The sequence below is a fragment of the Gopherus flavomarginatus genome, chromosome 4, assembly GCF_025201925.1.
Source record: "Gopherus flavomarginatus isolate rGopFla2 chromosome 4, rGopFla2.mat.asm, whole genome shotgun sequence".
In the NCBI taxonomy this organism is placed as follows: domain Eukaryota; kingdom Metazoa; phylum Chordata; order Testudines; family Testudinidae; genus Gopherus; species Gopherus flavomarginatus.
The window spans coordinates 111,787,859-111,859,947 of NC_066620.1; the positions used below are offsets into that span (position 1 = coordinate 111,787,859).

The window sequence follows — 72,089 nt, forward strand, 5'->3', positions numbered from 1 at the left end:
AAAAGGCCCTCTTTTTCCAGGATTGGGCTGGCACCAGCCCCCATCCATCCATCCATGAACTTGGCAATAGGGTCAGGTTCCCTTTTGACTCCCTGTGGACATTATGCTAGTTGCCCTTTTCTTTGGGGGGGCTGGGAAGGAATTTTTCCCTCACTGCTAGATTGGCCAAAGCAGAGTGGGGTTTTCACCTTCCCCACAGGAGGTCTGGGACCCAGCACGGTGGAGTAGGGGGATTAGCTTATATAATGTTGCAATTTAAGTGGGTAGCACTTGTGGCAGATGTCCAGAGCTGGTGCTCGATATGGAAGGGATATAGTTATGGTAAAATTGATTGGAAAAGGATTTAAAGGAAAGTATCCCTTATGGGAGTGGAGAAAGGGGGTAATGGGGCTCCTACATCTCGTACAACAGGGAGCTGACTCCCCTCCTTCTCCTATCCTCCTCTAAAAGAGCTCACGAAGTGGGTTTTGGAGCTCCTACATATGGAAAAGTAGGATCTTATCCCTCTCCTTCATTCACCTCATGCAAAAAAAAGCAGTAGGGTCCCAATACGTTGTGTGGAAATGATTAAAGAAGGTATGATGTACATTCTGTTGCCTGGTACTCGAAGGTATTTTAACTGAATAAAGTTGCAGCCTAATTAAACCACATCCATAGCCTCCTGTCTTTCTTCCATTGTGGTCAGACAATGATATGTTGGTTTGTCTCTAATGTCCACTCACTGGCTGAACATCAGTGCTGTTAGTGTATCCGGTTACGTCTGTGTTGGTCTAAAGAGAGTCTGTGTGGGCTGTTACACCAGCAAGATAAATGTCTGTACAAAGTCAGATCATGCATGATACTTGGATGGGGGCCAACCATGCAGTTGTTAGCAAAAGCTTGAAACTGCTGGGGGTAGAGCATTTTTAGGGACCCCCCTTGGCAAACCTGGAGGTGTTGACTTTCAGAGCATGGCTCAAGTCCCAGCTGTCAGGGGCGGCTCTAGGTATTTTGCCACCCCAAGCACGGCAGGCAGGCTGCCTTCGGCGGCTTGCCTGAGGAAGGTTCCCCGTCCCACGGATTCTGTGGGACCAGCGGACCCTCCGCAGGTATGCTGCCGAAGGCAACCTGCCTACCACCCTCGCGGCGACTGGCAGAGCACCCCCCGTGGCTTGCCGCCCCAGGCACGCGCTTGGCGTGCTGGTGCCTGGAGCCACCCCTGACAGCTGTTTACTCAGGCGATAGCTTAATGGCATATCGGTGAAGGTTTATTTCTGTTTATAGCTGAATATGAGGAAGAGATTTTAGTTTGTGTTGATACTAGTCTAATAAATGTATTATTGTTAGTTATTTGTTTGTTGTATTTATAAGTACATGTACACAGGCCACAAAAAAATGCAGTGGACACATTTTAAAATATCTTAGAATGATTCAGCTCTACTTTTCTTAGGAATACAATGAAAAATAACCTTGGTTCAGTCCATAGTAAGCAATGGCAGGCTCCTTAGCACCAAAGAGGAAAAAGAAACCAGGTAAATTCTGTGAAGTAAACTTTCTTAGAGAGATCTGTTAATGTGTTTTCCATATTCTAGTCTGAGTTCATATATTTAGAAAAAATTTAACATCTGATCCACTTATTCTGCTGTAACTGAAAGTGAACACAGGGCTATGTCTATACCAAATAGCTGGAATTTTATGATTTCTAAGGTATGTTTCCAACAGCTGATAAAAGTGTCTTGGATAAACAAGATGATGAAGGAGCTGTTGTTAAACTGAATCTAACAGCATTTGAAGAACAACCTTTAAACTCATGACTAGAGAAACCTGAATCAATCACATTTCTTGGCCAAGACCGAGAACAATTTTGGTTGGCCCTATTCAGCTTTCTTTCTGAAATCTCTGACGGATTCATGCTTTGGGAGCGGGTGGGGAAGCTTAATTAAACTCACTGGCATCTGAAATCCTATTTTTTCCAGTGTGAAGTCTATTGCTGGCAAGAGTCATGCCAGAATGCATCACCTAAATGATCAAACTAATATTTTTCCTTTGAATTTTCCTTCGCATATGTCCTTCTTTCCTGAGTTTGGTATTATTGAACTAACCTCGTTAGCATAAACACTGACGGCAGCAAGGCCAACATGTTCAAGCCATCTCTCTCTGTAGGGGGCAACACTAAATGAGGTGACAAATGCCAGTGCCTGCCTAGCAATAAATTCGCATTCAAACCAATATTCTGCTGCAGTGAGCCCTAAGGCCATTTATCCCTTGTCCACTCCAGCAAGATCTAGTAACCTGTGCTTGAAGTTTTAATCTGGTTGGCAGGATAAAGATTTAGTGCCAGAGAACTGGCAAGTTTACAAAGTACATGAACAAGTAAACAGTTATCACTGTTATAATAATATAAAACAAGCCAGTGTGAGAACAAAAGCCTAACTCTGAATTTGTTCCTTGGGGATTAAAGGAGAAGGATGGCCCAATGGGTTTGGGAGCAATATGGTATCTGGTTCCAAGACCATCAAAGACTGGATATCAGAGATGTTGAAGCAGGGTACAGCCTGCATTGCCCATGAGCTCCCACTATGATTGGTCAGCAAAAAGGTGATGATGCCATCATTAGATGATGCCAGACAGTCTTATACAAGACTGTACGTTGATAGAGTTTGGGACATGTCGGATATGCAGAATTTTTCCCAGTATATGCATTTAGCTTCCTACTGTATTAGGCTTAGACTTGCATATTTTATTTTATTTTGTTTAGTAATTTACTTTGTTCTGTCTTTTATTACTTGGAAACACTTAAATCCTACTTTCTGTATTTAATAAAACCACTTTTTACCTATTAATTAACCCAGAGTATGTATTAATACTGGGGGGATGGACGGACATCTCTCTCTATCAGTGTTATAGAGAGTGAACAATTTATGAGTTTATCCTGTATAAGCTTTATACAAAGTAAAATTGGTGGGGTTTGGACCCCATTGGGAGCTGGGTATCTGTGCGCTGGAGACAGGAGCACTTCTTAAACTGTTTTCAGTTAAGCCTGCAGCTTGTGGGGGACGTGGTTTAGACTTAGATCCACCCTCTCTCCACAATTCTGTTTCAAAACCAGCCAGATGATTTTTTTTTAAGCACAAAAAAAAATATTAAATAGGTGTTGCCTTATTTCGTTACTTTACAAAAGCCCAGATTTTGTGGCAGCTTTTTTCTGATTTACAGTATAACATTGCCATTCCTGTGTATATTTTTTTTAAATTAGGCACTAGATTGCTTCCATGTACTTTTAATTACATTTTTTAAACATTTGCCTAAGAGATGAGTTTTGCAAAGTTGGCTTAGATTTTTGGCATCTCTCCGAGTTCTCCAATTGCTTCCAAATTCCTGCATTGTGCTGACTTAAACCATCTGGCTGTGTTTGATGCAATTTGGATTGAATCTGAGAATTTCATTTACATTTCTAATTTAAAGTGTTTCCAGCAGCATGCATAGGTTTTCATCTTCGGAATGCATCTTTCCATTTAATGAATTTTATTTGGAAGAGAAAAGTGTTATCAACTCTCTTGTAAATTTTTACCTTAATTGCCTGGCATACAAATTTACACAGAACATGAGGGAAGAGTGCAGTAAAAGTAATAAAACAAATCATATCATGCTTTATTCATTTGGCTATTTTGTCTTCATAAACATTATCTGTAATAATATCTGTTTCAATCTTTATAGTTTATGCTTTTTGTTCTTTTTTTTAAAGCACATTCCCCTAAATAGTGACAAAAATACATATTCACAATTCTGGCATAAACGGAAGACCAGATCCTGTGTATCTTACTCAGGCAGAATTTCCAGTAGTAGTTCTTCCCAAGTCAGAAGTGAAGATCTAAAGCATATACACGCTCTCTCTCTATAGATATATATACACACACATAATGTACATACACTGTTCAATATGAGACAGTTATAGTTCAGTGGCGAAAAAAACAACTTAAACACAGAGTTACGGTTGTTTGGTGGTATGTTGTCCCCTTGCAGAATTTTTAGCTGAGTAAAACTCAAACTTCTGAAAACCAGAAAATGCAAATTTAATTCTGCCTCTTTCAGCAATACCCCAATATACCCTGTTAACACATATACCTTTACTCTGACAACCCCACAGTTGCTGAAATGAACAAGCTCTTCACCTCCTTCTACAACCCATTCACTCTCACCCACAAGATTCCAGCTAACAATGGTAAAGGACAAAAAGAAAAAAGCCTAGCAATCAGCACACTGACCCAACTCACACACACACACACACACACACACACCCCAACACCCCTCACCCTCCTTTCCCTCCCCCCCCCCCGACACATATCAACTGCATCCCACCAGCCCTGCTTCGGCACACCTCCACAGACCCCAGCCATGCCCCTGACTGCACTCCCACCTCCAATCTAGCCGCCAATGCCATGACTAGGCATTGCCAAGGCCTACTCAATGCAAGCAGGAAACACAGCATCTCCCTGCAGTCTTCATTCCCTGATATACAAATGGGTCTATTGCCGTTACTCCCCCCTCCTATAACCTGATTAACATGGAGTGCCAGGGCCTGGCACAAGAGACAACTAGGGTTACACTGGAGTATGTTGGGGTGCAGGAAGGCTGAGGTGCAGGGTGATTGCCAGAGCTGGGAATGAAGAAGGCTGAGGTGCAAGGTGGGAGGGATGCACTGGGTTGGGTGCACTGGCAGAGCAAGAGGGTTGGAATCCGGGATTGGGTGCACTGACAGAGTTGTGGTGTGCAGGCAAGTTGGGGTGCACTGGCAGACCTGTGGAAGGCAGAGGGGTTGGGGTGCACTGGTGGAGCTCAGGGTGAGGAAAGGTTAGAAAAGTTGGGGTGCAGGGTGGTTGGAATGCACTGTCAAAGCGGGGGTACATAGGCAGAGTTGAGGATTCAGGGGGTTGGGTTACAGGGTGGTTTGGGTGCACTGGCAGAGTTGGAGATGCAGAGGAGTTGGGGTGCACTGGCAGAGTTGGGAGCCATGCCTCTCTCACCTGAGCCCCCAACTTCTCTTGCCTCCCCATACATCCCCATTTATCCCCCTCCCCACAACTCCCACTTCTAGCTGCAGCCCCAAACCCTCTACCTCTATTCCTTCACTCCTCCATTTCCTAATACCCTTTCCAGGAAGCATTCCATGCCTAATTTTTTCCCCAAAAAGACTTTGACTACGTTTGATTATAGATACGTGATATACCTTGACTTTAGCAAAGTTTTTGATATGGTCTCCCACAGTATTCTTGCCAGCAAGTTAAAAAAGTATGGATTGGATGAATGGACTATAAGGTGGATAGAAAGCTAGTTAGGTCATCGGGCTCCACAGGTAGTGATCAATGGCTCAAAGTCTAGTTGACAGCCAGTATCAAGCGGAGTGTCCCAGGGGTCAGTCCTGGGGACAGTTCTGTTCAACATCTTCATTAATGATCTGGATGATGGGATGAATTGCACCCTCAGTAAGTTTGCTGATGACACTAAGCTTGAGAGAGAGGTAGATGCTGGAGGGTAGGGATATGGTCCAGAGTCAAAGGACAAGAGTGAGAAAGGATTTGATAGCAGCCTTCAACTACCTGAAGGGGGGTTCCAAAGAGGATGGAGCTAGGCTGTTTTTAGTAGTGGCAGATGACAGAACAACGAGCAATGGTCTCAAGTTGCAGTCGGGGCGGTCTAGGTTGGATATTAGGAAAAACTATTTCACTAGGTGGTGAAGCACTGAAATGAGTTACCTAGGGAGGTGGTGAAATCTCCATCCTTAGAGGTTTTTAAGGCCCCTTGACAAAGCCCTGGCTGGGATGATTTAGTTGGGGTTGGTCCTGCTTTGAGCAGGGGGCTGGGCTAGATGATCTCCTGAAGTCTCGTCCAACCCTAATCTTCTATGATTCCCCCAAAATAAAACTCCCACTTAAGACTCACAAATTGTAGAACCCTCCAGCCACTCAGTGCAAAACTCCTTTTGTCTTAGGTGGGGCTTGTCATTAACTTATCATTAATTATATTAATTAAAGAGTGAGTTCACCACCATCAATCTCAACGCGGCATGTGATTCGAGTCATTAGTACCTCTCAATTTAACAGTACAAAGCAGCAAAAAGGAACTAGATGGGAGGGGGACTGTTATAATTTAGGAACCTCTCAATCAAATGACAAACTAGTGTCATTAATGCTACTCTGTGCCTCCATGAGGCATACCAAATTTCAAAGCAATCTGATTAACTGTTCAAATTTCTGAGCACTTGCAGGAGTTGATTTTTAAAGCCTATAAAATGGCAGGAATGGAAACTCTCTAGCCATTTTTCTGTATTCACACGAGCACAGTGTGAAAAATGTACATTTCCTTAAATTCCGTTCTCAGTTTAGGTCCCCCAAATATTTAGTGGATGCCATGCATTACCTTAGGTAAAACTCAACAAGTGAGACCATTTTGACCTATAAAAGCAGCAAAGAATCCTATGGCACTTTATAGACTAACAGACGTTTTGGAGCATGAGATTTCGTGGGTGAATACCCACTTCATCAGATGCATGTAGTGGAAATTTCCAGGGGCAGGTATATATATGCGGGCAAGCTAGAGATAACGAGGTCAGTTCAATCAGGGAGGATAAGGCCCTGTTCTAGCAGTTGAGGTGTGAAAACCAAGGGAGGAGAAACTGGTTTTGTAATTGGCAAGCCATTCACAGCCATTGTTTAATCCTGAGCTGATGGTGTCAAATTTGCAGATGAACTGAAGCTCACCAGTTTCTCTTTGAAGTCTGGTCCTGAAGTTTTTTTGCTGCAGGATGGCCACCTTAAGGTCTGCTATAGTGTGGCCAGGGAGGTTGAAGTGTTCTCCTACAGGTTTTTGTATATTGCCATTCCTAATATCTGATTTGTGTTCGTTTATCCTTTTCCGTAGCGACTGTCCAGTTTGGCATAGCAGAAGGGCATAGCAGTACATAGCAGAAGGGCATTGCTGGCATATGATGGCGTATATTACATTGGTGGACGTGCAGGTGAATGAACCAGTGATGGTGTGGCTGATCTGGTTAGGTCCTGTGATGGTGTCGCTGGTGTAGATATGTGGGCAGAGTTGGCATCGAGGTTTGTTGCATGGATTGGTTCCTGAGCTAGAGTTACTATGGTGCCGTGTGCAGTTACTGGTGAGAATATGTTTCAGGTTGGCAGGTTGCCTGTGGGCGAGGACTGGCCTGCCACCCAAGGCCTGTGAAAGTGTGAGATCATTGTCCAGGATGGGTTGTAGATCCCTGATGATGCGTTGGAGAGTTTTTAGCTGGGGACTGTATGTGATGGCCAGTGGAGTCCTGTTGGTTTCTTTCTTGGGTTTGTCTTGCAGTAGGAGGCTTCTGGGTACACGTCTGGCTCTGTTGATCTGTTTCCTTATTTCCTCGTGCGAGTATTGTAGTTTTGAGAATGCTTGGTGGAGATTTTGTAGGTGTTGGTCTCTGTCTGAGGGGTTAGAGCAGATGCGGTTGTACCTCAGTGCTTGGCTGTAGACAATGGATCGTGTGATGTGCCCAGGATGGAAGCTGGAGGCATGAAGGTAGGCACAGCGGTCAGTAGGTTTTCGGTATAGGGTGGTGTTAATGTGACCATCACTTATTTGCACCGTGGTGTCTAGGAAGTGGACCTCCCGTGTAGATTGGTCCAGGCTGAGGTTGGTGGTGGGGTGGAAGCTTTGAAATCGTGTTGGAATTGTTCCAGAGAGTCTCCTTCCCATGGGTCCAGATGATGAAGATGTCATCAATGTAGCGTAGGTAGAGAAGGGGCGTGAGTGGACGAGAGCTGAGGAAGCGTTGTTCCAGGTCGGCCATAAAAATATTGGCATATTGTGGGCCCATGTGGGTGCCCATAGCGGTGCCACTGATCTGGAGATATATATTGTCATCAAATTTGAAATAGTTGTGTGTGAGGATAAAGGCACAGAGCTCAGCAGCCAGTTGTGCTGTGGCATCATCAGGGATACTGTTCCTGACAGCTTGTATTCCATCTGTGTGTGGGATGTTCGTGTAGAGAGCCTCTACATCCATGGTGGCTAGGATGGTGTTTTCTGGAAGGTCACCAATGCATTGTAGTTTCCTCAGGAAATCAGTGGTGTCACGGAGATAGCTGGGAGTGCTGGTGGCAAAGGGTCTGAGTAGAGAGTCCACATATCCAGACAGTCCTTCAGTGAGGGTGCCAATGCCCGAGATGATGGGGCGTCCAGGATTTCCGGGTTTGTGGATCTTGGGTAGTAGATAGAATAACCCTGGTCGGGGCTCTAGGGGTATGTTGGTTTGTTCCTGTGTTAGTGTAGGGAGTGTCCTGAGTAGATGTTGCAGTTTCTTAGTGTATTCCTCCGTGGGAGGAATACACCATCACACCATGGTCCAGCGACACCATCACAGGACCTAACCAGATCAGCCATACCATCACCGGTTCATTCACCTGCACATCCACCAATGTAATAGACACCATCATATGCCAGCAATGCCCCTCTGCTATGTACATTGGTCAAACTGGACAGTTGCTACAGAAAAGGATAAACGAACACAAATCAGATATTAGGAATGGCAATATACAAAAACCTGTAGGAGAACACTTCAACCTCTCTGGCCACAATATAGCAGACCTTAAGGTGGCCATCCTGCAGCCAAAAAACATCACTGGGGAGCAGGTTGTACCATGTGTGGGAGTCCGACTCTGCACACTCCTTTAGTTAAAGAGCCAGTCTAGCCCTTTGTGAACAGGCAGAGAATTAATCTTTCATTTCTTCATCCACCAGTAACAACTGCATGTTATCGGGAAAGACTGAAAACTCTTTCCCACATCTGTTTAATGAAGGCAAAAGAGTACTTGATAGATACATCTTACAAACACAACAGCAAGAATGGAACATTAGGCAACAAATGCAAGGCTGGGAGCTACTGCAAAATGATCTGGTATAATTATCCTAAACTGTGATTTAATTTCTTCAGGTCTATGAATAACCCCTTCATATTTGCAACCACTGCCTTGAGAGAACAGGAGAGTTATTCAGCCAATTTAGTGTAAAACATCTTTTAACAGCAGCAACTACAGTTATTGACCAGGTTATGATCTCAGCTCTTTGCTGCATAATAAATCTGGAGTGAGGCTACAGAAGTCAGTGGAATTACTTGCTGTAAATGAGAAAGGAATCTGGCCCACAATACTTCAATGGGTTCTTCTGTTAGATATCTGTTAAGTCCTCTTGCATCATCTCCAAGATATGTGTGTGTGTGTGTGTATATATATTTTACATGTAATATTACATTTAGTCTTGAGAAAAGATAACTAAGGGGGGACCTGATAACAGCCTTCAAATATGTTAAGGGCTGTTATAAAAAGGACGGTGATCAACTGATCTCCATGTCCAGTGAAGGTAGGACAAGTGATGGCTAAATCTGCAGCAAGGCAGATTTAGGTTAGAAAAAATTCAGAGGTTCTCAAACTTCATTGCACCCACGACCCCCTTCTGATAACAAAAATTTCTACACAACCCCAAGAGGGGGGACCGAAGCCTGAGCCCACCCAAGCCTGAATCCCACTGCTCCACGTGGGGGGGTGGGGGGCAAAGCTGAAGCCCAAAGATTTCAGCCCCAGGCAAGGGGGCCTGTAACATGAGCCTCACCACCAAGGGCTGAAGCCCTGGGGCTTTGGCTTTGGCCCTGGGTGGTGGGACTCGTGCTTCAGTCCTGGGCCCCAGCAAGCCTAAGCCAGCCCTGGCAACCCCATTAAAAGTGGGGTCCCGACACACTTTGGGGTCCTGACCCACGGTTTAAGAACCATTGGGTAAGATATTAGAAAAACTTTCTAACTGTAAATGTAGTCAAGATCTAGAATAGGCTTCGAAGGGAGCTTGCGGAGGTTTTAAGAACAGGTTGTATGGTCTAGATTTATTTGGTCCTGTCTCAGCTCAGGTGACTGGACTAGATAACTTCTTGAGGCCCCTTCTAGCCCTACATTTTTATGGTTCTATGATTGCAGGTAGGTCAAAGTGTCAATTTTTAGGTCAGGGAGGGATTTCCAGAAACAGGTAGACAGAACTAAAACACCCCGGGTGAAATCCTGACTCAACTAAAGTAAATGGGCATTTTGCCAATGCTATTGAATTAAATGGGACCAGAATTACACTCCTCATGCCTATAGACTTACCAGCAATTCTGTTTCTCCTGTATACAAAGCTTACACACATTCCACCAATATTCCTGTCGGTTTTAGGAAGTCATAACTGTGAAAATATTTTTCAGCATTTCTTTGTTCATCACAAGTTTTATCATTATATTCATTTAACCCAAAGTATGAATAAATATATAACCAAATGGTTAGGATCTGTGTCCCGTAGGGCCTGTATTATGCCATAAAGTTCCCCGGTTAGTCATCCAACAATTCTATGTTCCCTGTAATCTTTCATTCAGATCTCTGGAGATGATATTGGTTCTTGCAGCCTGAGTCAATCTTTTCTTTTGTTAGTAAATAAAAATGTCAGCTGAAAGTACAGTATTTAAAGAAGTCTGTTTTATGGTGCTTATATTGGCCCCGCAATTATTAAAACAATTCCATTTTGTTGTGGTTGTTATTCTTGATGGTGCAGTAGTTCCCAAAATGAATTTATTAATAAATAACTGCTTGAGAACTATAAGCCCCTGCGCACCTGTTCTTAACATCACATGAAAAACCTGGTGAGGATGTTAGGTTGTAATAGATTTATTGGTAAATATTTATTGTTGTAAGCCATCTTCCAAAAATAAAGATTTTTTCCCAGCCCAGAAGTTTTAAACATTTCACCTCTCAGTCTGAATGACAATTGTAACACTGGACACAGTGGATACTGAACCGTTATGTCACAGGGGTATAGGGTAAAATTTTCATATGAGCCTACATCTCATTTTAAAAAATGACATAGGATCCTAAAACTCACTGAAAGTCAATGGGACATTGGGGCCTAAGTCACTTTTGAAAATGGGATTTAGGGTCCTAAGATATTTAGGTGCTTTTGAAAGTTTTAGCCATAGTCTTTTGTAGCCGTGGCCATGTCAGATGACTGGGGACAGGAAATAAAGATTAATCTTCTAGTGCTACTCCTGTGTGTCTCACCCTTATTACAAAACTAATGTATCAAATCACAGCTGGGGAGGTTATAGGAAATTACTGTTCTATTTGTGACTGCACAGTCTCTGATTAATCTGTCTCCCAATCTAATTAAAAATTCAGCTGAGTTCCTTAATATTTAAAAATGTGGAGATGGCCAGACGTTCCATTTTTTCTGCTGCTCTAATAATTTATATGTGTATTTTACTTTAGGGATGAGCCAAAGCAACATACCCACCCCAAATATTGGCAGGATTTAGATTTCCAGCTCATAACCAACTTTCTGCAGCTTGGGATCATCTCCATTTTATTCCAACTCCCCCCTCCCCAAACTCCAAACTAGTCTAAAATGCGGATTTGTATAATTAACTCCCTTGCAAGAGTAAAACCTGTAGGACACGAGTCAGGGGGAAGAAACTTGTTTAAGATTATCCTCTGTCATTCCCCCAATTCAAAAAACCTCCAGTATCACCTGTCAGCCACCAGCCACTTGTCAGCCTGGATCCCTCTCAGCCAGAGTGCAGCCTACAGCATGTTGTGTTGGAGGACCTTCTCCTATCCGTAGGCAAGGGAGCTACATCATTTCTACAGCTTGCTGGACCTCTCTATGGCATTTGATACTACTGATCACCAAATACTCCTGTCCTGAAATGGCTCAAGTCCTTCCTCTCAGACTGTACCCAGAGAGTGATGATGAGCAGTTATTCTGCTACAAATCCAACAAGGCTCCCTGCCATGTCCAGCAAGGTTCATTCCTGTGCTCCATCTCATTCAATGTCTGTGTGAAACCATGGTGAGGAGCTGGTTAGAAAACATGGCTTTATATGCCGCAACACACAGATTATCCCCAACTCAACATCTCTTTTAACACAGATAGATACCACTCTCTCCCAGCTTTCCCAATGCCAAGGACAGGTCAGCACCTGGATGACAAGCAGCTGGCTCAGGCTGAACCCAGGCAGAATGGAGTGAGGCTGGTAGGAAAAGGGGAACATTTCAGAGAACTCACTGTCTCTGAAACATCCTCCACTACTTAAGACAATTGCCCATGGAATGTAAAGTCCGTTTGCAGCCTCAATGTCCTTTTGGTCCCCAAATAGCTATAGCTGCTGAAAATGGCCACTTGCAGCTGGCCTGAAAGCTAAGCCCTCATCCTAACCAGCACTGATTAGTCACAGCACTCCATGCTTTGGTGACCTGCCTCCTTCAGGCTTAGCTACTGCGATTCATTATATCTAAGAATTCAGCTGCACACTTCCAACTAGAATAGAACAGCAGCCCATCTACTTAGTAAGAGGAGTGCCTGTGAACACATTACCCTGGTATTCTTCTCTCTACATTGCCTCCTTCTTTAATACAGAGCCTAACCCAAGATCTCTGTTCAAACATTCAAAGCCCTCCATGGGATCAGCTCAAGCTACTCAATGGATCAGCTCGCCCTCCATGACTATGACCTCCTTCAACAGCTACATTTCACTAGAACAATTAAACTGCTGGCCAATAGGGGAGGCCTGTGAGTGCTGGAGACTGAACTTTAATGGGCACTGGATCCAGACTATGGAACTCAGACCCACAAGACATGAGACTGATCACATACCTCTAGACATTCAGAACCAAATGCAAAACCCTTTTCTTCAGCTTAGTTTTCCCTCAACAGTTCTCCCCGCATTCACACACACACAGTCAACCTCGCCCTTTTTAACTACCTATCAGCTACCTATTCAATTTTTCCCTCCAAGTGTTAAAAGGAAAGTGAGTGAGCTATTTTTAAATAAATAATTGCTATTGTTATTTTTAATTATGTGGGAGGTAGTCAGCTACAGCATTGATGAAGGTGATTTAATTCCAATCTAGATAGATAAGTAAGCTAAACAACAACCTGGACTCACTTCTTGCACTGAGACCTATACAACAGCCACTCCAGAGGGGGAAAAACAGATTATGAATACAATATAGCATTCATCATGATACACAAAAAAAGACTGAATTATTAAGCAATTTAAATTTAATATAGCATAACCACACAATCTTTCAACTTGACTGCATTTACTTGCGATCAAAATAAAACAATTTTTGATCACAATCTGGTAAGGAAGCAAAGGAGCATCTAACTCAGCAGGAATAACGTGACAGTCAGCACAGAGCAATTTGAGAAATAGACATGCTAATCATGAGAATATAGGAAGGACTATAATGGCATAGATACATGATTCATCTAGTCTATACTGGTCCATCCTGTTAGATGCATCCACAAACAGCTAATGCTAGACAACTCAGAGGCAGCAATTCAGACCTCAGACTATGCCACAATGGGAAATACTGGTGATGGGGGAGGGTTTTAGATGGGCTTAGACATCCCTCTTAATTAATATGCCAACTAGAAACAACATCTACAGTTATGCTGTTTACATATAAATGCCTCATCTTTTTCCAAAGACACCAGTTCTGTGTGCTGAGGGCTTCATCTCAATGGATTTTGGTTTTCTGGGCTTCTCTCCACCTCTGCAAAGGCAATTGCTGGAATGACTCACTACTCTCCTCTCTCCTCCACTAAGCCATAGGGTCCTAACAAATTCACAGTCATGAAAAAGGCACCACAGACTGTGAAATCTGGTCTTTCGTGTGTTTTTACCCTCTGCTACATAGATTTCACCAGGGAGACCAGTGTTTCCCAAATTGGGGGTCCTCACTCAAAAGGGAGTTGCGGGGGCTGTGTCACAAGGTTATTTTAAGGGGGTCATGGTATTACCACCCTTACTTCTGCGCTATGTTCAGAGCTGGGCGGCCAGAGAGCAATGGCTGTTGGCCGGGCATCCAGCTCTGAAGGCAGTGCCTGGCCAGCAGCAGCACAGAAGTAAGGGTAGCGGTACCACAACCTCCCCCTACAATAACCTTGCGACCTCCCTTCCCCAAACACCTTTTTGGGTCAGGATCCCTACAATTACACCACCATGAAATTTCAGATTGAAATAGCTAAAATCATGACATTTACGAATGTTAAAACCCTATGACCATGAAATTAGGGTGGGGGGATAGCTCAGTGGTTTGAGCATTGGCCTGCTAAACCCAGGGTTGTGAGCTTAATCCTTGAGGGGGCCACTTAGGGATCTGGGGCAAAAACTGGTCCTGCTAGTGAAGGCAGGGGGCTGGACTCGATGACCTTTCAAGGCCCCTTCCAGTTCTAGGAGACTGGTATATCTTCTATTATTATAAATGGACCACAAATTTGGTAGAGCCTTAGCCATTGGGGTTCCTGATCATCACTCACCTGACTGTTGTTCAGAGCACTGCTGTCTGTTTCTGGGATGCAAACCATTGTGCTTCTTCAATTCTAATACAATTAAAAGTGACAGCACTGCAATTTTTCCATGGTGCATGGAAGCAGCCGAAGCTGTCTGCACATCCTAGAATCAATGCAATCACGCATGGTCTTCCTTTATCCATGGCATCCCTTTCCCAGCCAAAGTGCTAGGGCTGGAAGTACAGGTATAAAATAGTTGTTATTTTTCTTAAGTAGGAAGAAAATGAATCCCTTGTAGTGAGGGGTTGTTGGTTAGTGATAGAAGCTTCCCAGTGATTGAAGGAGAGGAGGAAGATTGAAAAGAAAAAACACATTGCTATTTAGGCAGTTCTTTTATATTAGATCAGCACGGATTTCAACTCCTCTTGCTGGCTAAATCCTCTCTAGTCTGGACTCCATTTGACTTCCACTGCAGTTCAAATTAACTATAAGAGATTCCCTTAGAGCTTTTTTTTATGTTGCTACTACTAAGTTCCTGGATTTCAAAATTTGCATTACAACCATTCTGAGTGGCACTGGCACTTGATTTCATGATAAGGACTAGGAAGGAGAAAGAGATTACTTGGAGGAAAAAAAAGAGAGCTCAAACATAACACAAGAATGGCCATACTGAGTCAGACCAATGGTCCATCTAGTCCAGTATCCTGTCTTCTGACAGTGGCCAATGCCAGATGCTTCAGAGGGAATGAACAGAACAGACAATCATCAAGTGATTCACCCCGTTGCCCATTCCCAGCTTCTGGCAATCAGAGGCTAGCGACACCATCCCTGCTCATCCCGGCTAATAGCCAGTGATGGATCTATCCTCCATGAATTTATCTAGTTTTGTGGTTTTTTTAACCCTGTTATAGTTTTGGCCTTCACAACATCCTCTAAATAAGAATTCCACAGGTTGACCGTGTGTTGTGTGAAGAAATACTTCCTTTTGTTTGTTTTAAACCTGCTATTAGTTTAATAGCTCATCTCAGTTGATTGGACTCTTCCAGTTGGTATGCATACTTCCACCTTTTCATGTTCTCTGTTTGTATAAATATCTCCTGTCTGTGTGTTCCATTCTATGCATCTGAAGAAGTGAGCTGTAGCCCACAAAAGCTTATGCTGAAATAAATTTGTTAGTCTCTAAGGTGCCATAAGTACTCCTGTTCTTTTTGCGGATACAGACTAACACGGCTGCTACTCTGAAACCTAGTTTAATTTGGTGACCCCTAGTTCTTGTGTTATGAGAAGGAGTAAATAGCACTTCCTTATTTACTTTCTCCACACCAGTCATGATTTTATAGATCTCTATCATATCCCCCTTTAGTCATCTCTTTTCCAAGATGAAAAGTCCCAGTCTTATTAATCTCTCCTTATATAGAAGTGGTTCCATACCCCTAATCATTTTTGTTGCCCTTTTCTAAACATTTTCAGGGTTTTTGAGATGAGGTGACCACATCTGCACACAATATTCAAGATGTGGGTGTATAATGGATTTATACAGAGGCAATATGATATTTTCTGTCTTATTATCTATCCCTTTCTTTACGGTTCCCAACATTTTGATAGCTTTTTTGATTGCTGCTGCACACTGAGTGGATGTTTTCAGAGAACTAACCACAATGACTCTAGTATCTCTGTCTTGAGTGGTAACAGCTAATTTAGACCCCATCATTGATCCCTGACCCTCTTGGCTAATAGCCACTGATGGATGTATCCTCCATATAAAACAGCAGCCAACATAACGGAAGAAAAATGAAAGGAGTGTCAAATCCAATATGGAAGTCTGCTTTAATATTCTAAAAAGCTACCTTAATTTCTTCTGCCTCCTGGGAATAATTGCAAAACATATAATGTCTCAAGGGGCACTTCTAATAGGGAAGATTGTGTTTTCCCCCTTTCTCTAAGGCAGGGGTGGCAACCTACGGCCAGCGGTCCAGATCCGGCTCGCTGCTTCATTTCATCCGGCCTGTGGCACGAGCGACAACTCACCTCACTGCAGGGGGAAGCTCGGGTTATCAGGTTATTAAAAGTCTGGTCAACTCCGGACAGTTCCCGGAAGTGACCGGCATGTCCCTCCAGCCCCTAGGAGCAGGAGTGGTCAGGGAAGCGCCACTTGCTTCCCCTACCCCTAGTGACAGCTCTGCAGCTCCCATTGGCTGGGAACCGCAGCCAATGGGAGCTGTGGAGGCAGTGCTTGCAGGCGCAGGCAGCGTGCACCATGCAAAGCTCCCTTGCCAGGGGCTGGATATGTTGGCCGCTTCTGGGAGCAGCATGGAGCCAGGGCAGGCAGAGGCCTATCTTAGCTCCGCTGTGCAACCGACTGGGAGCTGCTTGAGGCTAAGTGCTGCCTGGCAGGAGCCCACAACCCAAACACCATGCCCCAGGTCAGAACCCCCTCCCGCACTCTAACTCCCTCCCAGACACTGCACCTCACCTGCATCCCAACTATTTGCCCCAGCCCTGAGCCTCCTCCCCCACTCCAAACCCCTTGGCCCCAGCCCGGAGCCCCCCCTGCACCCCAAAACCCTCCTCCCCAGCCCAGAGCTCACATCCCCTCCCACAGCCAGAGCTCTCCCTCCCTCCCACACTCCAACCCCCTGCCCCAGCCCAGTGCTCCTTGCCACACCTCAAATCCTCATTTCTGGTCCCAACCCAGAGCCTAGGGAAAGCCCCGAGCTCCGCACCGCCCGCCCCCCCCCGTGGGGCTGCGTGTGGCCCATAACTGATTTTTTCTGTGCATCAGTGGCCCCAGATAGAAAAAAGGTTCCACGCCCCAGCTCTAAGGCATCTGGCATTGACCGTTGTTAGAAGCAGAGACCATTTTTCTGTGCTGGTAGTGCAGTTCCTATGTTCTTATGCTAAACTGGAAGTCGGAGTGCACAAAGTTTGACAGATCTCCATTTGATTGTGTGCATATGCACCACACTATATAGAAAGGAGAGAATAAATGAAAGAAAATTCACAAATGAAATTGCTTTTCATAGGAGTTTTCATCACAATTGTCCTCTCATTTGGGGCTGTGCAGTCACAAGTAATTTTACAGCAATGGAGTTTTCAGCCTTTGAGAAGGGACACATAGTAAGAACACCCTGAGCAAGAGAAGAGACTATTTATTTTGTATTCACACACGACCAGCTGTGTGATTTGTATGGGTACCAAGATGCAGACTCCTGGATGGGAGATTCTCAAATGGCAGTGAGTTTCTTCACAGTCCAAACTTTCTGCTCGAGGCAAGATTACAGAGTTTGGCCCTTAAAAAGTGTGAGACCCCAGTGTGTGTGCTTGTGTCACCTGTGTCCAAGGCAAATTCCAGATTAACCTTATTATAAGTGTAACCCTTCTTCCCGTCTGAGTTGGCAGCAACAAGGGCCGAGTTCAGTATCTAGGGGTTCTGTTTCAATAACGCAATGCAAAACCGGCTCGAGCCCCCACCCAGTGACCCAGGACAATTACATATCACCCCCTGTCATAAACAGATAGCTAAGGGTTAATGTCTCTTTCACCTGAAGCACCTGACCAGAGGACCAATCAGGAAACCGGATTTTTTCAACTTTGGGTGTAGGGATTTGAGTGTCTAAGGTCTTTGTTTTCCGTCTGCCTGCCTTCTCTGAGCTTTGGAGAAGTAGCTCTACTTTCTAGTCTTCTGTTTCTAAGTGTAAGGACAAAGAGATCAGATAGTAAGTTCTATGGTTTTCTTTTCTTTGGTATTTGCATGAATATAAGTGCTGGAGTGCTTTGATTTGTATTCTTTTTGAATAAGGCTGTTTATTCAATATTCTTTTAAGCAATTGACCCTGTGTTGTATCATCTAATACAGAGAGAACATGTGTACTTATTTTTCTTTCTTTTTATATAAAGCTTTCTTTTAAGACCTGTTGGAGTTTTTCTTTACTTCAGGGAAATTGAGTCTGTACTCACCAGGGAATTGGTGGGAGGAAGAAATCAAGGGGAGATTTGTGTGTTGGATTGCTAGCCTGACTTTGCATTCCCTCTGGGGGAATAGGAAAGTACTTTTTGTTTCCAGGATTGGGAACAGAGAGGGAGATTCACTCTGTTTGGATTCACAGAACTTGTGTCTGTGTATCTCTCCAGGAGCACCTGGAGGGGGGAAGGGAAAAAGGATTATTTCCCTTTGTTGTGAGACTCAAGGGATTTGGGTCTTGGGGTCCCCAGGAAAGGTTTTTCAGGGGGACCAGAGTGCCCCAAAACACTCTAATTTTTTGGGTGGTGGCAGCAGGTACCAGGTCCAAGCTGGTAACTAAGCTTGGAGGTTTTCATGCTAACCCCCATATTTTGGACGCTAAGGTCCAAATCTGGGACTAAGGTTATTACACCCCCAGGCACCTCTAAGAGGCAATACCTCCCCTCTCGCAAGCACAGAGTCTGAGTGTAGCAAAATCCTTTTAATAAAGGAGGGAAACAATGCAGCATTATGTTGGGGATTCATAACACAAACCATGAGCAAACCATGAGCAAAAGACCCATCCCCAAGCAAGTTTGGCAGTATCCTTTTTCCCTCAGGGTCTTAAGTCTAACACCCCAAAAGATCACCCCAAAGTCCCAAAAGTCCAACAACCCAAAAAGTCTCTGTCCCTGGTCAGTGCAGCCCCAGAGTTCAAAAGTTTATCTGCAGAGTTTTACCACCCCCCACAGCTTGGGTGGAAATGGGGGGGGGAGGAGAAGGGGACACGGAGGGTGTTAAAGGGCACCTTATGTGGTCTGAGGCCGACTGCCCTGCCTCTCCATGGGGTTTTGCTGCAGCCTTCACCATGAGCTGCTCCACTCCACCAGCCACCCTGTGAGCCCCTCCAGCCATCCCATGAACTGCTCCGCTCTGCCACACTTCACTCCGCTCACCGTCCCGTGGGCCACTCCAACCATCCTGCAAACTGCTCACCTCCACTCCGCTCGCCATCCCGTGGGCTGCTACAACCGTCCCACAACCTGCTCCGCTTTGTCAGCCGCTTAGCAATATCTCTTCAGGCTCCCCCACTAGTTAATACAGCACTCAGTGATCTCAGCTCTTTAGTAATTTCTGCTTGTAGTAGGGGAGCCCCAGTGCTGGTACACCATTGGACCAAAGTGAATTCAGTACAGCAGCCTGTAACTAAACTCTTAATGGAATCAAAAATAGCTCTGCTATTCAACAGTGGAGAGACGAGGCAGCGCAATTTGTATTCAGTCCCTCAAAGGGAGCCCATATCATCAGGTTCAAATACCTGCCCCCCACCTCTCTCCATTCAGTGGGTTTTGGAACCCATGTCCCTTGTCTGCGAGTGCTACTTAGTTGATGGTTAGTCCCTCTGTCATGAAACGGTTCCACTGGCCTTGAGTCACATAATCGGGGTAACAACACTTTATTCTTCCTTCCCCAATAACAGAGAAACTAGGGATCCCACAGCAGCCAAACTGACCATTTGGGTGGCTGTCGGCTCATGCTAGGCGGCGTGGGTGCGCTTATGCAAACAAGACCAGCCCCTGAAGTTCTTTTCCACAACTCACCACCAGCTGTCAGGGTAGAGATCATCCTGACTCTGCTTACATAAGTAGCACCACCTATTATTAAAGTTGCCTGACACTTCCAATTAAAAGATTCTGTTTTCAGTTCTTTACAGCATAGCCAAATATTAACTGTTTGGGTTGAAATTTTCCTTGCTGGGTGTCTGCCTGAGACTGAACTTTTTTTTGGATTTTAGCCAAAATGGCTTAGGCATTTCCAAGAACAAAGCCAGGGGAAAATATGTTGTTTTAGCCATTTTTTAAAAAATTCTAGCAATCTTTTCTTTGACTAGCTCTAGGGCAGGGGTACTCAAACTGGGAGTCAGGACCCCTCTGGGGGTCATGAGGTTATTATATGGGGGGCCATGAGCTGTTAGCCTCCACCCCAAACCCCACTTTGCCTCCAGCATTTATAACAGTGTTAAATATATAAAAAAGTGTTTTCAATTTATAGGGGAGAGTCGCACTCAGAGTCTTGCTATGTGAAAGGGGTCATCAGTACAAAAGTTTGAGAACCACTGCTCTAGTGCCCTCCTGATTTGGAGAATGGATTTAAATTGTGGTAAGGGGGTATCGTTTTGCCATACATGTGAAAATCTGCTCAAATCTGGCCAAGTTCTAAGCCCTAAAAAACTGCAGTTTGCACGTGCTCAGTAAAGATTTCTTAGATTTTAACAACTAAATTCCCTGAAGACTCAGTCCACTCTGGCCATGCTCCAGCAAGGGCTCAGCGGGATTTTCCTGCAATTGCAGCTCTGGGCTGCTGTGAGTCATGCCCACTCCAGGTCCAGGAATCTGAATTGTGAGCAGGAAGCATGTCTCCCATGCTTTCAGTGACATTGCCTCCCCCACACACATATATGCTGGGCCCAGAAATTGAGAGGTAGAAGCTGCCTGATTTAAATGCAAAGAAGACAAGAACCAGATTTGCAAGGGAGAGAAATACAGATTGAAACATGTGAAAGCCTGGGGGTGACGAGACTAGGGGTGGAGGAGAAGGAACTGAGACTGAGAGTTGGGGTGGGAGTCTGGGATTGGCTGGGCAAGGAGACTAGAAAAAGACACCAGCAGTGAAAGAATCAGATTCAACAGGAAGTTTAGGGAGAGACATTGGGACTGAGAGCCCATGAGGAATGTGGGTGGGAGAGCAACAGGAGGTTCAGTTTGGGGAAAGAGGTAGATTGGTAGAGCCCTGTGCATCCGATCCACAAAAATTGTCTGTGGAAATCCACATCCGCGGATGCCTGCAGATATCCATGAATTTGCAGGGCTCTACTTACCATGGCAGGGCTGAGGCTCCCCCTGCTGGAGCCCGGGTCGGGGAGAGCCACGCAGGCAGCTGTGGGGAATCCACACAGAGTCACAGATTCTCCACCTGCCCTTGGCCGGCAGGGAGCCTGGGGGCAGGGACATGGCCAGGGGCTGCCTTCAGCCACCACCCTGCCATGCACTGCAGGCAGGTGGAGGGACTCAGGCTCCCCACAGCTGCCAGTGTGGCTCTCCTCGACCTGACTCCGGCTATCTGTGGATATAAAACAGATACCTGCGGATTTGCAGAGCTCTATAGAGTGGATGACACACTGGCAGTGGGGAACTGGGTATGGCTGGGCCAGGAGACTGGGACTGGAAGTGGGGGGAGACTGGGATGGGGAGTCTAGCATTTGCCAAGAAAGGAGACTGGGACTGTGATGAAAAACCTAAGGAGTGGAGACTAGGACCGGCTAAGTGAGGAAAATGTGCCTGGAATGAGTAGCAAGGGATGGGGAAGAGACAGGACTGAGACAGGGACAGGTTAGAGGGAATGGGCAAAAGAGTCTGTGCCCACTAGAGCACACTCCCCTCCAGAACCTGGAATAGAACCAACATTCCTGGCTCTACAAAACCCACTGGCAACACGTCCCATCCCCCTCTAATGTTGGTATCAATAGAGGATGACAACACACTGCCTTCAGTTACTCCATTAGCTCAAGCGGCAATAGTCTGTACAGTGGATCTAATGCAACCAACCCTTCCAATGACCCATGTGGAGGGTCAATATGGTGCTATATGATGGAATTTTTGTTTTTTCAGATCGCTTTAAAAAAAAACTAGGAAATTACACACACACAAAAACTATGTTAAGAGACCATTATTAAGGTTGCATAGTTGGTGGAACTAGGGGTGCTACCACACTCCCGGTTTTGAAGCGGATTCCATGATCTACAGGGTTTACAGTTTGGTTCAACGTCTCTGTTCCAGCACCCCATAAGCTTGTAAAGTCAAACACTCAAAAGTTAGGAAAGGCCAGAATTAAGGTTGCCTGTGGTCAAAAAAAAAATAGACAATGGCTGTATAAATATAGGCTATTGTAATGGATAAATGTAGGCTATCATAATGGATATGCATAAGGGACTGACCTGAGGTTGCACAGGGTTAGTGCTTGATTTTACAACCTTACCAAGATTCTTTTAAAATAGCTGTTGTGTGTGTCATGAAAGTTTACCTTGTTTCCTCTTATTAAACAGCACCACTGATTATTGTGAGACCCCCTATTAAACCCCCCCCCAGGCTCTGATGCGTTTTATGCAACAGCCCCATGGGCTCCTGAATTGCGCTTTATGAAACAACCCCAGCATTGCACTTTACCAAGCAGCCCCACCTCACCAGCTTCATTCAAAGGTCCAAATTCCACAGTCTCTACGGGCTGCACGCGGTTGGCCCCCCCACCCCGCTGCTGGCTGCCGGCCCGCGCTAGTCTCTCCCGCGCCCTGCTGGGGGCTGTCCGGCCCTTCCTTGCCTGCGGGGGGCAGCGAGCCGGAGGGTGCCGCACAGCGCCTCGCCTGGCCCGCGGAGCACAGAGCGGCGGCTCCGCCCCTGCCGCCGAGTGTTTGCTGCTCTCCACCTGCACCCAGTAACCGCAGCAGCAGCAGGAGGGACCCACTTGCTGTCTGGGGAACTGCAGCCTGAGCTCGCTACTCAGGCGGACAGAGGCTCCCCGCGGAGCCGGGAGATGTGAGACCTTCCCGCTCGCCTGCCCCATGTGCGCCCCCAGCTCCTGGAGGCGGGCGGGAGCACCCTGGCTTCTCATGCTGCAGCTGCTCCTGCCTTCTCCGGGGGCGCCAGGTAGGCTGGAGCCGCTCTTTCCCTCCGCTTTCTGCCCCGCTCCCTAAGCACGTGCAGCCCGGGGCCTGGGTGTGCGCCGCTTTCTGGGGGGTCTTGAACGTGCTCCCTCTAGGTTTAAGCTTTTGGAGGGTTTTGTCCCCGTGGGATTCAATTGCAGCTAAGCACGTTTTCGTGGAGTGGCTCTGCAGAGCCATCTAATTAGTGGCCCCGCGAGACAGCCCATATTATTATATTAATTATTATTAGTGAACTTACTTGCTACGTGTTCACAGAAGGAGACCCTGTGGTCCCAATCCTGCAGCTAGAACTGCACAGGTCTGTCCAGAGGACTGTCCATCTGGAGTCAGCAGCAGCATCTGGACCTGTGTGTGCAAGTTGCAGCTTGCTTTCTGTAATGGACATCAGTGGGTCACTGAATCCAAAGACCCTGAACTTGAGGCTTGGAGATTCAACCCTGGGACTTTGAGAGTGTTTGGAATGATGGTTTTGATGCTGCCCATTATACCTATGAAATTCCTCTTTGAAGTTCATATCCAGGCGTTTATTTCAAACTCTTGTTTGACAATAATGAAAGTGGGGGAAGGAGAGGGGAATGACTGTGTAACAAAAGTGCAGATAGGTCACTCACCTAAGCCTCTATTATCTAAAAATAATCATTGACGTAAAGCTTTTTTTTTAGTTTTACAAAAAATTGAGTGCCACTAAACCAACAGATAAAGGGACACTAACAATTTAAATATTATATGTAAACAAATTTCCATGCTAGTGTTACTAATAACGCTGCAGACTAAATGTGAAGATCTTTGAAATATAACACCCTGAGCACTTCTCTGGGCTCTTTGTTTACCTTTAGCATACCTTTCTTATGAGACAATAAAATAATTTTCTCTTTTGTTAGTTTCACTTTCGGGTTCTCTAGCCTGCAGGATTTCAAATGCTACAGGGGATAGTAGTATTTTAAAAAAACTGTTTTCATTGGATTTTTTTTTAAATGTATTGGTTTCAGGTTTGATTAAAAGCGTATGTTTACCAAACGTAAATTTTGAGGCAAAGGTAAGTTCATGGAGCCCCTTTGAAATATTATTTAGATAGGGTGGTGCTGAAAATGTTCCAAGCACAGAAGAAGACAGTCCCAAAGAGCATTTACGCTGAATGCCCAAGAGAGAGATGAAGGGAAGGGAGACACCATATAGACAGACTGGTCAGGTCAGTGATCATTACACACCATATTAGTTCCCTGTTTTGCTTTAAATATAAACTATCCTCAACCCTTTCTTTCCCAAACCATTGTTGGTTCCTGACTCGGCTCTCCTCTACAAATCATTATTGTGTTGTTACAGAAAACAAACAGTAAAACCCTGGCTAACCTATGCCAGTACTCTCCTGGATCCTCCCTCAACACAGCAACCCCAACCTCTCACCCTGAACCGTTCCCATATCTCCCAGCTGAAAATCACCCTTCTTTTGCCCAAGTCAAAAGGAACCACAGTGAAGGAAGCAGTGAAAAACACTTTGATAGAAAATACCTACATACAGAATTGTTTCTAAGAGTACTTGTGACTTTAGTTTTTCTGTTTGCAGGTGATGTCACCTAAGGTTTGTCTTGGAGGTGATTCCCAGCATGGATTGGCAAATTTGAGCTAGCATGCTAAAAATAGCAGTGTGGAAGTCGCAGCTCTGATGGCAGCTTGAGCTGGCCACCAGAGCCCAGACCCAGCATGAATCAGGCAAGCTTGGACTCTGGCAACTAGTCCGAGCCACCACCAGTGTAGCAATATTCTCACTGCTATTTTTAGTACCCTAGTTCAATCAGAACTAATGCGAGTCTGTCTACTCGCAATGGGAATCACACCTCTCAGCTGCTTTGTAGACATACTCTTAATGCCAAGTCCTGTAGTGCATGCTCAGTCCTTATTCAGACTGAGGTCAGTGCCTGTGTAAGGATAGCAGGATTGGGCCCTTACACTGCACAGTGCTGAGGATCTATGAGAGCCTGATCCTCATCTCGCATTGGTGTACATCAAGAGTAATTCCTGTGAAGTCAGTGAGCTAAATGCTGTGAAGGGGAAATTGGGCCTATGCTACTTAGCATCTTACAGGAATCTTTTTGCACCTCTAAGATAAGATAGCTCAAAGCATTCTAGATATTAGGCCTGGAAGTGATCCCTTGGGAACTTAGTTCATTTTGCTCCATTTCACTATTGCCAGTCTCCACAACACTAAGGCCCAGATGCTCCGAGGCATTTAGGCACCTAATTCCCATTGATTTCCTTGGAAGTTAAGCACGTTTGAGGATCTGGGTCTAAACCCATAAGGGCTTGATTCTTCTCCCATTTCAATCCATGACCAAACTCCTGTTGGTTCCAAGAGAAACAGAATTGCCCATAAGTGTGTTTATCCTGGATGCTTTTGAATACCTGTAGTGATGGTGTCTGATGCCTCTTTTCACAAGCCTTCGCGAGGCAGTCTAGTCCAGTTACCTGCATCTATGGTTTTGAAATTCTTTTTAAATAAGTGTTCACAGTGTGCATTCTATTTGACATAGCCCATTTCCTTTTGGGCAATTAATTGTCCGTACTTCATCAACTTTAATCCATTAACCCTGACATTTCAGTAAGTGGAATGCAGGTTCCTCACCAATTTAAATTCATCCATAGATCTACTTGTCTTCTAGGGACAAGCAGAGAGAGCCCTTCTTTGATTTGGCTCTTCTTAACTGTGGCCTTAATTACCATGCATTGTTTTGATGGGGTTATGACAGCAGGGATAACTTCCAGTTATTCATGAGATTAGGGCAGTGATGCTGTCAGTATGAATCAGAAATCCCCGGTATTCAGGAGAGTAGGGAATATTGCTGCTGGTCAAAAGCTAGTGCAAAAATCCTGGAATAATTCTTTTATAAAATTGGCATAGAATTGCTTTTTTGATTGATAGAAAATTGGTTTTGCTTTTTATTGTTTTGAGGAAGATTTAAAAAAAAAAAAGGTGAAAAGAGTTTTTGTTGGTTGCGAGGAATGGCTCCCTGGTGTTCTCCTCCATCAGAACAGGAGATGAGGACAGCCACTGGCTGAGAGCATGTTGCCCCAAAGTCTCATCCTCATATGCTTTAGGCATGCCCTCAAATGTCCCATGTGCAGTCAACCACATGAAGGAATAACAGAGAAGCTGTGCATTTAGCTGTGGGGGTAGAGCCATAGCCTCAGTCCTCCCCTACACTCTGGCAGCACAAGACAACTGGAAAGCTATTTTAATTGGCTTCTCTCGGCACTATGTTTCTGTAAAGGAATCTCTATGTGGTGCAGAGCTAGCTGAGCTACTCTGTCCTCTCAGTAGAGGGATTGTGACTAGAGCACCTTTCTTGCTGCAGAGAGCCTCTGCTACCAGACCTGGATAGATGGACATAATATAGTCCTAAAGCTACTTGAGTTGTCCTGAGGGCCTGGCCTGGAACTGGAACAGGCCAGGATTGTTGTTAGAGGCTTAGAATCATAGAATATTAAGTCTGGAAGAGACCTCAGGAGGTCATCTAGTCCAACCCCCTGCTCAAAGCAGGACCAATCCCCAGACACATCTTTGCCCCAGGTCCCTAAATGGCCCCCTCAGGGATTGAGCTCACAACCCAGGGTTTAGCAGGCTACTCCTCAAACCACTGAGCTATCTGCCCCACGGAGTTGAAAGAAAACTTTGCAACCGAGTTACACAAACTCAGTTCTGGCATGGTCCAAGAGCTGTCCCATAATCTGTCTACTTTGGATTTTCTGTTGTTTGGCAACCTGGACAACAATGGGGCAGCAGCATTCAACCTTAATCTCGATTTTTAACTTTCAAATTCACTGATCACCTAATGTTTTGGGATTGTTGGATTTTGTTTTGTCGTTGTTTGTTGGTTTGGTCTGGCTTTTAGTGCATAGTTCATACAGTACTTGGATTGTGCTGTGGTATTTTAGACATCTCTGAAATGTTAGACATCCCAGTTCTGAAATCCCATTATCTGATATTCTGGGCATGATCTGACAATTATCTGGATGTGTGTTAAAGAGAGAAATCCCATATGCAATACATCTTAATGAAGGCATTTTGGTGGAAGGTTGGGAGAGATATTTGTAAATCAATCTTTAATCTCCTGTTAAAAATCTGTCCTCTGGAAAGAAAGGAGAATTTAGGACCTTTTCTCCCACTCACTGATTTCACTGTTGAATCAGCAAAAAAGTCAGGAGAATTTAGTAAGTTCTTGACCATGTGTGATCACTCAGCTCTTTTTATGAACAGGTCTGTAAATGCTCCCTACCAATATCTTCCCCACCCTCCCCCACTCCAGAAAAAACTCCAACCCATAATCTCTTCGTTATAGGAAACACAAATTAGAAGAGTTGTATCTTCAAAGTGCAAGTGCTCTGATATATTTATTAGTGCTTAAATAGCACTGTAATTGTGGTTTGGGAATACCAGATGATACCTTCAAAAGTGGCTTCTCAAAATTCCTTCTGATGTTTTGTTTGTAATTAAGGCTCCCAGAGGTCTACGGGCTGCAAAATCTGATTTTATTTTCTTTGTGGTTAATCTGCTGCTTTGTTGCTATCAGGACAGGTTTTCCATGCTTTGGAAAGTAACCAGAGTCCATTAGTGCCAAGAAGCAACCCTAGCCATCTCATTAAGTAAACTTGAGGATATGTATTCCTTTTACACTCACTGGAGCATTGAAATACACAAAATAGCACTTTGTAATAAGGAGCTGTTGTCTGAGAAATAGAGAAGAGCAAGAGGATGAAGGAGCAGAATATTTATTAGCTAACCTAATACACTGTCAAACAGAGAATCTCCAATATAAGGCATGCAACATTTATCTAAAAAACAAGCCATTGTGTAGACTTTTGGATATACACTGTGTGTCTTTGCAATCCATTGGTAAAAATGGAGTGAACTTCAAAATAGGTGTAAGTCACCTGGGGGCATGGATCAGTGGGTCTTAATGGGTCGAGAGAAAACATTGGCTACTGTAAATTGTGAAAGAATGACTTGTTTGATTTAGGTATATTATTCAAGGTGGAAATATTATGTTGATGACTTAATGTTATAAGTGAGATTTTTAGTGGGGAAAACTCAGTACATTCTAGATTACATTTTTACAGATTACGGTATCAGAAATGTGACCCCTTTCTGGACATGTAATATTTTGTATTACTCTTAAGTGTACATAGAGCATATATGCAGCAGGGTTGAATTATGGCTTCCATGGAAACATCCATACCCCCTATATATTAGGGAAAGGAACTCTGAACCAGCTCTAGATCAGCCAGTACCCAGTGGAACCTTGGGGCGGGTCTGGCATGACTGTTTGGTCTGTAATTACATGGTATTCTCAGGCTTTGTGCAGTGGGTTGTGGAGGATGATGAGTTTCATTCAGAAAGAAGAAGAAAAGAAGAGCTGGGTTCAAGGAGTAAAGAGGTGTAGGCATAAGGGGAACTAAGAAAGAAATGATCTCTGAATACAATCAAGCTGTTCTTTGTTACCTTCTAATCTATATATTTCTCATATGAAACTGTTTCAGGTCATGGTGTGACTCATTCTTGTGACTCTGATTTCCAGAACTAGACACACAAACTACTCTGTTAATTTGAAATAGAAGTAGCTGAGCATAGAAGGCATAGAAACAAAAAATAGCAGTTGGACGTGGAATAAATAAGAGAGCTGGATTTGTATTGCAGCTTCACATGTCAACATTCAGTTTCAGTTACTCACTTTATTCTCCCTGGAGTATTGCTCTCTAGTGTGATTACTTTTCTTAATTCCAGGCCAAGCATGATCATGTGGTATTCCTCGAGTATTTTTTTTTTCTTTAGTGGTTTCAGTTGTGTTTGTTTTTATGATTGTGACTTGTGTGGAACTTCATTTTTATTGTTCCTCTGCAAGAGACTTGAAAACTTACAAACTATGTCATTGCTGTTGGAGATATTGTTACTTCTGGGGAACGCCTCCCAATAATATATGACCAATGATTCAGAGAGAGAAAAACACCTGTTTTAAGTAAAGATGGAAGTCCAAAACAAAGCTCCAGATCCAGACCAAATTGAAGAAGCTCAGATTTGTATCTGGATTTTACACTTCGGTGTATACATGTCTAGGTTTAAATAAGCCTGTGTTTAAAGATTCTTGTTTAGAGATGTATAGGTCAGATTCTGTGTTGAGCTAGAGGCTCCAGCAATGTAAAGGGGCTTTATCCAATCTGCCTGGCCTGAACAAAGGACTTCCCAACTGCTAGAATGGCTCTACCCCAACCCTCCTCCCAGCCCTTAGAGTTGGGGCCATGGCCAGAGCACACTGGACTCCTGTTACTCTCTGCTACCTGCAGAACCTGAGGCTACTCTGACTGGGGCCACAGGCAAGCCCTTGGATGAGCTTTGACTATAAGAAGCACAGAGATGACATAAAGCCCTATTTGCCCCCTCTGGCTGCCACCTCAGTTCCCAGGCTGAGCATAGGAATGGCATAAGAGAGATCAGACTGGTAGAGTGTTACTTTACTGGGTATATAGAACCTTGAATCCGCTTATGGAGATCTCTGCATTTGAGCTTGAGTACCCCGTAAAAATAGACACCAAGGAATGGATATCTGAGCATTTAGATGAAAGGAGATAATTTTTTCTATTAGATTCTTAGGGGATTCCAAGAACTGTCAGACACTGTGAAAGTAGTAAGTGTTCTTGCCTGTGGTTTGCATAAGACTGTACTGTTCTTAACTTGTCTTTCGCTGTCTTTTCTGAAAGTACAGCAGTATCCTGTTTTTGTAGTGTATAACTTTTGAACTGATAATGTACAGGATGTAGATCAGAAACATTTAAAAGCAGCTAAGCTCTAGGAAGGCAGAGGCACGTGTGGTTGCTCATGGAGGTTTGGACATAAACGGGTGGCAAGTTATATGGGCCCGTGGTGCCCATGTTCCAGTAATATTCAGGGCATGGGGGCCTGGCTCCACCAATGTTCGGGGCCGGGTCTCTCCCTCGGCCCCACCTGCCACCCCCACTCCCCGAGCGTCCCTGCCTGTGCCCTGGGCAGTGGGTGGCTGCCCCCTGCAGCTCTGTGCTACGCTACGCTCTGCTGGCTCCTGGCATCAACTGCCCCCACAGGGTCCTAGCGCCCCCCAACAACTAGTGCCAGAGCAGGCTGACCCTGACCCTGCCTTTCCACCTTGGATGGACAGACCCTTCCCGTTCTGGCGGGACCCTCCACCAGCACGGGGGGGGGGCCCCCATCCCGCAGTCACCGGTTCTGTCCCACGCTGGGCAAGGGGCAGCCTCATCCCCAGTGAGGCTACAGTGAGGGGCAGCATCCGGGGAGGAGGCACACATGAGATGGCAGCCCCCCTGGCACCCACCACAGGGGAGGCGAGGTGGCTTCCTGGACCTGAGAGGGGCCCTAGGAACACATGTAGTGACAGTGGTGTGAGGTGAGTGTGCTGCCGGGGGGAGAGAGAGGCCCCTCTCTCGGAACTTGCTGCTGCCAGTGGGGAAAGTCCTCCTCTCTGGCCCCAGCCCCAGGGCAGCCTGCCCGCACCCCAAGCTCCTCATCCCCAGCCCTGCCACACCCCAGAGCCCGCTCTCCCAGGCAGAGCCTGCACACCCCAACCCTCTGCCCTAGCCCTGAGTCCTTCCTGCACCCCAACCCCTCATCACCAGCCCCACCCCAGAGTCCACACATTTTTACATTATTTTAAAAAATATATATTGGCTTACAAGGCAGGTGTTAAGGGGGCGGGACTTGGACCTGTTCTGTGCGCCACCAAAAATTATGCAAACCTGCCACCCCTGGACATAAAAAGGTAGCAGACCAAAGTGGGGATGAAGCTGCTCAACTGTCTAAATTTAATTAAACCTTGGATAGCTTTGTAGATAAGACTTGGCAGTATTTCAGGTTTCACCATCCAAGAATCGTAGCCTTTTACTGATCATAGCAAGTACAGTAGTTATAGGGTTCTCTCTAGAAAGTAATTGAAATATGTGTACCCTGCCCTCAGACCACCCCTGGTCAGACCACCCCTGGTAAAACATTATCTCTTTGGTCCTACTGTATATATTGTATTAAAGGTATTTTTTGCTCATTACTCTAGTATCTATATGTAACAGAAGCAGATAGTTAGGCTAAATACCTTCCCATTTATGATTCCATGTCCAGCAACAGTCACTAAAAACTGTAGGCTAATTAAAAACAGCAGCAGATTATAAAAATAAAAATGATCGGTAGTTTTTCCAGAAGTAAAGCACTTTTAATATACAGGAAGACTGATAAAAACAATGCTTCAGCTGTAAATAGATGAATGGTTATATTGCTATATAAAGCAGCAGGGACAGAAGCACATAGTCTCAGATCACCCTGGACTCCTCCCTGCAGCAGAATGAAATGAATGTTTGGACACCTCAACAATTATTTTTTTCCTGTGTGTTGTTGGAGAGCAGTTGCTCAACCTGAGACTCCAGTACTCCTTTCCTTGAGGCTTATGTCGCAACCCAAGTTCTTCTCACGCAATTACCTTTCACCACACCTCGGAGCAAGGCTAGTTCAGACACGTTGAAAAACCTGAGGCATCAGAGGGGCCTTGGATTTGGTGGTGATGGGACCAGGTTTGCCAAATGTGATTGGGTCACATGCTCCTTTTGTCTGGAAGCTTGAATGTTGGACGCAAGGAGGAGAAAGGAGTTGTGTGCATATCAAACAGCGAAAAGCACCCGATGGTGTGAACTTAAGGATGATGCTTTCAAGTCTACTGGGATACTTCCAGCTGGCCCCTTATTTCATGTGAGAGATCACAACATAGCATGGTTGTTGAGCTCATCATCTGGGAATAAACAGTAGTGCTCTTCTGAGATAGGCAGGGAGATAGTCCCAACACTTTCCTAATTCTCTGGAAATGACACAGGGTAGGGGTTCCTCTTGCACTACCTGCTCTTTGGTTGCTGGATGGGGGGGCAATTGATGGATGTTCACCTCGTATATGATCCCTGCAGACACTGAACTGGGAGTGCTCTGCTCTGCTGGGCTGGATCAGAGGGATGGAGTTGCTGTCTCCCAGAATAGTATCCTGCCATTTGCAAGCCTAGCTATAGGCTGGAGATTGTTTTGCTGCCTTTCAAGCTGGCATATCAGACTGATCTGATAGTTTTGCTGCCTGCAATAGGTCAGGAGATGGAGAAGCCTTAGTTAGGCATATGGGCCATTTTTGTCTCACCTTTGGAATTCTAAACTAGAGAGGAGTACTGAACTAACACCTTGGAAGAACAATGAGCCCTGGAGAAAATGGGAGTGGGAGCAAGGTTTCACACACCATCCAGAAGCTTGATCCTAGTTCTAGGAAATGGTGGAGACTCAGGCGTAGGAATTTAACTCGATAAATTAACTCTAATTTCACAGGAGAAAAAACTCTAGTCCAGACAAAGCTTTGTTAATAGGTCAAATAATATCAGAAACACCCTTCAGGCAATAAATACAAAGTTATCAATTTTCACTGGACCATTGTTGCTTAATGGATAATAGCCTTCTGTCTTGTGAGCATCATAACCATTCTTTGCTGAGGACATGTGCAAAGAGAGGCTCATTCTAATGCCCCAGGTGTATAATTTAGGAGCTGGTCCAGCACATCCATGTTCAAAAATCAGATTATTGCTTTCAGACTCCTCTTCTAACTCTGTGCTCACTAAAAGTGCAAAACACAGGCTAATTCCTGAAGCACACCTTAGTTCAAGCCTTGAGAATTTTGAAAAATGTTATTCCGAGCTCAGATAGCCTCATACAAAACCTTTCCATTTACTGGCTAAATCTGTTTTGGTAGCAAATGGCGGTGTCCTGTCCTGGGACACTGGAAGCTCATGTTTGTGGATGTTGTTAGTAGTGATAAAGCGGCAATGCTAAGTGTAGTTGAGACAAGTGTGAAAAATATTCATAAACGGTTAGTTGGGGTTATTTTTTCACATTTTGTTATAAATTTAAAATAAACCTATTTCTGAAAAACTGCTGGTATATAAGATTTTTCTTTTTTAAAGGAATGGGCCATTTTTATTTATCTTTAGGCAAAAATGGTTTTGCTTTTACAACATACAAAAATTCAGTTTTAGCTGTTTCCATTGCAAAAATAGTCATTTTTGTCAACCTTCGATGTGAAACTGCTCAAATCTGAAAAGAAAGTTGTATTTAATACCATACAAACACACTTTACATTTCACAACAACTAGTCTGAGGCCAGTACTGACTTTCCATCACTTGAATTCAAAATAAAGCAATAGAGACTGACCATAACAACTTTCCCCTTAATTATCAAGTGTGCCTCAAGCAAATGACTTTGCAGGCAGCCTAGGGTTTGGTTGAACCAGCCCTGCCAGTGAGTTGGAGCAAACATGACAAGTGCAGTGACAAACACTCAGCTTGTTTCACCCTGTTAGCAAAGTTAGCCAAGAAGAATAGTCATGCCTGGGTTCCAAGATGTCTACCTCCACCACCGCCTCCTCAGGAGCCTCCCAGCAACCCTTCCAGGGGGCTGGGTGCATTGACTTCCTCTCTCCTCTGGCCTGTGGATGACCCCACACTGCCCTGGAGTCTCTCAGCAGCCCCTCTGAAACCTGTCACCAGAAAGATAATGGAGCAAATAATTAAGCAATCAGTTTGTAAACACCTAGAAGATAATAAGGTGATAAATAACAGCATGGATTTGTCAAGAACAAATTGTGTCAAACCAACCTAAGAGCTTTCTTTCACAGGGTAACAAGCCTTGTGGACAGAGGGGGAGCAATAGATGTGAAATATCTTGAGTTTACTAAGGCTTTAGATGCTATCTCGCATGACCTTCTCATAAACAAACTATGGAAATGTAACTTAGATGGACCTACTATAAGGCAGGTGCATAACTGTTTGGAACGTTCCCAGAAAGTAGTTATCAGTGGTTCACAGTCAAGCTGGAAGGGCATATAGAGAGGGGTCCTGCAGGGATCAGTTGTGGGTCCAGTTCTGTTCAATATCTTCATCATTAATTTAGATAACGGCATACAGAGTATACTCAAAGTTTGTAGATGATACCAAGCTGAAAGAGGTTGCAAGTGCTTTGGAGAAAAGGATTAAAATTCAGAATGATTGGACAAACTGGAGAAATGGTCTGAAGTAAATAGGAAGAAACTCAATAAGGACAAATGCAAAGAACTCCACTTAGAAAAGAACAATCAGTTGCACACATACAAAATGAGAAATGACTGCCTAGAAAGGAGCACTGCGGAGAGGGATCTGAGGGTCATAGCTTGTGGTCCACTAAATATGAGTCAACAGTGAAACACTTGCCAAAAAATCTCCCACCATCGTTCTGGGATGTATTAGTTAGCAGGAGTGTTGTAAGCAACACACAAGAAGTAATTCTTCCGCTCTACTCTGTGCTGATTAGGCCTCAACTGAAGTATTCTGTCTAGTGCTGTGCCACATTTCAGGTAGGATGGCTCACTCATCAGCAATAATAAATCTATAATAGGAACTTTATCAATCCTCTTGATGAGGCAAATGCCCAGATAAAATCCCATAGTCTCTTGTAACTGTCTTGGCTTTGCAGCACTAACAGGAACAAAAGGCACTAAACGCTTGCTATTTTTCACTAAAATAAAAAGGCATGACTCTAACTAGGCTCTAGACTCTAACTAGGATCTAATCCATGGGTCGGCAACCTTTCAGAAGTGATGTGCCGAGTCTTCATTTATTCACTCTAATTTAAGGTTTCACGTGCCGGTAATACATTTTAACATTTTTAGAAGGTCTCTCTCTATAAGTCTATAAACTATGTTGTATGTAAAGTAAACAAGTTTTTTAAAATGTTTAAGAAGATTCATTTAAAATTAAATTAAAATGCAGATCTTATCAGTTTAGTGCAGTGATTCTTAATCTGGGGTGCACGCACCCCCTGGGGCAGGGCCAGTGCAAGGATATTTTGCACACTAGGTGAAACTTCCACCTTGCCCCTCCCACCCCTGCACATCGGTTCATTGAGGGGCAAATCCCAATGAGCCTTTATAGACCCCAGGGGCCAGCCATGCTGAGGGGCTGCTCCCCAGACCAGGTTCCCCCCTCCCTGCTCCCTGAACTCTCCTGGAGGGTGCACAGCTCCCCCCCCCCCCCGTGAGTCCTCCCCACCACACTCTGGTGGCCCCCGCCCCAAGTCCAGTCACTGGCTTGGGCCGCTGCAGCAGCTCGGCAGGGAGGAGCCGCCTTCCGGTGGCACCGGAGAGCCAGAACATCCCACTTGCGGCAGCAGCGAGCCCCAGCCATGGAGGAGCTAGCACGGTGCAGGGGGTCAGCAGCCCTGCTAAGGCAGTGGTGCCGCTTGTGGGGAGCAGCTGTGCCCCCCTGCCCAGGCTGAGGCCTGGCTCCCCCCTGGGGGCTCCTTCAGGCTGCAGTGGATGTATACGGGCACCAGCCCCCATGCACCCCCAACTCCCTCTTTGCCGCAGTCAGGCTCTACGGCTCCCAGGAGTGTGAGCCACCTCCGCTGCCCCTCCTGCAGCAGACTCAGAGCCCTGCGCCCCAGCGGCTCACACTCCCGGGAGCTGCAGAACCCGAGCGCAGTGGCAGGGGCGCGCCTGCCACTGGTCTGGGGTCCCAGCCACTGGTCTGGGGTCCCAGCCACCGGCCCCGCTCAGCCTCCTGCCAGCCTGGGGATCCATTCACTCAGCCAGCAACAGGCTGAGGGGGCCGGCGGCCAGGACCCCAGCTGGCAGCCACGTGCAAGGCAAAGTCGGCTCGCGTGCCACCTTTGGCACATGTGCCGTAGATTGCCAACCCCTGATCTAATCTATTGAACAAGTAACATTTTACCTGATCGCTGTTCTAACCATAACTGCACTCTAAAAAGATATGATTCTAGCAAGGTGCAGAAATGGTGGTGACTTGTAATTAAAACTAACCAGCTTTCTAGTCCAAACAAAACCTCATGTAAAGAAAGGCAACTTCAAATTATATGCCTGCTCTGCAAACCCTTGCTCATGGGAGTAGTCTCATTGACTTCAATAGGTTTGTTTAAGGATTGCACACCTGAGAAAGGGCGGTTTCTGGTGTAGTTCCTCTATTTTAAATAATTCTGCCTAGCTTACTCTAAGGTCATTTTTGACTGATGTGGTTAAATTTATTATTCTGTATTTGTTCTTCCCTTCTAATTCAGTTATGCCTTAGAGTCATGAAATGTAAGGTATTATGACTTAATATTTATAGTATCGTTATCCAGAGCTCAGGATCAGGGACTGTTGTGCTGAGTGCTGTAAAGACATGGAGACGCAGTCTCCCCTGCACTGTAGTAGCAGCTCCAGATTTCTTCATTCATAAGAGAAATACAGAAAGTGGCTTTATTATGATGGAAAGTGATAAAGGTCATTGCAGACATTTCTTATGAACTAGAACGTTTTTCTGTGTGTATTGAATCTGGTCAAGTTGAGTATATGACCAGCTTCTGATCTTGGTTATGCAGGCAACCCCATTGAAATCTGTGGATTTACTCCTGATTCTCACTGGTGTAATGGAGCTCAATATGTGTCTTTAAAGACAGGAACTGAATTAAGCAGTTAGTGAATGAGTTATATACGCTAATTAATGTCAATAGAAATCTTGGAATATAATTGTAAATTAGATTACTATAGACTTTCCTATGGCACTGTTGTATTAATTTAGATGGCATATATGGACAGGGCCAAGAACAGGAATAGAAACCAGATCTCCTGAATCCCAATCCAGTGCATCACCTGAGTGTGTAAATTAAATTAATCTTTCCATCTTCCAAGTCAATGGTATAATTCTCATTGACTTCAAGGGGAGCAGGAGTGTGACTTTCTTTAAAGAAAAGCCCTTCTCTTGCAAGTTCAGTGGGTTTTGCTCACTGAGATCACCTGCAGTAGATGAGACAATGTCTGTCTTGAGTACTCCTCATTTCACAGAAACCACACCGGAGGGAGGAGGAAAGCAAAACGTGAAATGAAACCCCCACCTTGACACTTAGTATATTTTTAAAGATATTTTAGTGTAATAAACAAATACATGACTCAGATCTGCTGTATAAATATGCTGGGAAAATGTAAATATTTTCATGTAGTGATGAACCTCCAAAAGGTTCAGAAAGGCAAATGAAATTCCAGTGCTTGACTTCCATAGGTTTTGGTATCACCTGTGTCTGCAACAAGAACTGATTCCCTCTATCTGGTGCATTTCAATGAGACTTTATTGGCATGACAGGTATACAAGTGTTACCAAAATATGCTATTTAGAAGACTAGCTGACCCCTTGGGATATGTCAAACTTGTTTACAACCCACCTAGGATAGGTCTTAACACCATGTTTGGAGTTTGATCCCCGGTGTCTGTCTGTCAGTGGCATCCATTCATGATCCGGTGGCAGGCTGATTCACAGTCTGATGCCTTACGTCTACAGTCTTTCTTCTGGAGTCAGGCACAGTTTTTCTTCATAGCTTTTTAGTGAGAAATCTCTTCTGACTCCTGACTCCGGGTAATTTGAGAAAATCCCTTTCTTGCGCTTCCTCATATTTTGAGCATTGGAGTGAAAAGTGCCTCTGTCTCTCAATCTGTCCTTTGTTACATAGGTTGCACAATCACTCTTTTGTAAGATTGCTTCCCAATTTTCAGCTCTAATTTGTGGTCACTTGTTCTGTTTTTGCTGAGAGTTTGCCTTAGCTTTGTACATTTCACTGCAGTGAGGTAGCCTGCTTGTGTGATGGTCTTTAGCAGGCTAGTTTATTGCTGGTTTTGGTTTTTTTTCTTTGCAGTGGTATGTATATTGGCATTTTAGACAAGGCCGATGAGAGTGGGGTAAGCCAGTACAAATTACCGGGGCCCGGCAGTCCAGAGGGGGGCCCAGCTTCCCCAGCTCTGTTTAGCTGGTCCGCCCCAAAATTTTTTTCATCGGGGCCCAAACCCGCTCTCAGCAGCCCTAGTTTTAGATGCAGATCCCACATATTAATCATTCTTTCCAGTTTTTTGCAGCTTTATTGGTTCCCCTGGTCAGGAGGTTTCACCTTTTCATCTGGATATAATTTGTGATCCTCTGTAGGGATATAAAATGTTAAACGATTAACCACTGCGCATTGGGCTTACTGTTAACCAACCTTAAGCGTTAGCCCCTGAAGCGCAGGGCGTGCAGCTCCCCCAGCCCTAGCGCCTCCAGCCCCTTCTCCCCACCCCCAGCACTGGGCAACGGGCCCCAGCATCCAGAACCCCAAAGTGTTGGGCGGCCCCAGCCACCCCAAGTCCTGGCCACTCTAGCAGGCCCACCTGCACTGAAGAGGAGAAGCCTTCCTGGGCTGGGGCCCCGGGGGAAAGGGCAAGCAGGAGGGGGCTTTGGGGGAATGGCAGTGACCTAGGGCAAGTAGCATTTGATTGTTGGAATCTTGTATGCTGTGGAGCTTTGCCATCAGACATGCGGCCTAACAAGAATGCATCAGAGTGCTTGGAAGTGTGAAAGAAACAGTAGCACAGCACAACTAGGGGCAGGTCTACATTTAAAATGCTGCAGCGCCACTGTAACATTTCAGGGAGAGTATATCCTGTTGGCAAAGTTAATCTATCTCCATGGGAGGCAGTAGCTATGTAGTGGTGAGAAGCCCTCCCGTAGACATAAGGCTGTCTATACCAGAGGCTAGGTCAGTAGAACTGTGTTGCTCAAGGGTTATGGATTTTTCACACCCTTGAGCAATGTAGTTGTACCCATGTACATTTATAGTGTAGACCTGGCCTATGATGGTATCATGCCTGATGGGCTCCACTATGATCTTCAAAGGTAGAGAAAAGCTGGGGACTTTTGAGCACCAGACAATGAGGAGACGGTGGAGGGTGGAAATGGGCATTTTCAATAAGAGGGTCAGGGCCAATTGTGACTGAGAGGTAGAGTTTCAATGAGAGTAAGGCACCTAAGTATCTTCGAAAATCTACCTGTGATGATTATTTTGTCCAAACCAGGTCATCCCTGATTGTTCTTATTATGCTGGAATGTGTTAATGGCAACCATCCAGCAGGTTTTTGATGTATAAGAGCAGACAGGAACAAGTAGGCATCATAAGCACCTTTCTTTCAGGCTAAATGGAAGGAGCAATTAATTGCCTCTTTATGTTGTGAGAATGCTGGAAACATTAGAAGCCACCACACAAGGCCTGAGTAAAAGGTAACCCTAGAAGATTAAGAGGGGTTTCTATGGAAGTGGTTGCCTAAAAATCCTATAGCTCATGTATCTGTGAGATGCGTGTGAGAAACAAAAAGCAAGAAGCAGCCAGCAGAAAGGAAGTTAAGCATTCAGGAGTGTAACACAGGATTGCCAGCTTTCTAATTGATGAAAACCACGCCCTGCCTCGCGTCTTCCCCTCGAAGCCCTGCTCCTGGCCTGCCTCTTCCCCTGAGACTCCACCCCTGCTCTGCCTCTTCCCTCAAGGCCTCACCCCTGTTCACTCCTCCCTCCCTTCCCTCTGTCACTTGCTGCTCTTCCCCATTCCCCTTCCTCATAGCTGGATCCTCTCCATCTCCCTGTCCCCACCCTGCTGGGCTCCCTCTGCTCCAGAGCTGCAGCCTGATGCAAAGCCCGCCTGCCTGCCCATGAGATGCAGGTAGAAGGCAGCTCCAGCTGAGCATGGGCTGGTGCAGGTTGATGACTCGGTGCCTCCCATCCTCAGTAACCAGACATTAGGCGTCCAGTCAGTACATCTAACCACATGCCTCCAGGTTCCCTGTTCGACTGGACTTTCTGGTGAAAAACTAGGCACCTGGCAACCCTAATGTGGCCCTGAGAGGGAGCAGAGAGGCTTCTTGGGCACAGAAATTACTAGGGAGGCAGACTTGGAAAGAGAGAGCTAGGAAACTGCCTGCTGTTGGTTTGTTTCTACTGCATTAAGGGTACCTGGCTTTTGTGTGTATTCTTTGTAAATATACAGGATTGCACCAAAGAAATACATAACTCATATCATTCATTTCTCCACCTAACTGCAACAATCTTGTAAGGCTCCAAATATTGGCTTACCGCTCAGGCCAAAGGGGGCAACATTGATCAAGAAATTTGTGGAGGATATTTATAAGGTGAAGTTAAGCATACAGGCACATACCAGTGTTTTGACTGTATATTACCTTTCAAAAATGATTATATATATTTTGAAGACTGGAAAATTCAGAGTTAAGATTATATTTCCACCCTAAATCAGAAAGTCTCTTTCAAATAAAAGCAGTAACCTTAACTCTCCCCAGTAGAATTGCAACAATATTATATTCTCAGATTTATTTTTAGAAAGTATTTCCTACTTTTGTTTTTACAGTTTGGCCTTAGGAAATCCTAAGGTGAGAGAAATCAATTAAGGGAGCAGTGGTGACATTGATTTGATTTACAGACCAGTGCCACAAGTGTAATTAAGTGTTACACATCTGGAGAATAAATATTTAAATGATACTGAAATAAACTTCAAATAATTCTTTAAGGCCATTTAAGGCAGTAACAAAGTCAGGTTATTACTAACCCTTCTGTTAGGTTCCTGTTGTTCATTACAACAGGATTAACCCTTCTGTTAGGTTCCTGTTGTTCATTACATTATAATGTTTTACTTCCTCATTCCTCTGGTTCTTTGTTCAGCTAAAGAAGAACTACAACTGCATCCCTAAAGGATGGGTTTAGGGGGCCTTGAAAAGTCCAGAGTGGCCACAGATTCCCTTTTTTAATTTCCTTTTGTGCTCTCGTAGCATCATACTTATGATAAGAAATAATGCAAAGAAGACAGTTGGGCTGTTGTCCAACGTCAGAAAATTCAGGCCTGATCCTAAGTGTTGCTGAGTGCCTTCAGCTTCCAGTGATGTCAAACAATGCTCCTGGCAGGAGGCATATGGGACTGAGTTGTAAGTAAAGGGTGCACGGTTTGGCCCTGGTTATGGTACCCTCATTAAGGCCCCAATTCAGCAAGGAATGTAAGCATGTGAGATTTTCCATTGACATGGAAATATGCTATAAGTTAGGCACTTACTTCAGTATTTTGCTGAACTGAGGCCCATATTAGACCAAAACTAAATTCCTTGTTTAATCCTTTATTTCAAGAACTGTCTCAATGAGTAGTAATTTAGCTGAGTAACACTCCCGTAGCTGACATAGGGTCGGATTCTGATGCCATTTATGTCTGGGTGAATACAGTGACGTCAATGAAGATATACAGATTTACACCTGTGTAAGTAAGATCAGAATCTCAGGCAGTGTCTACACTACGCAGCTTTTAGTGACACGGCTGTGCAGCTGCTGTTTGTCAGCAGGAGAGAGCTCTCCTACCGACAAAAATATTCCACCCTGATGAGTGAGCGGCAGCAACTTTGTCAGCTGGGCAGCCCCAGGATGAAGATCACTCCTGCCGACAAAGGACTGTTCACACCAGTGTTTTTCGTTGGCAGAACTTTTGTTGGTCGGGCGGGGGCGGGGGAGGTAAAACACCTGAAGTTTTGCGGATGAAGTTCCAGTGTAGACAAAGTGTCAGCAAGTAATGTTAAAGGTAATAATGTAACAAAATGATTACTTACAGCAACTGTACACGAGAAGCCTACTATTCTGGATCATGCTTGTCTCAGTAGTAGTAGTAATAATAATAATAATAAGAGATCATAGTCTACAGCAATATTATAATAAGGGTATGCAGCAGCGTCACTCTGTTATTACATAGGAACTCTCCACACAGGCTTCATATAGATAGTTTTGTTTCACAAAAGCAAACAATTAGAGAGGGAAGGTGGGTGAGATAATATCTTTTAATGGACCAGCCTCTGTTGATGAGAGAGACGAGCTTTTGAGTTACACAGAGCTCTTAAAACCACACACGTACAATATTATTTTGCGAAATAGCTGACTGCAAATAAAAAAAACTCTCTAACCTGTATTTTTCAGTGAGCCAGAATGAGTTGTAACCCATATTTTTAAAAAGGCTCCAGGGGGTTAAAATGGCTCCAGAGGATTACAGAACAGTAAGCCTTCCTGACAAATAGGTTGAAATAATTGCTTCAGGGTTTAAGCCATCTCCTAACTATTAGAGATTAGAGTGAGACCTAATAGGAGGGACAGTCCCACATGTGCATACTCTGTGGTACTTACACTTTCCTTTGAATGTCTGGTGCTGTCCACTATCAGAGACAGGATACTGGACTAGGTGGACCTCTTGTGTGATCCAGTAGGGCAATTCCTATGAGACAACTCAGAAAATAATCCAGGTTTCATGGCCAATACAGCTCTGCTTTTTGGCAGGAAAAAAAAATGTTGCTCATTCTAGGGTTTCTAAATAAATTTGCTTTGAAGCAAATGTCTTTTGTGATTCTTAGTGTGTATTGTACCTTTTTAATATTCTTTTCCAGCAGAACTATACTGTTCTTTGCCCAGTCCTAGAAATGTCCATTTTGAATCTAAAAACCTGAAGAATATCCTGCATTGGTCACCACCAGAAGAACTGGGAGAGGGAGTACTCTATAAGGTGAAGTATTTGATGTAAGTTTGCCCACTGTCTCTTTTCCCATTCTAGTAGCTTATGTAAAGGCACCTTTATGCAAAGGCAAGGATGGAAAACTAATTTTGAGAATGAATCAGGGCTTGGAGATGTAAATAAAAATAAATCGTTGAAACTATTTATTTTGTTATTACTTAGTATAGGCTCAGTTGAAGGAAGTGTGAGGACAGAATATGTGAAGGGTATAAAATAAGAGCTTATGGGGGCATTGCAGAGATATGAGACAAAGAGATGAAGGGACATTATGCCACAGAGAGGCTGGATCCAAATCATAGAGGAACTGTGTAAATTGTTAACACTTGTGCATGGGATATGGTAGTTGATGGAAGGTAGAATGTGCCCGTTCTTTGGAATTTTCTAAGGGTCCAAATTTGATCTCATATACACTTGGAAATTAGGAGGTAACTCTATTGAAATTAATGGAATTATGCTGGGGTAAAATCAATATATGTGAGAGCAGAATCAGGCCTTTATCTGTGAAGGATAATATCTGACTCAAAATGACTAAGAATGTGGCTTAGGGCCACAGTCTGGTTACGCTTACCCACATTAAGAAGCACCATTACCACTTGTGTAGTAAGATACTATTCAATGTGAATGATGGTGGAAGAATTTGACCCTTGAATAGTATTGATGATGGACAATTCTTCTGTCTTACCCCCCTGCTACTAGGTGACTTTACCCCTTCCTTACTGTAATAACTTTGTCATAACATGAAGCCAAATTCAGACCACCTGCAAGTTGCTGTACTTAAGCCTTTTGCTAAAGGCCTCCAGGAGTTGTTCTAGCAACCAGGCATAGGAGGAGAATCCATGCCATGCCTCTTTTCCTTTGGCCTGGCTTTCTGTGCTAGCTGGAGGGATAGCATAGGCTTCTTGTCCTAGAGTCATTAAGGTGTTTAGGTGTTGTGATGCTCACCAGGCTACAGCCATTCTCTCTCTCCCTCCTCCCTCTCCCCCAGCCCAATGGCTCTTTAAATATGATTCCAAAGTGGAAGACCTTCAACAGGAGAGACTGACAGAGATCCCTATCAGAATATGCCAGAGCTTAGTGGTTAGAGAGATGGGAGACCCACGTTCAATCCTTTCTCCCCCTCTGCTTGAGGCGTGGAATTGAACCTGGGAAATAGGCGCAGAGTTTATAATCTGCTGGGGGGTTCTCCCCCTGGCTCTGCCTCCACTCCGCCCCTTCCTCCGATGCCCCGCTCCTTCCCTGCTTCTTCCCACCCCTGCTCCGCCCCCACCCCACCTCTTCCTACCTCTTCCCTGCCCAGTTCCGCCCCCTCCGCCGAGCATTATTCGCCCTCGCTCCTCCCCTCTCCCTTCCCAGCACCTCCTGACACCACAAAACAGCTGACACTGGGAGGGAGGAGTAGGCGCTGGGAGAGAGGGGGCAGCACAGATCAACGGGGTCTGCCGGTGAGCAGGAGGTGCTGGGGGGGAGGGAGAGGCGTTTATAGGGCGGCTGCCAGTGGGTCCTAAGCACCCACCTTTTTTTTCCTGTGGGTGCTCTAGCCCCAAAGCACCCAGAAAGTCAGCACCTATGAACTTGGGTCTCCCACATTCCAGCTGGGTGTACTAACCACTGTGCTAAAAGTTGCAAGGCAGGGCACCATAAGCTCCTCCAGCAGCCAGATTTTTGAATGGGACCCGATCCAAATGGGCATCTGGATGCCTAGAGGAATGTGGCAGTGTGTTTGTGCTCAAAGGCAGAAACGTAGGCACCCAGGGAACTTTTACCCTGAAAATGGAGGCACTGAGTCAGTTTAGGCACCTACAGGGTTTGGTGGGAATTTTGTGAATCTCAGCCTAAAACAGACTTTGGCACTTAAATCTGCCATGTAGCTATCTAAGTACCTTTTTGAGTCTGGGCCTTCATAGCGTCAGCATTCCCTCAGTGTGGTGAGATCCTCAAGTGGTTGGCTGAGCCAGGTTTTGGGAACAAAATGGCCCAACCAGACTGACTAACAGGACCCAAGGAGGAGAACTTTGTAGTCATATAAACAGATTTCTTTTATGTGTATTGCATCCAAATGATAACCCCCTGAAAATAGGTATTTTGTCAGGGGAGCAATAACACACCCTTAATTACATCTCTGGAGTATAGCTCGTTAAGCTAGTGTGTATGTTCACTACTGCCCTCTGGTGGATGGCAGGTAAGTTAATTGTATTGCTCTGATTTAAAAAGAAGATGTAAACCCTTAGTAATTACAACCCGCTACTGGGAAATCGCCATCAATACAAATGGTAGCTGCCTGAGATTTGGGAACACACAGTTCTCTTCTTCTATGTGCAGTTTACTAGGTGACAACTATGTTTCTGGTCATGGTTCTTGTTCAGCGCTCTCTTCTCTCTCATGCAGATACGGCATAGGTAAATGGATTAAAAAGTCAGAATGCAAGAACATCAGTAGAACATGGTGTGACCTCTCCAATGAAACATATAACCACGAGGACCAATACTATGCAAGTGTAAAAGCCTTTTTCAGTGGCAACTGTTCCAGATGGACAGAAACTGCACGGTTCAATCCTCTCACTGATAGTAAGGAAAGACAATAAAGTTAAGGGTTCATAGCTATGATTACATCATGAAATATTTATTAACATTGCATGCTCACCCTCAAGTGTAAAGGAAGAAACTTTTATTTCCTAGCATGTCAAAAGTGTTTTTGCCATTGGCAAAACTAGTTGGAGTGTATCTGATAATAATTTGAGTTTCTATGCCAATTGCATATTAAGTATGTTTGGAAATATATCTACTGTGTGCTGAATAATAGGTGGCCAGTGTTTGAAGATATGGTAATACTTCTCTCTACTTGAAAAGCTGGCAACAGTCCATGTATGGTTTGGAGAACACATTAAGAAGAAAAAGTGTTCTGCAGTCCATAATAATACTTTTCCATTATAGCTCCTACTAACCAGGCAGTGCCTATAACAATAATGTATAGTGCCGTGTCTCTCGTCTGCGCCAGACAGACAGAATGCTCTCCAGAAATTCCCAGTAACTTAGCTCATTTTAGTAAGCTAAAATCTTATGCACATTGACATAAGTCAAGTCGTAAATTTCAAGGCTTTTTAGTCTGCTAGACACAAGGATTCCTAACCCAAACTCCCAATCCGGTAGTATCTACACTGTTGATATTAAGGCTTAGTTGCTTATCCAAATAATGCATTTCTAACAATATAAAAAGGAATTATTCTAAGTTACAGTTAAGTCCCAAAAATCTATAATGAAACTTAATATCTTCCACAGTTTAGGAAATTTTAATATCATAGTAGTCATATCAAATTTATCTTTGCTGTCTGAAATTACTTATCTTTCCAGCTAAAATTGATCCACCAGCAGTTACTGTGTCTTCCACTGAAAAATCTATATCAATAGTTCTGACTGCTCCTGAGAAATGGAAAAGAACCCCGGAAGAGGAATCTATATCTTTGTATCAAGTCTACTCTGGCCTGCAATATAATGTGTCTGTACTCAACAAAAAAACAAAGAAAAGGGTAAGCTTGAAAAGGCCATAGAACAGTACATATTAAATCTTTTCACGTTTATGGAACTTGCACTGTAAGTAATGAGATGGCCTGTTTACTTCATCTGATTAGAAGGCTTTTCTTTCACCCTCTCCCCTGATTCTAGTCGCACAGACTGAAAGCAGAAGACCAGAAGTCCGAAGTGCAGGCAATGAGACGTTTACGGAGCTAGTTCCAAGCAAACATATCCATAGCCGGTAGAGTCCGTTTCCCAGTGTTCTGTTCCCAACTCTGACGCCACAGAATCTTGCCTATGTCCCAGTTCCCCATTCCCACCTCTTCCTTCTTAGGAGGCCCCACTATACCTGCAAGGCATGCCCACAGTCACACCCCTTTCATACCCCATGGGAGGGGTAAGGAGTGAGGTTGTGCTAAGGTCAGGGACACGCATTTCTTTGACCTTTTAGTGTTTTATACCTTCCCCCCCAATCCCCGCTTGTCCCTCCCGACTGGTTGCTTGATCTTGCCTTGAGAGAAAAGCCAGGCAGCCTTCCAGTGTACGCTCATGTATTACACTCCCACCATACCCTGTAATGCTTTATCTGCTCTATCCCTTTTTTCTTCTCATTGTACCAAAAGCCCCATCTGGTTTTGGGAAATGCAATACATGCTGTCTGTGTTCTTCACACATAGTAGTATAAGATATAAGAATATCAAGAAGTCAAACCCAAAATTCTGTCTCAGGCTGACAAACAGGCTTATATGCTAAGACATTTATTGAAATATAATTCTGTACATGCCTGTAAAGGCATGGCACCCATCTCTCGCTGATGCCCCTTTCTGGCCAGGTGCATCTTCTTTTTTTTAAACCAGTCCTGGTATCAGGCCGTACCCCCAAGTCTTCCTCCTCAGAGACCATTGTTTTGCCCTCTTAATCTGTTCTGGTCCTAGCTCTCCACCTGGGCCTCCTGACAGTTTACTTCCTTCTGGGGGCTTACTGCTGTCCAGATGTAGGCCTTTTGCCCACTCACTACTCCAGGTCCCAGCCCAGAGACTCTAAGAATAGCAGCTGTGCACTACCATGTCCCCTTAGCAAAACTGCCTTCAGTTCCTTGGGCCACTTCCCTGCAGCCCCACCCTTCACTGATGCCTTACCCTTAGCTCAGGGCTCTTCTAAGCTCAGGCCTAGCGGCCAGCCAGGAGCTCTCCAGTCCATACTACCACTGAGCTGTCTGTTGTCCTGCGGTTTCCTTTAACCAGCCAGGAGCACCATCTGAACTCCTCTAACTCCAGCAGGGAACTGTCTGTCTTTGCTGCTACAGCTCCTTTTATAGGGCCCTCCTGAGCCCTGATTGGCTGCTTTCTCTGCAGCCACTCTAGCCTGCTTGGAGGACCTCTCCACTGCTCTTTTCCTGGGACAAGTGTGGCGGGACCCTGAAGCCTCCCTCTGGGTCTAGTCCACCCAGTCACAATGCCACACATCTAGTTATCACTTGTGTGATAAACAACATCCTGTGACCACCACATCTGAACACTGCCCACCAATCCATCTCACCCGATTCAATCAAATATTCTAAATCATGGAGCAGCTTCAAGCAGGCACATAAAAAAAAACAGTGACTTGCTATAAAAATATTTCTACCACCCCCCTCACACACACACACACACACACACACACTCTCTCTCTCTCTCTCCCTCTCTTCCAAATTACAATGCTGTGAAGTGCAGGATAAGCAAATGTAGGCACTGGCCAGGTCCAGTTTCTCACAGTTTTGCAGGGCTCAAAACAGGTGCATTATATCATTGGAGAGGGGAGGTGCCCAACTTTCAAAGGGGACATCACTAGGTGCAAGCCCTGCAAAGTGCCTAAATATTGGCCAATGACGCTATAACAATTTTATATATAGAAAAGTTATTTTTAGATCTCTTTTGCGGCTGTTTTAAATGTAATTGCTGTTTTTAATTTGCCTCCAAGATCAGGCACCTAGTTTAACAAGCAGAGTTTAACAAACTCTTATCCTAATTTTAAAAAAGTATTGTAAAACTTGAACATGTGTCTTAAGCAGTCCTCCTGTAACGCGGCACGTAGAGAATAAAAGGTGGAGGGTGAATGTTCTATTAATACTTATTTGAGCTGTCCTGCATAATTCACTTGTCGATTCACCATTCATGACTACGGTTACCAATCTACACCCATGACTGTTTATACTTACCTATCAGCTGCTCCATATTAACATCATGCTGTTTCTTTAAAATGCCTAAAAGCTGCAATTATTCCACAGATGAACTATGAAGAGACATTCTTAGCAGCCTTTTTTCCTCTGATGTCACAGTTTGCTTTTTGACCAAAGTGGGACTCCACCAGTGCTGTTCAATAATGGTCCAGCTTTCCAAACCCACAGAGAAGTGAGAGGGCTCATTAACTCTGGTAGAAGCAGGGTTGGCCTCAATGAGTTTACCTAAAATGAAAACTAAATGTAACTTTATTGGACCTTGTTAGGATGCCCTACAGAAAGACCAGAGGGATGTTTCTTGTGTATCACAATATCCATCTGAGTATATGCTAGTAGTTTTCTCTCCTTTCTGTAAAGGGGGAATTGGTCAGTAACGTTACGCAATATTACATTAGATAGAAGGTAAAATGCTCAGATGAGGTAATGTAATAACTAATTCTGTTTTCATTAGTGTTCAGAAACATGGAAATAATTTAGGCTTCATGGTCAAGCTCACGATAATGGTTAAAATGTTGCTCTTTCCAAGTTGTTTTTGTTTGTTTTAATAAAATCCATCATCTGTGTTTTAGGGTAGGCTCTGAATAAAAGTTACCATCTTCTTTTTTCTAGTGGGTCTTCTCTATTAAAAACAATACACTGGTTGTGCCCCGGTTGGAATCCAATACAGTTTACTGTGTCAATGTACAGACATACGTTACAACACCACTTTTGCTCGGTGGATTTTCCAAAGAACATTGCATTGCTACTCTGAAAGGTATGTACAAATCTGCAACATGTGAAGAGAATGAAACTTAGATCAGAGTTTGAGATTATCACAGTTATATGTCTTGTTAAAACAGGGGAAATTCTAGAATAGGTGCAGGTAAGAACTGCCTAGGGTGCCAAATGAAAGGGGCAGTTCTGATTTTGGAAAGTTTCCCCTTCTCTCTTCCCCCACCAGCTTTTGAGCCATTGTACTGATGAAGAATATCCCAAAATGTTTTTCCCTGGCTGCAGAACACACGGGGTCCTACTGACTGGGGCTCATATGACATGACTTCATCTGTGAGCAGGCTGTTCCTCAGGGCATAAAGCTCATCACCTTCTATTCTCTTTCCCCCGGTAGCCCTATGGTCTTTGTTGCAGTTTAATGCATTCCGGAATCCGTTTGTATGTGTGCACGCTCTTTCTCTTTCTCTCTCCCTCCTTACCCACCCAGTCTTCAAATCCAGAGAATACGGGAGTATGCCTATACCAATACCAGCAGGAAACACAGCAGACTGTTCAGCTCCGCTGCATGAAGCTGGGGTCTTTGGGTAAAACAATCCTTTCTTGGAAGAAAACAGGTTCTGTATCCAAGAGAAATCAGGATTAAAACTGTTCTTTCAGTAGGCATTTTTCTCACAGTGAGGGTGAGTTAGGTTAGCTAGTTCCACCGGCAAAGACAAGTGGAATTATCAAAATTTGGTCTCTGGATCAAATGTCACCATTTTCATCCAGATGCCAAAAATCCCTGAATGCAGCACACTCACATCCTCCATCTAGACAGCAGTGTGACAGGTGCCTGGGACAACTCATAATATGAAGAAGTAAACTACATAATGTAATAACTTCTGTTTTATTAACAGATCCAACCGTAGAGCAGACTGTAACAATCGTATTTGGATATATTCTGCCCATCATTTTAACAGGCCTCATTATCTCTATGGCAGGCTATTATGTGCACAGGTATATTCATGTCAGTAAGCAAAAGCATCCAGCTAACCTGGTAAGTGTTCCTCATTACTTGCTAAGGCCCCAGTCCTGCCATTTACTCTGCACCTATGCAGAGCCCCATTGAATTCACTAAACCTCCATGTGGGCGTTAGAGCCTGCCTGCATGCCATGTATTGCAGGATCAGTGCCATAATTCCCACTCATGACTGCCTGGCAGTCTTTTCTAAAAAGATGCCCAAAGTTACTGAACGTCAAAATGGAACTATTCTCTTAGTCTTGGAAAGGGTCATTGCTATAAGCAAGAACTAAGATGCACTAAGGCAAATGCCATTAGTAAGCTGGCAAGATTTCTATATTTACCCAGGGAGATCTATGGAGAGGATTCAATGAGCAAAAATGATTAATTGGATTAATTCATCACCAAATAGAGGAGAGAATTAAAAATGCAAAAAGTCAAGACCAAATTGAATCGTGATGCTGACTTGGACTATTACTAGATATTACTCCAGTTCACTGTTTAATTATGTTTCTGGAGGATTTAGCATGTCTGCACTAGGCACATTACTTAACTTTCAGTTTTAGTATATTTTCAAATACAGTACAATCTGAGTTAGCTCTGCTTTTGTATATTATTCTACTAGCATCCAACTGTACTACTAATTAGATAGCCCAAAAATGTATGTAAAAACGTTTACAAGGTTTTCTCTTTCATTTTATTATGTTAACAATTTTTTAAAGAAAATATCTTTAAAAGAATAGGGTGGGGTGTGGGAGATTTCATTTCTAATCCCTAAAAGAAGAACTTTATCTCCTAGATATTACACATCAAGTTGCACAAACACTGATGCACCATCATAAAAAATACCTTACTCAGAGTATGTCTGCACTAGAAATGCTGTGGCAGCACAGCTGCAGTTGTACTGTAGTGTAGACATGTACTACAGCGACAGGGGGGTTCTTGCATTGCTGTAGTAAACCTACCTCTTCGAGAGATGATAACTAGGTCAACAGAAGAATTCTTCCATCAACTAGCGGTGTCTTCACAGGGTTTAGGTTGTCTTTACATCTCCCAGGGTGGGAAATTTTTCACAGACCTAAGCCACATAGTTAAACCAACCTACCTTTGTTAACTCACTCTCCGTGGCAGAGCATGGAGGGTTTGAAGGAAGTAGAGAGAATGATGGGATTAAGCCTACAGCACCATGGCAGGGTTGGTGCTGTAGGTGCAGCATCTTACAAGAGTTCTTGCAGGGATTGTGCCTCAAGAGGGTGCAATACTTTCAAAAACCATGGGGCAGTGCAACCATTGTGCTGTTTTTGGACCACCACTGGGCTACTCCCTCCCTCTTATATGGAGTCAGCTTCATCTGGGAAGACCAGAACTGGCATTGTCACTAGCATAGAGCAGCCTTTGCACTCAGGGGAGTTCAGAGTTGCTGCTGTGGCCAGACCACATGAAGGTACATCTTCTCCAACCTCCACCTCTCGACGTTAAAATCATGAATTAAGTAACAAGTGAAAATTAGTCCATATCCCAACCACCATTTCGCCACATCTGCAAACTCCTCCCTGACTGGGAGTCTCCAGCCATGGCGAGGTGGAATAACCAAGATGTTTCAAGTCAGAACTGAAGAGCATTAGGAGAACTTTCTGGTACAGCTTTCGTGCTACACTACACCTTTCTCAGATTAGTGGTATTAGTCTCTCATTTTACTGAGCATTAAAGTGCTACACTTTTACAATAAAAAAGGCAGCTTCATGGTTTCTGGTTTTTGGGGTCCCCCCCCGGGTGTATTTTATTTACAGTGGCTGCACTTGCTGCATTTGAAAGAGTCTGCTGATTGGAGAGAGGTTCTTTGTACTTAAAATGAGGATTGCTGGTAGACACCAGTAATATCTCTCAAACTGGAAGAAACCTAAGTACAGCTATTATTTAACTAGTGCTTTGCAATCCTGTAATATTTTCCATCGGAAGATCTTGGATCACCTTGCAAATGCTAACAAACAAGTTATGACACACACAGCTTCTGTGAGGAGTGGGTAACAAGTGATTATCCCCATTTTACAAGTGGAGGTGCATAGAGGGTGAAATAACTTGCTCCAGGGTCACAAATGCACTCTGTGGCATAGCAGAAAGTAGAACACAAATCTCTGGACTCTCAGTCCTGTGTTTGAACCCACAACTTCCAGTGTGAAGGTAAGCCTGATTACTGAATGCACTGTGAACTTTGCCTTAAGGTGGAAGCTTTCTGAATGACCCTACCAATGGACCTGCAGATCCTCTTGTCGCTGCTTAAAGAGAGTGGGCCATTTTGCACTTCTCCCTTCCTCTCCTCCTGAACCCTGACCAGATGGGACCTAATTGTACATTTTAAAAGTAGATGCCAAATAAGTTGCAGTTAGATGGTATCGCTTGTATTTTTTTTAAATCACAATGTCTTTCTATTCCAGGTATTGCACTACACCGATAAATGTGATGAAAGGGTTTTTATCCCTTCTGAAAAAATAGTGGTTAACTTCATCACTATTAATATGATGGGTGAGTACAAGACTTCCCAGGAAACCATTAATTTAATAGGCAGGGCCAGCCACAGTTGCAGTTCCGTTCACGATGAAAGCAGAGTTGATGATAAGCCTCTGAAAAGAGCATTGGAAGTGAAACACATGGTTGATACTTCTGAAGATGTGAAAATTTTACCTGACTCTGAGCAATATGGGATTTGCCAACATGGATTCCACTCTGTTGTGGGTCGAAGGAATGAAGGGGTTGTAGAGTATGAACTTGATGTGAGGCCTGCAGACCTTTCTCCTGTGCAAAAGCTAAAAGAATGTGGTTTGACAGAGAAGTCTTCTGCACCAAGAGAACTGCTAGATGAGCCACAGATCACTTTGAGGGATTTCGCTGACAATAAAATGGGACAGTCATACTGTCCCCAGCTTGATGTCTGTAACCTGCACATGTGTTCGGCGCAGAAACTAAAAGAACTCAATTGGGAGGAGGAGGCTGCTGCACCAGAGGAACTACTAGATGATACACAGATTGATTGGGGTACTGAAAAAATAGGACAGTCTTACTGTCCCCAGTTAAGAACAATAACACAGAGCCTCCAAGATCAAACTGGGACAATGGAGGTAGAAGAGGAGGATGAACAGACCATATTAGTAGATTGGGATCCTCATACTGGAAGACTTTATATACCTACTTTGTCCAGTTTTGAGAGCGATGAACATGAAGAAGTATTTGAGCACGAAGTGTGTGATCAGCCTGCTAAAGAGGGGCTTTTGTCCAAACTCTGTAAGAGGCAGGCGTCTGATGAGCCATCAGAAGACCAAGAACCGTATCTCCTGCAATTCAAGGAGCAATGGGGATTGCATGTAAAAATGGGAGACTGAACAGGCTTCCTTCAAGATTTTAAATGTTAAATGTAAATTATTGCTTATACCTTGAAGAAGTATTTATTTCATCCAAATCATGGCTCAGTTTGGCCTAGAGGCTGGACTTGTACTGAAATTATCTAATCTCTGCTATGTTGTCATATTTTTGAAGACTTGTACTGTAAAGAAGATGCTCTATAAGGATTATTCTGGTTTCTTCCTCGTGCTATACACATTAAAACAAATTATCTGTGCTTGAAAACAATTATTTGTAGAGAATGTTAGGAAGCTTTTCTCGCTATGCACTGAATAAATCATTAAAAAATAGGAAGGAAGCAGAGAGAGAATCTGAGGCATCTTCTGCCACAAGGATTCTAAGGGCCATGACAGATTTTCATGGAAAAGTTCTTTCACATATTTTGGTAAAAATAAGTAGACTTATTTAAAGGCCCAGTCCAGCCCCCACTGAAGTCACTTGAGAGACTGTTGTAAGCTTCCTTGGGAATTGGATCAAGCTTTAATAAACTCATGACTGCCTCTACTGCAAAATCTTTACTGAGAGGTGGGGAGAAAAGACCAATTTTTTGTGGGAACTAACAACTTCTACTGTGTATTGTTTTTTGCAGAAACATTATCTATGGTGGTCATTAATGTTATAGAAGCTCTTAGAGGCCCCAAATGAGATTTGGGCCCCATTGTATTAGTGTTGTACTAGTATTTAATAACAGATAGTCCCTACACCAAAATGTTTACAATCTAAACAAAGGTGGAAAAATAGAAATACTGTTTTTGCCTGACCAGCCACGCCACAGTCGCTATACCAATCTCTATCAATGCAGTAGCAGTAAATTATTGGTGACACTTTTAACATCCTCAGGGAAAGTGCATATATTACCCATAAACATTCTAATTACCCTAAATCGATCTTATTAAAATAGGTTAGGTGCTTTTATCAAGCCAAAGTAATCAGCAACAAAATACAGACTTTCACGTGAAAGCATAGTTGCAGTGACAGGGGGTCACTGGAGTTAACTAACTGAATCGGAGCACCTTGTGCAATGTTGTAGATAAAAAAATCAGTGCATTCCTCTGACAGATAAACGGGGAATATTAAACAGGAGTAAGCAGGTGCTGTTGCTTCTGCATTCAGCATTGATGAAACCATTTATGGGAATCGTGTCCAGTTCTGGCATCAACATTTCAAAATTGATACTGAAAAATTAGGGTTTAAAAAGAGGTACAAGAATGATTTCAAGGTCTGGAAAACACACCTTATAATAAAAGACCAAATCCCCTATCTGGGAATGAATATGCTTAAATTCATTCCTATTCAGGACAACACTAAAGCACATGCTGAAGTCGTACTGAATTCAAGGTAAATCTTAAAATTTAAGAGACTGCTTATGTACTGTATTGAATAGGGATGTCCTGAGTAAGGCCTTGGACCTTATTGAAGAGAAGGCTAAGGAGTGACTTGATCCTGGTCCGTAAGTACCAACATCTGGAGAAGATACCATTATAATAGAGGAGCAGATGAAAGCATAACAAGACCCAGGGCATGTCTCCGCTACTTGAATGGCACAGATATGGTACTACAATTATGCCACTGTAGTGACGTAGTGTAGACACTTCCTACATTGACCAGAGGGGTTTTTCCATTGCTGTAGGTAATCCACATCTCCGAGCACCTGTAGCTAAGTTGACAGAAGAATTCTGCTATTGGCCTAGCTGTGTCTACACTGGGGGTTAGCTCAGCTGAACTACAACTCTCAGAGCTGTGAATTTTTCACATTCCTGAGCGACCTAGCTAGGTTGATCTAAATTTTAAGTATGGACCGGGGTCCAGTGGCTGGAAGTTGAAGCTAGAAATATTAAAACTTGAATTTGAGTACAATTTTTTTTAACAGCAAGTGTAATTAACAATTGGAACTGCTTACCGATGGCTGTGTAAGATCTTCCTTCACTCAAAAGACTAGAAGTTCTATTGGCATAAATCTGATTCTGGGCAGGCTGTTAATTATTCCCTCGTGAAAGTTACAGCCACTCATTCATCAAGGTCAAAGATACTACTGATCCTGCAGTCCAATGGCAGCTTGAGAAAGAAATAGTTCTCCAGCATGACTCTTGCAGTGACGTGCACAGTGCCAGAATCAATTCTCATTTATGTTAGTGATTTGTGCAGGTGCCAGCCTTATCAGCAGCAGCACCTAACATAAACAGACATTATCAGGATTGATTTACAATAAATGCGTCAAATAGCATTAAGAAATGTTGTGTGGCAGTTGACCAAAAGCAGGTCAGCATGGTGACAATAGCCTGGCGTAATAGCAATGCTGAAAATTACTTGTGGTTTCTTATTTCCCGTGCAAATCATGGGCCATCTCATGCCATTTTTTAAAAGCAGAATTCCCCATGGAAATAGTTCTGAATAGATATCAACACACATCAGGAAACTTAATCTTTATTAATTCTATCAGTTTAATACATTGTGGTTATTCTGAATGTTGATCCTTGTTAAATGCAGCATTTGTATATTTGATTATGGATTTTAATGCTTTCTCCTTCTACAGCATGGGTGGGAAAATTATGGGACGCAGGCCAGGCCCACCAGCCGTTTTAAGCCAGCCCTCAAGCTCCCGCTGGGGAGAAGGATCTGGGGCTTGCCCAGCTCTGGAGCTCCAGCCACGGCGCAGGGTCAGGGGCCGCTCCACGTGGCTCACAGAAACAGCAGCAGGGCCCCACTCCGACACTCCAGCCAGGAAGCAGGGTCAGGAGCCATTCCACACAGCTCCCAGGAGCAGTGGCATGACCCCCTTCTGGCTCCTATGCGTGGGGGCAGCCAGGGGGCTCAGATCTGGATGCTGCCCTTGCCTCAAGCGCTGCCCCCACAGCTCCTATTTGCCAGGAACCGCAGCCAATGGGAGCTGCAGGGGTGGTGCCTCTGGAGGGGGCAGCGTGCAAAGCCACCTGGCCATGCCTCCGCGTAGGACCCAGAAAAGGGACATGCTGCTGCTTCCGGGCACCCTTGAGCCTCTCTCCACACCCCAACACCCTGCCCCAGCCCTGATCCCCCTCCCGCCCTCTGAACCCCTTGATCCCAGCCCGGAGCACCCTCCTGCACCCCAAATTCCTCATCCCCTGCCACCCCCCTGAGCCCTCATCTCCAGCTGGAGCCCTTCTCACTCCCCTGCCCCTGAGCCCTGTTCTGAACTCTGGACTCCTCATTTCTGCCCCCACCCCAGAGCCTGCACTCCCTCCTGCACCCCAGCCCCAATTTTGTGAGCATTCATGGCCCGCTATACAATTTCTATTCCCAGATGTGGCCCTCGAGCCAAAAAGTTTGTCTACCCCTGTTCTGTAGTATCTTCCATCCAAGCATCCCCAAACACTTTACAAACATTAAACAAAGTATCATCGTGACCCCACTCTAAAGACTGAGGGGAAAAACAACTGAGGAGAGTTGGCAGTTTTTCAAAGGGACGCTATTAAGGGCCCAAAAGCAAGCTATTCCAATGGTTAGGAAAGATAGAAAATGTGGCAAAAGACCACCTTGGCTTAACCACGAGATCTTGCGTGACCTACAAAATAAAAAGGCGTCATATAAAAAATGGAAACTAGGTCAGATTACAAAGGACGAATATAGGCAAATAACACAGGAATGCAGAGGCAAGATTAGAAAGGCAAAGGCATAAAATGAGCTCAAACTAGCTATGGGAATAAAGGGAAACAAGAAAACTTTTTATCAATACATTAGAAGCAAGAGGAAGACCAAGGACAGGGTAGGCCCACTGCTCAGTGAGGAGGGGGGAACAGTAACAAGAGACTTGGAAATGGCAGAGATGCTTAATGACTTCTTTATTTCGGTCTTCACTGAGAAGTCTGAAGGAATGTCTAATATAGTGAATGCTTACAGGAAGAGGGTAGGTTTTGAAGATAAAATAAAAAAAGAGCAAGTAAAAAATCACTTAGAAAAGTTAGATGCCTGCAAGTCACCAGGGCCTGATGAAATGCATCCTAGAATACTCAAGGAGTTAATAGAGGAGGTATCTGAGCCTCTAGCTATTATCTTTGGGAAATCATGGGAGATGGGGGAGATTCCAGAAGACTGGAAGGGGGCAAATATAGTGCCCATCTATAAAAAGGGAAATAAAAACAACCCAGGAAACTACAGACCAGTTAGTTTAACTTCTGTGCCAGGGAAGATAATGGAGCAGGTAATTAAAGAAATCATCTGCAAACACTTGGAAGGTGGTAAGGTGATAGGGAAATAGCCAGCATGGATTTGTAAAGAGCAAATCGTGTCAAACTAATCTGATAGCATTCTTTGATAAGATAACAAGCCTTGTGGATAAGGGAGAAGCGGTGGATGTGATATACCTAGACTTTAGTAAGGCATTTGATACAGTCTCGCATGATATTCTTATAGATAAACTAGGAAAGTACAATTTAGATGGGGCTACTATAAGGTGGGTGCATAACTGGCTGGATAACCGTACTCAGAGAGTAGTTATAAATGGCTCCCAATACTGCTGGAAAGGTATAACAAGTGGGGTTCCGCAGGGGTCTGTTTTGGGACCGGTTCTGTTCAATATCTTCATCAACGATTTAGACGTTGGCATAGAAAGTACGCTTATTAAGTTTGCAGACGATACCAAACTGGGAGGGATTGCAACTGCTTTGGAGGACAGGGTCAAAATTCAAAATGATCTGGACAAATTGGAGAAATGGTCTGAGGTAAACAGGATGAAGTTCAATAAAGATAAATGCAAAGTGCTCCACTTAGGAAGGAACAATCAGTTTCACACATACAGAATGGGAAGAGACTGTCTAAGAAGGAGTATAGCCGAAAGAGATCTAGGGGTCATAGTAGACCACAAGCTTAATATGAGTCAACAGTGTGATACTGTTGCAAAAAAAGCAAACGTGATTCTGGGATGCATTAACAGGTGTGTTGTAAACAAGACACGAGAAGTCATTCTTCCGCTTTACTCTGCGCTGGTTAGGCCTCAACTGGAGTATTGTGTCCAGTTCTGGGCACCGCATTTCAAGAAAGATGTGGAGAAATTGGAGAGGGTCCAGAGAAGAGCAACAAGAATGATTAAAGGTCTTGAGAACATGACCTATGAAGGAAGGCTGAAGGAATTGGGATTGTTTAGTTTGGAAAAGAGAAGACTGAGAGGGGACATGATAGCAGTTTTCAGGCATCTAAAAGGGTGTCATCAGGAGGAGGGAGACAAGTTCACCTTAGCCTCCAATGATAGAACAAGAAGCAATGGGCTTAAACTGCTGCAAGGGAGATTTAGGTTGGACATTAGGAAAAAGTTGCTAACTGTCAGGGTAGTTAAACACTGGAATAGATTGCCTAGGGAAGTTGTGGAATCTCCATCTCTGGAGGTATTTAAGAGTAGGTTAGATAAATGTCTATTAGGGATGGTCTAGACAGTATTTGATCCTGCCATGAGGGCAGGGGACTGGACTCGATGACCTCTCGAGGTCCCTTCCAGTCCTAGAGTCTGAGTCTAAATAAGGTGTTATTACCCCACTATTACAGTCAGGAAAGTGGAGGGCAGGGGGAGGTTGACATAGCAAGTATGATAAGCTGTGGAGCCAGAAATCAACCCCAGATAATCTGATTTTCAGACCACTGTTATCTTTCCCTTCGCCATTACATTTAATATGGTTTTAAGATTATTTTTAACATATAGAAGGTAATGTTTCTGTTTAGTGTATGATAAACTGCGGAATCACTTCTCTTGCTAATAGTGGTTTATTTACCTTTAAATTGCAAGCACAGTAACCTGAACTTACATTTGTAATCTCACATATATCTATATATAAAATGTATGTCCCTAAAGCAGTTTTGTTGTAATTAAAAGTGAAATTAAAAGCAACATGTTGCAAGCTGACGCTATTCACTGGCAAGCTGTTCCAGCCCAAACAGCAGAGGGAAATTCCAGGTACTTTTCTTATTGAAACTGTTGGAGCTTTACCTGTTACAGCCTGGTTTTTCATTTCCATTATTTTTTTAGAGGCTGATCCAGATTTCTCTCACACCCTTAGCTGGTGGGTGGGGGCTGGGGTTTTTGGATCCAGGCTTTTGACTGAAGCCCATTTCTGTTGGAAAAAATCCTCACTTTTTAAAATGAGGGCCAAACCACCGGAGTAAAAGTCCAGTCTTGGTCTCTAAGACCCCAATCCTGCAAAGGGCGATTTGGCCAATTCTTCAAATGCTGTTACTTTCTTATTGCAACAGATGTTTTAACCCTATTGCATAAGGCATCACCCCAAGTCCAGCTATGTGGTTAAGCACTGAACAGTAAAGTTAGCTTCCTTTTGTTACTGTTTAATTTCAAGGGAGATCTTGGCAAGATCTTTCACTTCCTGCCTCAGACCCAATGTATCGTCTCCATGGCCTGTCAGGGAACAGCGGAGTAGAACATGCCTCACCCTGAACTTTCACCAAAAAAGAGTCTCCCTTCACAGGAGAGTGTGAAAAGTGGTCAGAAGCAAAGACCATATCTGCCTCCCCCTGATTTGTGGGGATGACCATTACAGCAGTAGTGCTAGGCAGATGGGTGGGGTATTCTATGTAGAACAAAGATCTACCTCAAAACATAATGAAGGAAATGGGGACTCAGAAAATTTAAAGAATATGAACAGAATGGTTTCCAAGGGCTTCTATGAGGCCTCATAATGAAATATCAGCTGGGATGTTACTTAGTGGTATCGTCCAATACTTGCTACCCCTTCCAATTGCATATGTGAGAAAAGGTTATCCTACCTACCAGGCACAGATTGAGAGGTGATGGGGCAATGTTACTACTAGTTACTTTCGAAGATTGGCATCTTAAGTCCTGGAGATGATGTTAAAATGCCCATCTTCCTGGGGAGTGGACAATGAAGGCTCTTTTCTGATGTGACAGCGACATTTCTGTTCAAAAGCCAAATATTCCAGTAAATGGAAAACCACAGTAATCTCAGTCAATTAACTGGATGGTATAGTGTTTTTACTTGCTTTTTACTGCTTATGGTTTTCATCAATAAGATGACAGACCTGTTTCTCGGTTAACATTTATCTCCAGGCTTTCTGCTTCAGCACTGACCGCAGTGACACTTGTTTTGTAAATGTAGTGTATGCTCTCGCTTCTGATCCCAGAGATACACAGCAGATGGCTCTGTTTCATCCAGTTGGATTTGATTACTACTTATTTCTGCATGCTTTTCAGTGGAGTACTTGAAAACCTGCAGCGAGGTAGGAGACAGCTGAACCGTAGCCTAGCCTGACCATAGACTCACCAATACATACCAAGCATCTCTTTCATTGACTGGTGCTACAGTAAAATCAAAAGCCACTGAGACTGGGCTAAGCTGCTTTTATATGGAAAGTCAGATCAGTTCAACAGCACCTAAATAGGCAAGATAAATGAAGGGTGGAAAGATTTGGCAGAGAAGTGATCTGACTTGCCTAAAGTCAGAAAGCAGATCAGTGGGAGAATCCAGGTCTCCTGACTCCCTAATGAGGGTCCTATGTAATAGAAAAAACTGTTTCAATTATTTTAAGAGGGTGGAGGGATAACCACTTGAAGATTGAAAATATGCTAGAGGCCAGTGACAGCATAAAGAATTTTGACAGATGGGGGATCTTTCCACATAGGGAAAATGGATACCTAAGAAAATGTAACATTTGAAGACAGGCTGTTGACCCTATTCTTGCATTTGTGGTTGTATCTATAGACTTAGATGGTTGCACCATAGGCTTTTGATGTTCTTAATGGTTGGGAGAAAGAGTGAGTTGAAAACTATGGAATCAAGTGAAGCCAGGTGTTGATGAGAAGAGAGAAATCTTTTTTGTCCAAGCTTGCCACCTTCCCCTTTTCTTCATGACTTTCTGAAGCTTGGCATTGCACCTAGTGACTTTATGTGGGTCATTAATGAAAAATCGAATGGGCTCTTCAATACTCTTGCTGAATCAGCTGGAGAAAAGTGTCCTTATTTCTGTAACCTTCCACAGCACTGCCCCTACTGAGTAGCAAAAACCCCTGTGATTACATCCTGCCAACATTAATTATCAGATTAAACTCAAGTACTGTTTAAAATCATTTTAGAACCCTTTTTTCTTTACCAGGGAAAGCGTTAGGGCTTATTTCAGACACAATATATGTCTCTACCCCTGTCCCAAACTACTTTCACCTTAGGAAGTATTTATATTTACTGATTTGTGGATTGTTGGCAGACCCAAGAGTGATTGGTGGCTGTAACTATTATATCACATTAGTATTTCAGCTATGAATACACAGATGAACTGGGCAAGTTAAATGGCCCTTTTTCACTGTTCCAGCCAGTTTACTGCCTGCCTGCAGTTCAAGTCCTTACGATTAGATACTGACTGTAAAGCTGAGCTGTTAACATCAGGCAAGGTCTATCCTTGCTTTTGCATCCTGCATTGGACTGCTGCTTTAACTCCTGGTTTGCCCGTTGAAAAAACACCTATTAGGCTTCTCGTTATATCAAGTACATGCTAACATTGCAGCCCTTTCGTTGTAATGTCAGTGCAGTGTAGCAGCCCAGCAGGGGCTGTAGTGTACTAGCAGCAAAGCCAATATTAAAGCCAGGGAGACAATGGAGGTTTCTGCTGCCAAGATATAGGATGACATCTTCCAAATAACAGAAGCAACCATGGGGACTCCCTTTAATTAATTCTCTGAGCCAAGCCATGGTGGTTCGGCTGCAAGGAGGTGGGCTGCCAAGAACGGCTGAGTTAAACAAAAGTTGGCAGAGTATAAAAATATACAATATACAAGTTTGTTGCGGAAGCTTAGTGGATGGATGTGTTGAGGAAATGGGACTGGTCCTCACCCTTTTCAATCCCTTGAAAGGAGTTTGGTTACTATGTAGCTACAGCCTCCATTGCTACATTGTCTGTTTGGGGCCAGATTCTCTGTCTCACACTTTGCAAGGGATCACAAAGGACCCTTGGTGCCAAGCAGTCGCTTTCCTATACATGAAAGGGTGGATGGTCTGCTGATGGCAACCACAGAAGGCTGACAGTTCTCACGGACACACTATAGATGCTACTGAAACCCACACAGCACAACAAATGATTTTAGTTGTATCTAACGCACCTCTTTGGAATGTTAGTGCTGTTACCCAAACAGTGTTGTGTTCCTAGGAGGCAGGAGCAGGTTAAGAGGCAGCTGGCCCAGGCTGGAGATCCCATTGTGGGAAATGTATGGCATTCATAAATTCTAAGACCAGAAGGAATCATTGTCACAATCTGCTCTTGCATAGCACGGGCAATAGAACTTAATCCAGTCATTCCTACATCAAATCCAGTCTGTAAGGGCCAGAGGACTAACTGCTTCCAAAGCTCATAGAAATTCTCAGGCCTTCTCGACAAAATCTAGGCTTTGACAATAGTGATATGCTGGAAAACTCGAGCTCAGCCTTGAGAGAGGGGCCATGGTTACTCTCATATCTGGGACTGTGAACTTTGTTCTTACAGACAAATGTGTCTCCTTGAACCAGTGGAATCCATTATTATTTGTGTTGGTTTTATACCATGTTAGATGCTTCACAAACATTTAAAGTCCCTGCCCCAGCAAAGGAATGACCAAGAATAACAGGGGAATAGGCAAGGATGCGGTACGGTAATAACCTGCTCATGTGATGAATTACTGCTTCACTCCAGCTGGTTCACACTCCCCCTGCGTAACTTAGCTTCCTTCATGCAGCAAGGGGGAGATGTGCTCTTAAATCCCATTGTCACCAGAAGCTTAGGGGAAGATTTTCAAAGGCACAGCTGGTCATTAGGCCTCCAAACGCCCACCGACTTTCAAAATCATCTTTATTCAGCACTCAGTGCTCCCTCTGTTATGAAGCCTGGAAAGGAGCAAATAGGAGAAAATGTCTGGGCAGCCTTGTCCATTTTTGTTACAGCCCAGCATTCAGCCTCCATTGCTACATTGTCTGTTTGGGGCCAGATTCTCTGTCTCACACTTTGCCAGGCACATGGTGCTTCAGTTGTCAAGTCCCCACTCTTCTGAGCACACCAAAGAACGTGCTTACAGGATGGGGGACTCTATCCTGAGAAGCTGTGACTCTGAAAAAGATTTGGGGGTCTTGGTGGATAATCAGCTGAACATGACTTCCCAATGTGACACAGTGGCCAAAAGAGCTATTGTGATTCTGGGATGCATGAACAGAGGAATAGAAAATAGGAGTAGAGAAATTATTTTACCTCTGTTCTTGGCACTGGTGCAGCCATTGCTGGAATACTGTGTCCAGTTGTGGTGTCCACAATTCCAAAAGGGTGTTGCTAAACTGGAGAGGGTTCAGAGAAGAGCCATGAGAATGATTAAAGGATTAGAAAACATGCCTTGTAGTGATTGACTCAAAGAGCTCAATCTATTTAGCTTAACTAAGGGTATGTCTACATTATGAAATTCGGTCACTATTATAGAAGTCGATTTTTAGAAATCGATTTTATATAGTCAATTGTGTATGTCCACACTAAGTGCATTAAGTCGGCGGTGTGCGTCCTCACTAGCGTGGCTAGCATTGACTTACGGAGCGGTGTGCTGTGGGTAGCTATCCCACAGTTCCAGCAGTCTCTGCCATCCATGGGAATTCTGGATTAAGCTCCCAATGCCTGATGGGGCAAAAACATTGTTGCGGGTGTTTTTTAGTACATGTCATCAGTCGCCCCTCCCTCTGTGAAAGCAACAGCAGACAATCATTTCACGCCAGACACCAGGGCAATTAGAAGAGCACAGCAAGGTGCACTGTGCATCAGAGAGGCTTTGAGAACCAGTTTCATGACTGGCCAGGCTTCAGTGTGACAGTTGTGTGTGTTTCTCCTTGATGCAAACCCACCCCCTTCATTGATTTTAATTGCCTGTAAGCCAACTACCCTCCCTCCTTCGAAATAAAGTAACTATTGTTTTGAAACCATGCATTCTTTCTTTATTAATTAAAAAAAAATGAGATAATGGACAAGGTAACCCAGGTGCGGTGGAGGAGGAGGGAAGGACAAGGTCACATTGCTTATTGTAGCCACACTAAAAATCAAACTGTTTGAATGACAGCCTTCTGTTGCTTGGGCCATCTTCTGCAGTGGAGTGGCTGGGTGCCCCGCACCTCCCCTCACACACACATTCTTGGGCGTTTGAGTGAGGAGGCTATGGAACATGGGGAGGAGGGTAGGTGGTTTTACAGTGGATGCAGCAAGGGTCTGTGTTCTTGTTGGCTTTCCCGATGCTCCAAAAGATGCTTGATCATGTCCGTTTGCTCCCCCATTAGCCTCAGCATCGCGTCCTGCCTCCGCTTTTCGTGCTCACTTAATTCTTTCCTGACCTCTGCCACTGAATGCCTCCATGCATTAAGCTGTGCCCTATCAGTGTAGGAAGACTGCATGAGCTCGGAAATCATGTCATCGCAAGTGTTTTTTTTCCACCTTCTAATCTGAGATGAAATGATAGGGGGAGCATAGAAACATTCTACGCTCTACGATGCTGGGGGGACTGCATGGTCACCTGTGCTGCTGAGTTTGCCACTCTGACCAAACAGGAAATGAAATTCAAAAGTTCCCGGGGCTTTTCCTGTGTACCTGGCTAGTGCATCGGAGTTCAAATTGCTGTCCAGAGCGGTCACAATGGAGCACTCTGGGATAGCTCCCGAAGGTCAATACTGTCAATTTGCAGCCACTTACAGTCACTGCAGTAATTACTGTGATAGTGCATGTCCACACTCCCCTCCTTGGCTTGGTGATGCGTGTCCTCACCAGGAGCATTTCCACCAACCATAAAGGGCAGTGTGGGGAGCTAGAGCCAAGCCTCTCAACTCCACTGGCAGTTCCCTGCCTGGAGGCTGGCTACCCCAGAGGCTCCTGGGCTCCAAGAAGGCTGCCCCCCACTTCTGCTCTCCGTTTCCCACAGAAAGCAGAAGCTGTCCAGGGCTTCCTGCCCCTCCTGTTTCCTGCTGGGAGTGGGGAGAAGTAGCCTGGGGCTTCTCAGCCCCTCACGCCCCACCAGGAGCTGGGGGAAGCTGCTTGGGACTTCTCACCACCAGGGAGCAGGGTCCAGCTGCTCTGGCTTCTAGGCCTCCCATTACCATTCCCTGCCCGGAACTGAGCAGCTTTGTCAATTCAGGGCCAAACCATGAAATTGAGAAGGCTGCACGGCTCCCGACAGGGAGTGGGCAGGGGCTGCTGTGGTTTCTCACCTTGGCTCCGAGCTGGGAGCAGGGTCTGAAACTGCCCAGGCTTCAACTCCCAGCTGGGAGCAGAGTCCGAAGACCACCTGGGAGGTGAGGAAAGGTCTTAGGGCTTTCAGTAGAAAACACCTGCCTAGAGATTACTCCTACCCATGTTAGGACTCTTTACTCTATTTCCCACCTGGGTTTTGGGCTTGTCAGTTTTCCAGTTTGTTTTTTAACAAGGTGGACTGTTAGAATGTATCTGAGTGCTTAAAGAGAGGGTACATCACTCAGGGTGAATTCTACCTAGTCTTCTCACTATATTAAGAAAATAATCCTTACCATGGATCTAGCCCTTCTGTAGAATACAGAAGAATATGTGAGAATAATAGGAGACTCCACCTAAGTAGTTTCTTTTAAGAAATACATCTGATTCATTTAATTGGAGGTGTTGCAGCTACCTGAAGCATTGTTGGCATAGCTGCCAAGAATGACTCAAAACCAGAAAGCAAATTAACACATGCTACCAATATGTGCACTCAGTCATTTTGACTATTATTGAAATAATAATGTATGCCTTTCAACAGAGAACCTCATAGCTCCTTGCAAAGGTTAATTAGTCTCATAAACCCCAGTGCAGTGGGCAAGAATCTTACTTACCTCTGATCTTTAGTTTTCCATTAAACCTACAGAACTGTGTATAAACCTATGTCTGATCTCAAATTATAATTGCTGTCTCTTAGCTAAGTAATTTCTTTGGTATTATTTGTTCAACTAGCTGTTTACTTTGGCTGTGAGGTATTCAGCATTGTTAGTTACTCTGGCGTCACTGCCCAATTAACTCAACCGAGGGAAGCCTTTGAGAACATGGAGGATGAGAATCCCTAAGAGCAGCTGAATTGACATTAAAATGTGGCAGCACAGAAAGAAAGACGGAAGAGCTGAAGCTGGTATTCAGAAGGGAATGAGGTTGGGGAATGATGTAATGGCACAATGGTAATTTAGCTATACTGTTTATTCACACAGCCACACCTGGGCTATAAAGAATGGGCGCCCTGGTTACACTTGCGCCTGCGTAGCAAGGGCATGTAACCAGGACTGATAGGGGGTAGATAGCCAGGGAGCTGGAAACGAGACAAAGATTTTTTCTCAGACATTTTACATTTCAATAAGCTGTAACTCAAACTTAGTGTCAGATTAGAGATGCTTTCTCTAGTGTTTTGTCTCAGGTGTGTTTGTTTCTGGGTATCTCTTATTTTATTATTTTCTTTTTAACTCTGTACCATTGTCCATAAAATATTTCTCTTATCTTATTAAAGAAACCCTGACTTGAGGCTCAGGACTGTTGGGATTGTTAGTTGGAGCAGTCTCCGAAGCCTTGTCTTCTCTGCAGACTTAACTTGGGTTCAACCACAGGTTTTCCCCTTAACACGCTCTGCGTTCACACATCCACGTGCATTTATCTGTGCTGCATGGTGAGGTCTCTTCTATGCCCTGAGGCATAAGGTAGACCCCAAGGTTAGTCTGCCCAGCATGTTTCTAACCTAAGGTAGGTGTAGTGAAAATGAGCAGCAATAGCCAGTCACCTGAATTAACATGCTGGTCCACCAATCCTTTCCCACAAGCCCCTTTGCACCCATTCCTGTGTACTACCTTGCCATCTATCTGTGCTCTGACCCTTCAGTGGAAATCACCCACCTTCACATGCCTTTGCTTAGTGTCCTTAGTTCCACACTGCTTGTGGTTTCTCTTGCTTCAGCTAACTCCAGTGTTTGCTACAGCAGAAGAATACGTAGTAATAAGCCCATGTATCAGAGTGCAACCACCAGCTGAAGGATCACACCAGAGTCTTGATGAAGGTTTGGGCCAAAGTGAACAAAACCCATTACTTTAATTCCTCAAAGAGGAATCTCTAACAATATGATGGTGCATCTCAGCAGCTGCTAGCCGACCATGGGATCAAGCGGACCAGGCAGTGGTACAGGGAGAAGATAAAGGGGCTCAAAGTGAGGTACCAAAAGGCCAAAGATAACCATAAGAAATCTGTTGCTGGCCTGGCTACTTCTCTGTTTTATGATGAAATAGAGTGTTTTTTGAGCAGTTCTTCAAACACAGAGCCCCGTTCCAGCATGGACTCACCTTTGGAGCCAGAACAGGTGTAAATTCAGAACTTGGATGTCTGTGAAGACACCAACACACACCAGACAGACAGCTCAGGTGTAGGGGGTGACACCATCCTCAAAAAGGATGCTAATAAAGTTTGCGGATGACTCAAAGCTGGGAGGTATTGCTAACACAGAGAAGGACCAGGATATCATACAGGAAGATCTAGATGACCTTGTAAACTGGAGTAATAGTAATAGGATGAAATTTAATAGTGAAAAGTGCAAGGTCATGTATTTAGGGATTAATAACAAGAATTTTAGTTATAAATTGGGGACACATCAGTTGGAAGTAACAGAGTAGGAGAAGGACCTCAGAGTATTGGTTGATCACAGGATGACCATGAGCTGCCAATGTGATATGGCTATTAAAAAAGCTAATGCGGTTTTAAGATGCATCAGGCGAGGTATTTCCGGTAGAGATAAGGAAGTGTTAGTACCGTTATACAAGGCACTGGTGAGACCTCATCTGGAATACTGTGTGCAGTTCTGGTCTCCCATGTTTAAGAAGGATGAATTCAAACTGGAACAGGTTCAGAGACTGGCTACTAGGATGATCCGAGGAATGGAAAACCTGTCTTATGAAAGGAGACTCAAAGAGCTTGGCTTGTTTAGCCTAACCAAAAGAAGGCTGAGGGGAGATATGATTGCTCTTTATAAATATATTAGAGGGATAAATATTAGGGATGGAGAGGAATTATTTAAGCTTAGTCCAATGTGGACACAAGAACAAATGGATATAAACTGGACACTAGGAAGTTTAGACTTGAAATTAGATGAAGGTTTCTAACCATTAGAGGAGTGAAGTTCTGGAACAGCCTTCCAAGTGGAGTAGTGGGGGCAAAAGACATGTCTGGCTTCAAGACTAAGCTTGATAAGTTTATGGAGGGGATGGTATGATGGGATAGCCTAATTTTGGCAATTAATTTGGCAATTGATCTTTGATTATCAGCAGGTAAGTATGCCCAGTGGTCTGTGATGGGATGTTAGATGGGATGGGATTTGAGTTACTACAGAGAATTCTTTCCTGGTGCTGGCTGGTGAGTCTTGCCCACATGTTCAGGGTTTAACTGATCACCATATTTGGGGTCGGGAAGGAAGTTTCCTCCAGGGCAGATTGGCAGAGGCCCTGGAGGTTTTTCGCCTTCCTCTGCAGCATGGGGCACAGGCCACTTGCAGGAGGATTCTCTGCAGCTTGAGGTCTTCAAACCACAATTTGAGGACTTCAATAACTCAGACATAGGTTAGGGGTTCGTTACAGGAGTGGGTGTGTGAGATTCTGTGGCCTGCATTGTGCAGGAGGTCAGACTAGATGATCATAATAGTCCCTTCTGACCTTAAAGTCTATGAATCTAGGACATCATCTCCTAGTCATGTCAGGAACTCTTCTTTAATCTGGAACAGGGAGAGCCCAGTGATATTGAGGGGCCCCAAACAGAAGCATTGGAGGAGGACACAGCATCTCAGCCAGATAATACGGGCACAGCCATCTTTGATATTATTATGAAGGATACCATGACATATTTGGATGGGTTTTACATTATAATTCTCGCTGGCACTTAAGTTGAGGGCAGATGCTGTGCCATTACACCAATCCAACCCCCCCTCCCCCAATTCCCCTACCTTGACCATGCTGTTTTAAATGGCAGACAAGCAGAGGAAAAGGTCCTGCAAACTGGCTGCTTACCGTGGCTGGATGCAGTAAAAAAAATTTAAAATGGAAAAGCATTAATCCAAAAGTAAAAAAATTTTTGGCTATAGCCCAGGCAAAATGTAACTTGCCATAGCACAGTCTTTAGAGGACCAAATACCCCTGCTAAGGCCCCCTCCCACTGGTGCAAAAGGCGGTTTATTGCTGAGCTTATTTGGGGCCATTCCTGGAGACTAATAAAATATAGAGTTTTCACTCAGTGAACATTCCAGGCGGTCTCTGAGAGTCCTTGGTAAGGCAAGCCTCCCTCTGTCACTGTTGTAACTTACAGTCCCTCTTCAGTCGCTTATCAGTTCCTTTGCCACAAAACACAGTACGATTTGTATACATGGAAAAGCTCCTTCGGAGGCCTGGAATTTGACTATGTAATAGGGTTACAACCACCTGGGCTGGATTCAACATAATCACGATTGCAGCTGTCTCTCCCAGGGCTTGCCCCTACCCCATGCCCACAAGCCTTTCCCAAAAAGACATTTTTTGGAGACTTGAAAAGTAAAAGCATCTCACCATTTCTTTTCCTGAGAAAATCCCTTTACAAAGGTTCATCACAGGCCAAAGTTTGCTCAGCAAGAGAGTCAGCCAAGAGAATGGCATTCTTACAAGAAAGTTGCTACTTACTTAGTTGCAGCTGCCAGCAATGAGTATGAAATTATAGGAAGTCATAGGCATTCACCAATGTCTTTTCCCTCTATCTGTCAGGACCAAGTAAGACTCTGTTAGACTGCTCCAGGGATGGGAGGCCAACTAGGAGAGCACTCAATGTCATTGGAAGGTCTCCGAATTTGAGGTCAGAATGACAGAGGATAGCAAATGACTTAATCATTGAGGTGCCTATGGACTACTCCATCAGGCCAGAAAAGCACATAGAGTGTGAGGAGAAGCAAAGGAAGGAGGAGAAAGAATGTGAGGAGAAGCTGCTGGCAGAGTATCTATGCCATGATCATGAGATAAGGGTGTGATAAACTAATAAAAGGGCTATTTTTGAGAAACTTATTCAGGCTCCAGAACCAGAGGGACAAATCCAGGGGGCACATCTGTGCAAACTTTGCAATAATTTTGGGAATATTTCCAATTTTTACAAAAGTGGGGGCCTGCACAGCATTGATTGTCTTGCAAAATTCTATGACCACTGTGCCAACCATGGATTTTCCTACCCTGAATTGATTACCAACAGATTCATAAAAATCTGTCATTGCCAACTTCTATATGGCAATAGCAATGAGCTTCTGAACCATTATTGCACCTCATCTGAGTATTCTGTGCTCAAGGGCGAGGGTGTGCTCCTTATACAGCTCCAGGAATGTGGCTTTTCTCATTCAAAAGTTCCAGGCCTACTGCTAGTCACTCAATTTCCATCATGACATGATCCCACCACTCTGTACTTGTGGTCCTGGCCCAGCAGCAGCTGTCTGTCTGGGTGAGGTCTGCAATGAAAAACAGTGTTAGTTCTGTTATTCTGTTAGGCTTCTGCTTGTAAGCGCCTGTCTGTCTTCTGTGGGCCAAAAGCAGCCTCTGAAACACCCACCACTATCTTTTGGTAGCTGCTTCTGCAGAGATGTGAAGAAGAAACATTGTCTCCATAAAAAGCAGTAGCTGTCGATCTTGGATATTAGGGCAAGCGGGGATCCAGACCTTTGGCACAGAACACTACACCACAACCCCCATTTTGGGTCCTGCCAAAAAATGAATTTCCCAGGCGTAGGCCACATCCACAATTCAGCCACAATCCCCACCGTGGCTATGAGTCACCTTGCTACCATCTCCAGCACAAGGGAGTCTTGCCTATACTAACCAGGTGCTAGTTCCCAAACACAACCAGCCTGTCAGCCACTCAAGCATTCTCCTCAGGGCTACTATAGCAGCCCTGGCCTTCGCTTGCAGGTTGGCTCAACAGAGGCACCCAGCCCTGAGACCCTTGAACATGTCCCACTGTGGTATCCAGCCCCAGATCACTGGATACCCCCAGAAATCCCAGATCCTATGTTCCCCAAGGAACAGCATACCATAGTTGATCAGTTTTACCTTAGCCCACTGCTCCTGTATCACACAGCACTTGAGTTCAAGTATAAAAGCGAATTAATTTAAGGAATAATAGAGATGTAAGTAAAAACTGATGTGAGAGATGGCCGCAAATGGTCACACATATGCCACTACCACAATATGCATTCAAAGCCTAAATTTAACTAACCAGTTATCCTCCTGTCTGAAGACCTTTATCTGACCCGAAGTTCTCTCCAGTGTTTTCAGCCAAGCCTGACTGAGATCTCTTTTTCACAGATTTAGCTGACTTCCTAGGAAGAATGTCACACCCTAAATATACCAGAACAGCCCTTTATTGTTTACCTCAAGATAAGTTTCCTCCCCCGCAGCTAACTACTTCCTGTTACTTTCCTTCTCAAGTCCAGTTCTTCATTAGCATTTGATGTAGAATGCCAATAGACTCCTATTGTATGACATACAATACACAATTGGCCAGCCTGCAGCTAAGGGTCTCCCATCCTGCTGCCCAGAGGAGTTTGTCTCAAGATACACTATCTTTGAATGACTTGCCTTTAACCACAGCCCTAGAGAACAATTTTTTTAAGTATATATACATAAGTTCTCACATATTCAACATACATTCTGGTTATGACCACTGTGACAGAGACTTTCAGTAGAGACCTTATGTTACCTTTTTTTGGTGAACCCAGGGGACTCCTGTACCGCTATATACCCCCATGCCTTCTTTGCATGCGCATCCAGAGGTTCCTGGGTCACATTGGGC

At 44.3% G+C, this 72,089-nt stretch overlaps 1 protein-coding gene across 2 annotated transcripts; it reads left to right on the forward strand.

The window, feature by feature from the left end:
• Nucleotides 1–22,770: 22,770 nt before the first annotated feature.
• Nucleotides 22,771–55,259, forward strand: IL20RA (interleukin 20 receptor subunit alpha). Of its 2 annotated transcripts, none has more exons than XM_050949650.1 (7): nucleotides 22,771–22,971; nucleotides 42,339–42,468; nucleotides 44,849–45,027; nucleotides 45,811–45,986; nucleotides 48,800–48,944; nucleotides 49,798–49,937; nucleotides 52,337–55,259. In XM_050949650.1, exons 1-7 carry the CDS (start codon nucleotides 22,887–22,889, stop codon nucleotides 53,276–53,278), a joined length of 1,797 nt encoding a protein of 598 aa, XP_050805607.1. In that variant the 5' UTR covers nucleotides 22,771–22,886; the 3' UTR covers nucleotides 53,279–55,259. The 2 variants fall into 2 exon arrangements, with proteins under 2 accessions (XP_050805607.1, XP_050805609.1); XM_050949652.1 differs by having other exon boundaries at nucleotides 42,342–42,468.
• The last annotated feature ends 16,830 nt before the right edge of the window (nucleotides 55,260–72,089 follow it).

Excerpts from the sequence above, each read along its gene's own strand:
- IL20RA (XM_050949650.1), top strand. The coding sequence starts at position 22,887 with ATGTGCGCCCCCAGCTCCTGGAGGCGGGCGGGAGCACCCTGGCTTCTC. Across the intron at positions 45,987-48,799 it reads ACAAAAAAACAAAGAAAAGG|TGGGTCTTCTCTATTAAAAA; the intron begins GTAAGCTTGAAA and ends TCTTTTTTCTAG. Across the intron at positions 48,945-49,797 it reads TTGCATTGCTACTCTGAAAG|ATCCAACCGTAGAGCAGACT; the intron begins GTATGTACAAAT and ends TTTTATTAACAG.